Source organism: Ctenopharyngodon idella, chromosome 17 (assembly GCF_019924925.1).
Source record: "Ctenopharyngodon idella isolate HZGC_01 chromosome 17, HZGC01, whole genome shotgun sequence".
Lineage (NCBI taxonomy): Eukaryota > Metazoa > Chordata > Actinopteri > Cypriniformes > Xenocyprididae > Ctenopharyngodon > Ctenopharyngodon idella.
In genome coordinates, this window is record NC_067236.1 from 20737269 (window position 1) to 20809357 (window position 72089).

General features: G+C 39.5%; 2 protein-coding genes across 2 annotated transcripts; both read left to right on the forward strand.

The window, feature by feature from the left end:
* The first annotated feature begins 25964 nt into the window (after positions 1–25964).
* On the forward strand, positions 25965–41389 carry LOC127498107 (uncharacterized protein C14orf132). Its single transcript, XM_051867092.1, has 3 exons — positions 25965–26250; positions 36323–36584; positions 38682–41389. Exons 1-2 carry the CDS (start codon positions 26224–26226, stop codon positions 36554–36556), a joined length of 261 nt encoding a protein of 86 aa, XP_051723052.1. The 5' UTR covers positions 25965–26223; the 3' UTR covers positions 36557–36584; positions 38682–41389.
* Positions 40702–49314, forward strand: LOC127498087 (NACHT, LRR and PYD domains-containing protein 3-like). Its single transcript, XM_051867056.1, has 7 exons — positions 40702–40835; positions 42977–43140; positions 43396–45279; positions 45938–46108; positions 46562–46723; positions 47076–47122; positions 47205–49314. Exons 2-7 carry the CDS (start codon positions 42992–42994, stop codon positions 47762–47764), a joined length of 2973 nt encoding a protein of 990 aa, XP_051723016.1. The 5' UTR covers positions 40702–40835; positions 42977–42991; the 3' UTR covers positions 47765–49314.
* Positions 49315–72089: the final 22775 nt, after the last annotated feature.

The following is a 72089-nucleotide window of genomic DNA, read 5'->3' on the forward strand; positions in this document are numbered from 1 at the left end:
GCTAGATTTGCACAAAAGATTAACATGACGGCACATGCTAGTCTATGAGTTGCATCAACTCCACAGCAACTACATAAATTTATCCATTAACCATTCAGAAACGTCCAGTTTCATTCTAAAAGTTGTAACTTCTTCCTGAGTCTCTCCATCAGTGTCGATTCTGGTTTGAACAATGTAAGGCTGAACACCGTTACTGACAATCCTCATTTTGGCTGCGTGAGATTCTCCAGCTTTGTTGTTGTTGAGCAACCGAAGCGTGAGCTGTTAAAGCTCCGCCCTCTTCTGGAAAGGGGGCTGGGAGCAGCAGCTCATTTGCATTTAAAGGGACACACACAAAAATGCTCACACCCAAAAAGGGGCAAATTTGACAAGCTATGATAAATGATCTGTGGGGTATTTTGAGCTGAAACTTCACAGACACATTCTGGAGACAAAAGAGACTTATATTACATCTCGTGAAAAGGGGCATTATAGGTCCCCTTTAATGTTTAGCCTTGCTGCCCTGTTTATGATGGGATGAGTTTTAATGTTAACACAACACAATGAAGTCATTCAAGTTATGTGACTGTCAAAACTAAAATCTAATATGAAGAACAGACCCCAACAAATCTGTAGAAACCAAATTATCCCTGAACACTTCTTTGTGTGATTTACATTATACGTATCTCCAAATAATTAAGGGGCTTTCTGGATTTAAAGCAGGCTGGAATAGACATTTTCAGATAAAGACCAAAAGAAAGACAGAGCTGAGAGATCTAAAAACAGCTAAACGTCTCTCAATATGTGAAATGATGCAGTCGAGCGAGTAAACAATGTCGTTTGAAGATTCACAGCTGCAGAAATTCAAATGAGCCCAGGAGCCTTTTTCTCAGGCTTTGTTTTACCTGGATAAAGAGCGTCCAGATGCTAAAACAGAAAAGCTTCAAAGTCCCCATTCTACAGAGTTTTTCTCAATAAACAACTGATTATTATTGTGAACAAACAACTGCATTAAAAACTGTTTGTGCAAGAATTTCACACGTCTTGCATATAAAACACGTAGGCCTACAACAAAGAACGTTAGTTAGGATAGGTTAGAAACACAATATAGATATATAAACAAATACTAGGCTATAACTGCAAGTACTTCACTTTCTTCAATTGGTGCCAATGGTTTCTGTTCTATTTAGGTTTGTGATGCTTTTGAGAGAAACAGCCCTGATTGATTTAGTTCAGTAAACAATTTGTCCGAAAGTCCTTTTAACTGTTCATTAAAGTGCCCCTATTATACTTTTTTAAAAGTTCCTAATTTTGTTTTGGAGGTCTCCTAATAGGTTTAAGTTCAAGAAACACTCTAATTTTCTCATAATATACATTGCACATCACCTCATTTCTCATAGAGTCTGAAAATGGTTCATTCGAAAATTCAGTCTTTCTAAACCCCTCCTTTCCAAGAGCCTCCTCTGCTCTGATTGGTCAGATAGCCCAGTCTGTTGTGATTGGTCAACTGCTTACATCGCGTGTCGGTAACGAAATGCCTATTACCATATCTGAGTCTCAGGCTTTCTCAGCACTTGATATACAGTGATACGACCAGTAATGATGGTGTCGATTTTACAGTATCAATCTCATCATTTGGAAGTGCAGCAAAGGGGATTTGCAGCGCTGAAAACAGCATCTTCTCGACATGAACAACACTAACAAAACTCTTCCAGTCTCAGCTACATCTAGAGGGTCAAAGTAGACGTTGTTCATGGGCAGCCAAAGAGAACCAGGCTGGCATTATGCAAATTTGTTACATTGTTACATAGGTATATAACAGGAAGTGAGACTGGAATTACTGATGACTCATTTCGGGAGTTCAGAATCGATTCTTTCTTTTAGGAGACAATAACTTTATTTTTCATGCACTTTGATCTTTGAAACTTTGCAGACCATTCACAAACAGCTGTATTACACAGCAAAGGCAATATTCCAAAAAACAGAAACTTTGAATCAAACATAACTGAAAAATGGTTCAGTGAGGTTGAGGTTGTTGAGGCTGTTTTGTGAATCTTTTTGACTGATTAATTGAAAATAACTGGTTCATAAGAGTTATTTTTTGGGAATCAGACATTACAACTCGCGCTTTGTTCAATGTCATGTGTGCAGGAAACGCTGTCGCTTTCAAACAAAAGATGATGACGATGCCTATATGAATGCTCACAAAGCTTTTTAATCACATTTTTAGTTGCATTTGCAACTATTTCAGTCGCAATCGGGAGCCATAGGTTTAGAATCCTCTAACACTAAGTATTAGGATTAAGTTGATTAAGTAAGGAATAAGGTATGAGAGGCTGTGCTGTAACGCTTCGCGTCGTGCCTAACAACGCCCTTCAGCTGTGACTTATTCACGATACAGCACTAGCCTCGAGTACCTTATTGCTTTTATAAAACAGTTACCACACAATACAAATATTAAAGCCAAAAATATGTATCAATGCAACTTTCATGAAGTAAACTTTCACTAAGACTTCCTTTCGCCGGAAAAAATAGTCCCTGACCGTGCACAGCAACAGAAGTTACATTATTACGCCATTAGATGGCGGCAAAGACTGTCTTTATGAGTGTGTCAGTCAGTAGCGAAGACTTTTACATTGAAAAGACTGAATTGTTGTGAACACGGAACAAGACGCATCTGACAAATGCTTTGTCTAGCGCTGTCAGTCACGGGAAAACCCCTTAACTGTTAAAAGGACAAGATAATACATCGAACATTTAAACAGATTTTTTATTATGAACATAGGACTGACCTGAAGGAAAATGCTAAATCTGAATGCAGGTAATAAACTCGCTCACTCGATTTCTTTTACACAATACTCTTCTACATAATACAGTAAGCTTCAATGAACAATATCAATTGAGAACATACAGTTTACATTGCTAAGGGTGGTTGCTAAGGGTGTTGTGTAGTGATACACAGAACTGTTGGGTGAATCGGGTCATAGCCGTGTTTTATTGTGAATAAAACACAGGTATTGACCAATCAGAATCATGGACAGGAACTAACAGTTTTATAAATTTATTTTTTTATATGGCACATGGTTTAAGTGCCAAAGTTTTTCCTGCCACTTCTCAAATGTAGAGATGCTTTACCAAACACATGAGAAGCGGTGTGATAAAACAGATAAAACACATTATTTAAATGACAACATTTGAGACTAATCTAAAAAGACGCATAATGCAAAAACTCACAATGCAGAACCTCAATAGTGAGCTGATCTTGTATTCTGTGTAACTCTCACTGCTGACTTGTGCCAGTCTCATTTGCAAAATGTAATTGACTTCAGGTCATCCAGGTATTTGAACGAAGTCAAATTCATTTTAGCTAAACACGTTCAACGTCACCACAAACAAACAAGAAGTGATTAAGAAAATGAAACGTTGCTTGTGTTCTGTGTCTCGGAGATATTCTGGGCCTAATGCTGTTCATCTCTTGCAGTTGTATTGGAAATCTTTTGTACTATATTGAAAACCATCTCATCTTTTCACGTCTGACTCAGGGCCGGTTATGTCACACCTGTGAGATGATGAAGCTTCTGGTTTTCATCAGAAGGACATTACAGGTTGTCCAGTGAATCGCTCTGGCCGAGTTAAGGGAGTGAAATGGTTTGGTGGTGAGCCGCATGTCTTACATAAATTTCATGGGCTCTGCACACATTTCATCTTCCCTGTCCCTCTCAAAACTTATTCGAGCGTTCCTGATCTAAACCAGAGAGACTCTGACACCCATGACCAATCTCAAATCCAACATAAACCTCAGGAAAAAAAAGATGAAAGAGGATCAAGGAAATATGAATAATAAGGTGTGTTGTATTTTTAGGTTTTTGGAAGAAGATTGAAAGTTAGATAGGAAAAAAAGAATTGAAATTATTGAGAATTGAAAAAATTGAAAGTATAAAAAAAATAAGCAACTTACACCTAAAAAAAAAAAGTTGTGGCTAACTGCATAGTGTAATTATGTGATGCATGGGGTGATGCAGTCACTTCTGTAAATATGCAATATATACACTACTGTTCAAAAAGTTTGGTGTCTTTTTTGAAAAGTAATACTCACCATGCATCAAATGTGTTAAAAATAAACATTAGCCATGAATTTACCAGGAAAAACATCTAGAATTAAGTTTTTGTGGCAATACAGTTGTGGAATATTTCTCGCATTAAGCCATAAAAACAAAATTATTAAGAGAAAAATGCTGATGTGTCTTCATGTTTTTGTGACAGATTTACTGTGAGACTATATGCTACAAGTGGCACAATGACAGCTGAAAATCACCCCACTGTATCACACATCCCATTGTATTTTCTAAGATGCCAAAAATAAAAGCACTGACCCTCTTCCATTCTGAGTCCCATCATGTTTTCCTTCTGTTCTCTGTTTGTTTCTGTCACCTCTTCCCTCGTGGTTATCCTTGTCAATTCTGACCCCTGACATTGATCGGCTCCTATTGAAAGAAATGTCAAGAAAACAAATGACATGTGTCACTGTTACATCAGACCTTACAGGTGTTACACCGCAAAAAAAATGATGTGGTATTTTTGTCTTGTTTTCCAGTACAAACATCAAAACCTTAAATCAAGATACATTTATTTGAGAAGTAAAATGACTTAAGTCTTGTTTTCTGAAAAATGTATCCAAATATAGTGAGTTTACGCTTAAAACAAGAACAAATATTTGCCAGTGGAGTCAGAAAACTAAACTTGTTTTCCCTTTGAATTGAGTTTATTTTTCTGACCCCTTTGACAGATATTAAAGCAGTAGCCCACTTTAGAACAGCTAAACCCCCTTAACTGTTCTAAATTCACTGTAAACCACAACTTCATGGGGCTTATTGCTTTTATAAAACGGTTACCACACAATACATAAAAAGGCAAAATGGATTAATATGTTACTTTTTTAAAGTTGAATCATTAATTGCCATCCTTCCGCGCGAAAAAATAGTCCCTGAGTAAGCGGAAGCAGAATAGGTCTAATGCCTTTTGGCGCTCAAATAACAAATAGAGACTGGAACTTTTCTCATGTACTGTGTTTTTTTTTTATTTTTTTTTCAGGGGTGTCGATTTAACGCGTTAGTTAAAATAATTAATCACGGTGAAAAATAACGCATTAAAATTATTAACACATTTTTATTTCTGAATCCGCGTTTTGAACGAATCGGGTGAACCAGAGCCGTTGAAAAACATATTTATATTTATACATATTTATAAATATTAAACATATTTCATATTTAACGGCTCTGGGGTGAACCAGGTTGACTTAAAATGGCGCTGCACCGATTGGTGTATGAGATCAAAGTACCGCTAGAGCGATTGAAGGTACGTTTACACGACAACGATACACTAAAACGGAAAAGTTTTTTTCTATGTACAAATGACAGCTTTATCAAAACTATCCCCGTTTACACAGATCCGCGAAAGGTGTATGTTTGTACTTTGTAGAATAATTTACAATGGCTTCGAACGTGTCTCAACCAATCAGAATCAAGGACCGGAACTCTTTGTTTTATATATATATATATATATATATATATATATATATATATATATATTATTATTATTATTATTATAAAGTGTTTTGAAGTAGAGTAATTTGTGATTGCAGTCAATAAAGTGATGCTTAACGTCTTACACTTGTGTTAATCAACTTTAAATATGATGCACAGATGCTGAACACACAAAGCAGACAAAAGACGTTTGGAGAGCAGATGTTTGGATCAAGCGCACAGGCTGCTGAAAGCTTCAGAGACACTTTTACCGATCACACATCTGACATGTCTGATCGCATGGCTCTCAGATCCATTAAACTCAAGCTAAGTGACCTTGACTAAATTAGAGGCTCGCTTTGAGCTCCGGAGGAGGCTTGTGAAAGCAGTCATACAGTTTGCATAATCTTATGGGAGCTCTTGTGTTGTGCTTGACGTTTGGACAGTGATTAATTGTGTTAATATTTACTCACACACACAGGAAATTGTTCTTTCACTTTTAGTCTATTTAAATGTCTTTATTCAAATGTATTTGCATTTTACAATACACATTGTTTTCAAATCAGCTTTACAGAAAAGTATGTTTTGCTTTATTTGAGTGTACTGGATGTGGATAAAGTTAGATATACTTGTATACAACTTTAAATAAAGAGTGGGTGATTTACATTTTGCAATGAAATAAAAAAAAAAAAAGACTTTTAAAACAATATATAATAAAAATCTGATCAGATCTTCTCAGTATGTGCCATTTGAAGCTTTTGTACACTTTTACTAATGAATGCTTTTGTCTTTTCAGGAGCTTTTATCTCATATAATAACATAAAATACATGCATAATATACACTGATCAGGCATAACATTATGACCACCTTCCTAATATTGTGTTGGCCCCCCCTTTTGCTGCCAAAACAGCCCTGACCCGTCGAGGCATGGACTCCACTAGACCCCTGAAGGTGTGCTGTGGTATCTGCACCAAGATGTTAGCAGCAGATCCTTTAAGTCCTGTAAGTTGCGAGGTGGAGCCTCCGTGGATCAGACTTGTTTGTTCAGCACATCCCACAGATGCTCGATTGTATTGAGATCTGGGGAATTTGGAGGCCAAGTCAACACCTCAGACTCATTGTTGTGCCCCTAAAACCATTTTTGCTTTGTGGCAGGGCGCATTATCCTGCTGAAAGAGGCCACAGCCACCAGGGAATACCGTTTCCATGAAAGGCTGTACATGGTCTGTAACAATGCTTAGGTAGGTGGTACGTGTCAACATCCACATGGATGGCAGGACCCAAGGTTTCCCAGCAGAACATTGCCCAAAGCATCACACTGCCTCCGCCGGCTTGCCTTCTTCCCATAGTGCATCCTGGTGCCATGTTTTCTCCAGGTAAGCGACGCACACGCACCCGGCCATCCACGTGATGTAAAAGAAATCTTGATTCATCAGACCAGGCCACCTTCTTCCATTGCTCAGTAGTCCAGTTCTGATGCTCACGTGTCCACTGTTGGTGCTTTCGGCAGTGGACAGGGGTCAGCATGGGCACCCTGACTGGTCTGCGGCTATGCAGCTCCATACGTAACAAACTGTGATGCACTGTGTATTCTGACACCTTTCTATCAGAACCAGCATTAACTTCTTGAGCAATTTGAGCTACAGTAGCTCGTCTGTTGGATCGGACCACACGGGCCAGCCTTCGCCCCCCCCATGACCCTGTCACTGGTTCACCGGTTTTCCTTCCTTGGACCACTTTTGATAGATACTGACCACTGCAGACCGGGAACACCCCACAAGAGCTGCAGTTTTGGAGATGCTCTGACCCAGTCGTCTAGCCATCACAGTTTGGTCCTTGTCAAACTCGCTCAAATCCTTACGCTTGCCCATTATTCCTGCTTCTAACACATGAACTTTGAGGACAAAATGTTCACTTGCTCCCTAATATATCCACCCACTAATAGGTGCCGTGATGAAGAGATCATCAGTGTTATTCACTTCATCTGTCAGTGCTCATAATGTTATGCCTGATTGGTGTATATTATTAACCACCATAATAATATTTTGATTTAATGTTGTGTTTAATTGTCAAAAGCCATTTTGTGTCATGCAAGACAAACCTCAACAGATTGTGCCACAAAAAAATCACCTAGAGATTCATTTTAATAAGTTCAGCCTCCTGAAAGTCATTATATTATATAATTCACAGGCTCACAGACACATCACTGCTGATCGGCATCAATTTAACAACTGTGCAGATCAAGTAGGTGTTTTCTGTCATTTTAGTGGAATGTTGATTTGTTTTCTCTATAATCTTCAACAACCAAACATGCATTTGGAATAAAACCACAAATTGTATTCCATGCATTTGAAACAAAACCCTAAAGCTCCGATGGATATATGCGCACAAATTGCATGCAACCTGGAAAATCAACGTTATTTTGCTATATGAAGCCGTAAATAAAAGTGACACTGGCTCTGGCTGTAAGCCACATTGTAATGAGGTCAGCGGGGACCAAAGGAGACGAGATGAGCCGGCCTGCGTTAGAATGGCAGCCGTGTTCATGACGCTATTGAACAGATTGTGTTCGTACAATGAGTCAGATTTAAGACAGCGAACGTCTTACTTTGATGTGTCACTGTGATTTCACAGTCTTCAGAAGATGCTCAGGTTTCACACACTGCTGATTTGGACTGTAAACAACGTCTGGTCAGTTGAAAGAGGATGTGAGCGTGTGATGTGACACACTGCCCTCTACTGGAGCGCTTCAGACTGACAGAGCTCTCGCTCCACCTGTTAGTTTGCTCTTCATCAATATTTCAGCTTCCAGACAACAGCGAGACTGATGCAACATGTTCAGCTTCCAGAAGCACGAACCATAACTCAAACTAAATAAACATGTTTCATGTATTTGACATTAATTCCATCAGTGTGCACACTGTAAAAAAAAAGTTTTAATGTTTTGTAAAAAACTGGCAGCTGTGGCTTAGTGACAATATCATTTAAGATACTGATATAGATACAGTAAAATGTAATTCATACTTCTTTACTGCTAAAGCAATATTATTCCTCACTGCATAACCAAATAATTATTTCCTCCATTAAAACATTTTTGCATATTTTACCCTCTTTGAAATCCACATTTACTGCAATGGAAAGGATTTTGAGTCATAAAATTATTAGCTATTATTAACATTATGGACAACCACAAGTGCATGTATATATATATATATATATATATATGTGTGTGTGTGTGTGTGTGTGTGTGTGTGTGTCTTTTTTAATTTGTAAGCAAATTTAGTAATGTCAATATTCAATGTACAATTAGTTATTAATTAATGAAATGCTTTATGACTGAGACGCTTGTGGTCATCCATAAAACATGCATTTGTTATGTCAGATTATGGGAATGAAAACATAAAATTTGTTTCTCATCATCTGGAACAAAACACCAAATTCATATAAACAGTCTTCTGATTCACCTGTACAGATAAATAAAGTTCTCTTGACATCTAGTGGACAAAACGGAGATTGCATTGGAGAATTCTACCCTATCATTCTTTATATGATTGATATACAGTAATTGTGCTTTAAAATCCTGTGAATTATTATGAGATCACTGTTATATGATTGTCTTATTAGACTGAGAATTGACATTAACCAAGTGTCATTGACCTTTATTGCATTTCGTACATATGGTATGGCAGGGAACATATTGAATGACTGGAGATGTAAGGAAACATTTCATTATTTACAGTAATAATATTTTAATGAAAGTTACAACAATCTTTGTGCACATTTTTTTCCCATGTGAACAGCTAAACACTGTACATGATATCAAGACAGCCGTTTCAACTGTGTAGAATCAGCATTTCTCTGTAATAATACCTGCATTGACTAATTTTTATTCCACCCTGCTGAGAGATAAAAAAAAAAAAAAAAAAATTACACGCAGCACGTCGTCATTCGCCCACCCGATAAAACGAACTGGGACAATCTTATTCATTATCAAAGTGTAAAACTTGAGGATGTCCTGGGGAGAGAGTGTAGATAAATTATTCTTTCCCTAATCTGTTGATAATTTATGCAATAACTGCAATTCATCAATTTGTCACACAACCTTAATGTGAATATTCACATTTTTACAGCTCTGGTTTCCCTCTTGAAGTCAATGATTTATGATCAACTCAAAGGAGAATATAATGCTCTGAGGATTCAGTCATGTTTCATGTACACTGAAAAAAAAAAAAAAAAAAAAAAAAAAAAACTGGAGTAGGATTTACTTGAAAAAAAAGCTAAGAAACAATTTTCACTCAAAAAATGCTAGAAAATTTAGCAGCATGTTTTGAAGGCTATACACAATTCCAGGTGGCTTTAATTAGAAATTCTCAAGTAAAAATACTTTGTTTCAAGTAAATATTACTCACACTTTGTAATGCTTATAAAAAATATTATAATTTTAAAGCTAATGCATCTTATTTAGAATCTGGAGTTATGTTTACAGTCACACTTTAGTTTAGGGTCCAATTCTCACTATTAACTACCTATTAACTATGACTTTTGCCTCAATGAACCCCTAATTACTGCTTTTTAATAATTAGTAAGGTAGTTGCTAAGTTTAGGTATTGTGTAGGATTATGGGATGTAGAATATGGTCATGCAGAATAAGGCATTAATATGTGCTTATTAAGTACTAATAAACAATATCCTAGTAATATGCATGCTAATAAGCAACTAGTTAATAGTGAGAATTGGACCCTAAACTAAAGTGTTACTTTAAGCATTTTTTAGCATTGCAAAAATGCATTTGTGAAGCATTACTTATATCTGAACATTTGATAATTGAATAACAATATTTTTTATTCAATGTCTGATTTATAAATGTATTAACTTTTATCAACCTAATTCAGATTATTTTGATTTTTCAGCATTAATTTATGGAAACACAATCCCAGAAATAAAAAAACCTTTCGCTATAACGTTTCCTTTCAGTTATGGAAACATTATTTCTGAATGTTCACGGAATGTTGAGTTTCTTAAAACGTTTTAAAAAAATTTTTTCTTAGTTATGCAAACGTTAAGGAATCATTCCATTTCATCATTTTGAAAACACGGGAATGTTACTTTTGAATGTTCTCTGAAAATTCCGAAACAAGTAGTAACATTTAAAATGTTAGATTTCCAACTAAAACGTTTCAGATAAAAATAAGTTCCATGAACAATGTATAAATAATGTTTTTGTGCTAATGTTTTGAGAACATTATTTTATTAACTTTCATTAACATGACTGGAAGAATGTTTGTTCACAACTTTGAAAGAACCATGCCAGAACATTCTGAGAAGGTTCCCTGTTAGCTGGGATGATTTTAAATGCCCACCTTTGAGTTCCTGTCCAGGCTGGTTGTTTACTTGAGCAAACCTGTGTGAGGGCGGTGAGTATCACCATGACATCTCCAAATAAACACTGACAGGCCTTTAGAGAACACTAAACGAATGCTCGTAAATCAAGCCCTGATTCAATCAGATGGCCCACATTGAGCATTTGAGCCATAAGAGAGATCAAATCAATATTTAACCCTTAAATATTTATGTTGTTCAGGGTCAGAAACATGATGCAGTAACTAGTGCACAGGAGCGGTTAAGGTCAAGATCAGGTTAGCTGACGTTTCTGCTTATTAGCACAAACAATGTGTTTGGGAAAAGCAGCAGAACACAGTTTGTGTTTTCCAGGAAGTGCACCAGTGCAGCAAACACTGAAAGTGCTCAGAGAACAGAAGTTTCAGCGAGGCTGCGAGCAAACGCCAGGAGTCCTGTCATCGTGATGCTCAACACATTAAATATGAAGACATTACAAGACAGCTGTCCTGGATTTCACATTGCAGACAAGAGGAGGTGAAGTGGAAATGCATTTGCATGAGTCTCACAATCAGACAATCACAATCAGTGCAGTAAAATAAAGTTCAGTTTGAGGCATCACTGATTTATCAGCTTTAACGCAATCAATGCTGGAAGAATTACACACAGATGGGCTACAGCAGCTACCCTTCTCAAACGTGCACTGTAAAAAAATGTTGTTTCAACTTAGTGTTCATGCTGCCTTAAAATGTTACATTTAGTCAACTTAACCCTCTGGTGCTCTTCGGTCATTTTTGACTGAAAAATGTTACATTTGTTAGAATTTTTACTTCTTCGGAATGGTACAAACTTAGTAAAGGTTTTGGCAATTGCTATGTGAACACACACAAAATCATGAACATGATCTGAAAAAGGTTAAATGATCCTGAAAAAAATAGTCACACTTGTATTGTTCGCGGTCCAAAATGACTACATTGGGAACGAATGAGAAACAAAACTTTTGGTACTGCGCCCAAACAAATTCTTACTGAAAGTTCATTTTTTGAACACAAATTTGAGGTTGATTTATGGCTTTGATTTTCTCACAATTTTAGAGTAAAACATGTTTTGGAAAATATATATTTCATAGACATTGAAAATAGTACTTTTGAGCATTTTTCATAACAATAAACATAAAATTATATATACAGTATATTGCCAAAAGTTTTGGGACGTCTGCCTTTACGTGCACATGAAATTTAATCACATCCCATTCTTAATCCCTAGGGTTTAATATGGAGTTGACCCACCCTTTGCAGCTATAACAGCCTCAACTCTTCTGGGAAGGCTTTCCACAAGGTTTAGAAAGGAATTTTTGACCATTCTTCAAGAAGCGCATTTGTGAGGTCAGGCAGTGATGTTGGCGAGAAGGCCTGGTTCGCAGTCTCCGCTCTAATTCATCCCAAAGGTGTTCTATCGGGTTGAGGTCAGGACTCTGTGCAGGCCAGTCAAGTTCCTCCACACCAAACTCGCTCATCCATGTCTTTATGGACCTTGCTTTGTGCACTGGTGCGCAGTCATGTTGGAACAGGAAGGGGCCATCCCCAAACTGTTCCCACAAAGTTGGGAGCATGTAATTGTCCAAAATGTCTTGGTATGCTGAAGCATTAAGAGTTCCTTTCACTGGAACTAAGGGGTCAAGCCCAACTCCTGAAAAACAACCCCACACCATAATCCTGTAGCTATTGACTCTGCAGAAAGTTGGCGACTTCTGCGCACTGTGTGCCTCAGTATGCTCTGACCCCGCTCTGTGATTTTACGTGGCCTACCACTTTGTGGCTGAGTTGCTGTTATTCCCAATTGCTTCCACTTTGTTATAATACCACTAACAGTTGACCGTGCAATATTTAGCAGTGAGGAAATTTCACAAATGGACTTATTGCACAGGTGGCAACCTATCACAGTACCACGCTTGAATTCACTGAGCTCCTGAGAGCGACCCATTCAGTGTTTGTAGAAGCAGTCTGCATGCCTAGTGCTTGATTTTATACACCTGTGGCCATGGAAGTAATTGGAACACCTGAATTCAAGGATTTGGAGGGGTGTCCCAATACTTTTGGCAATATAGTGTGTGTGTGTGTGTGTGTGTGTGTATATATATATATATATATATTTTTTTTTTTTTACTTTTTTTCACTTTAGCAATAATCTGCCAGGTGTCTTTTTTTAAAAAGAGACCAAACTGTCTGTGGTCCAAAGCATTCAAGATTATGACAGTTTAAGTTGGAAATTTCATTTTCAGGTCTATGCTCAAAAAATGGTTAACGGGTAATAAATAGATTATAATTATTCCAAAAAATATAATTTAGTACCATAAAAGCCCCTAAAAATACAAAATATTAAATAAAAAACATTATCAATATTTCATTATCTACACTGTAAAAAATTAACTGCCACTTATTTATAATAGTCTTCATTCTAATGCTGAAATTTCCTACTTCCCACTTCTGAAGTCGTGATTACGAGCTAGTCGTGTTCAAGTGCTTTGTTGTTGGAAAGAACAAGAATCATGGAGGAAACCAGGTTTATTCTTGTCTATTTATTGAGAAAATCTTATTAAAGCCAAAATTATATTTAGCATCCCATTCATTGACAACCATATAAACATTCACCGTGCTACCTAGATAGTCAGCTTGCTGACCATTCTGGAATTTCAGTCAAATAAAGGCTATTTTTTTGCTGTGTATAAAAAATACAATACGCTTCAAATGATTATTTATTTGTGTAAATATGCACTACTTTAACAAGACAAGTTGATGTAGCAGTTGTGGAAAAACTAATAAAGAATAGCAGTAAGAGTAGCAATCGTTCTCCACACCACCATGCTTAAAGATTATGACATGCCCAAATCGGGAACTCGGGTATCAAAATTATCCCCGAACTTCCCAGTGGCAAATACGACTTGAGAGGGCATCTGTCACGGGTGGTTGCAGGAAGCCAGATGAGGAATCCGAATATAGTTCAAACACAAAGGTTGAATGAGGATAATACAAATAACACTGTGACAGGCAGGGCAACACACACTAAATGTAATGGAGACCAAACGCTGAAGGACTGTGAGGAAAGAACTTAAGTAGAGAACACAAACAAGGATAATTAATCAAACACAGCTGACACATACAAACTAATAATGACGTTAAACAAGGAGACAGATGAGTGGCGGGAATCTGAACAAAAACGACATGACAATTAAAAACAAACTGAAAGTCCATGAAAACTAAAACAAACCAAACATGACTGTGACAGCATCCATGTTCAATTTCCAGCTAGAAATCTCTTATTTATGATTAATATTATTCCGATAGCACATGAAGGCAGCATAAGCATTTATAAAAATGGAAGTCTTTAAAAATAGATTGATTAATATCCATTTTTCTAGCTATGTGCCATTTAAAATCACCAAAAGGCAAGAATACAACACTTACTAATTACGAATATTGTTGGCTCTTTGACGAATTGCTTTTGTTCCTTTTTTGTAAGTCGCTTTGGGAAAAAAAGCATATGTTAAATGCATAAATGTGAATGTGTTTTATAAGCAATATGTTTGCATTTATGTTGAGGATGTGTGTGTAGTCGAATATTAGTTTATTTTCTCTCACAGTCACATATGGGATTGAATTCAGCATCCTCTGGGAAATCAGCTGAGAACCAGGATGACTTTGAAGTCACTGCCACCAATTTCGTGAGTAAATATACCCCTCAAAACACACACACGACCACTGAACTGAGTGGGATGAGATGTACGGGACATTATGATGTCAGGGTGACATGATCAAATCTTCTGGGAAGTTCAAAACTACAGTTACTACTGATTTTGTTTGCAATGTTCAGAGAAAACATTAAGACCAACATTGGCCTTTAAAGCTGAAGTGTGTCACGGAACGTTTGGAAAGTTTTCATAAATGTTTCTGCCAAATGCATGAATGCAAACTGGACATAATAATGTTCCAACAACTAAAATATGTTTGAAAGCATCTTTAGAACACAAATTTGATCCCAGGGAAACAGCATCTACAGATTCAGGTTGAAGTGAAGGTGACTCATATCTGAAAAGAGCTCTGGTCAGATCCGGTCCATTAAATAATTCCTGTCACTAGGGATCAGGGCTTCGGCCAGCTGAATGTGGAGCTGTAACATGCCATGAAAACATGCTCTTATTTGTTGCAGTCAGCACTATGTAGTGACTTTGAGCTGCAAACACTAAATCGGAAGTGAAAGGTGGGGTCACGACTGACTGCGCACAGCAAACCCAATGACAGCAAGAAGAACCAAACCAGAATCAGAATATAATGATGAATGATCTGAACAGCAAACACAAATGATGGACGTCCAATTGAAAGTAGGAGATTTAAGAACAGCTGAGTTTGGGAAAACACATTTCAGCATGTGTCCATGATATCAGATGCTTCTGTTAAATGCAGAAACTTGAACTGAGTCACGAAGTGAGAATTCTCATGATAAAGTGAACTTAAATATTTCATAAGTAAGGTCTGTTGCTGCTAAAACAACTCATGAAAAAATATTTTCTATATCTCAAATGCTTCTCCTGGAGTGCAATGAGAATAAATGGAGAGCAAATGAAAAAGTCAGTCTCAAGTGGAAGAGCTCAGAAAAACATCTCAACAGTGTCTCAATCTGAGCTCAGATATGAAAAGATAAAGATCTCAATATGAACTCAAACATTTTTTTCCAATACACACTGGCCACAATTAATGGTACTCTTTTATTCAATATTTTTTGCAACCTCCTTTTGCCAAGATAACAGATCTTAGTCTTATCCTAATGTTCCTCCATACAGAATCTCTTCAGTCTTCTATAGGGTTCAGGTCAGGGGGCTGGGATGGCTTGACCCATTTTTGTGTTGATTTTGGATCATTTTTCTGATGGAAGAGCCAACCACAGCCCATAATAAGATTTCTAGCAGAAGCAGACAGGTTTTTATTTTTTTTATCTGTTGGTATTTGATAGAATCCATGATGCCATGTATCTGAACAAGATGTCCCGGACCTCCAGCAGAAAAATAAGCCCACAACATTAAAGATCCAGCAGTATATTTAACCGTGGGCATATCTTGAGGGTTTGCTGCCAAAAAAGCTCTTTTTTTTTTTAGTTTCATCTGACTATAAAACCCAGTCCTGTTTGAAGTTCCAGTGTCTGACAACTGAAAATTCTGGAGTTTGTTTTTGGATGAGAGCAGAGGCTTTCTGACCCCAAGACCTAACTATTTTCTGCAATTCTCTAGCTGTGGTCCTTGGAGAGTCTTTGGCCACTCGAACTCTCCCCCTCGCCATGCAATAAGACAATTTTTTTTTTTTTTTTTTTGCTATTTTCTCACAGCCACTTCTATTTTGTGAAGCTCAACAATCTTTTGCTGCACATCAGAACTATATTCTTTGTTTTTACTCGTGGTCATGAATGATTAAGGGAATTTGGCCTTTGTGTTTCCTCATGTTTATACTCCTGTTAAATCATAGCTGGAAAATGTCATGTTCTGGTGTGCTAAAAAACATTGTAAATATGAATGGGAATATACTTTAGAGATATTTTACTCATAAGAATTTCCAGGGGTGCTAATATTTGTGGCCAACATGTACAAACCCGATTCCAAAAAAGTTGGGACACTGTACAAATTGTGAATAAAAAAGGAATACAATAATTTACAAATCTCATAAACTTATATTTTATTCACAATAGAATATAGATAACATATCAAATGTTGAAAGTGAGACATTTTGAAATGTCATGCCAAATATTGGCTCATTTTGGATTTCACGAGAGCTACACATTCCAAAAAAGTTGGGACGGGTAGCAATAAGAGGCCGGAAAAGTTAAATGTACATATAAGGAACAGCTGGAGGACCAATTTTCAACTTATTAGGTCAATTGGCAACATGATTGGGTATAAAAAGAGCCTCTCAGAGTGGCAGTGTCATTCAGAAGTCAAGATGGGCAGAGGATCACCAATTCCCCCAATGCTGCGGCGAAAAATAGTGGAGCAATATCAGAAAGGAGTTTCTCAGAGAAAAATTGCAAAGAGTTTGAAGTTATCATCATCTACAGTGCATAATATCATCAACTTTTTGGGAATCGGGTTTGTATTAGAGAAGAACATTTTCATAATGTGCTTTCCCCCACATTCATTTGTTTTACTTGTTGAAAGGTTGGATTTTTGAATGAAAGATCAAAAGGATATAAAATGCAGATTTATTTTCACAGCCTTCTTTGATCATATTTACCAAGAGTGCCAATAATTCTGACAACAACTGTATATGGCATAAATTGTATCTTTTCTTCATATTAATATTAACATATCAACAAGTTGTTGATATTTATATCAAGCTGAAGATTTAATGTAGGGAGACCGGGTTTGGATGTAACATGGGAAGAGTTGTAACTGTCACGGTTGGTAATCCGCTGTCTCATTCTGGTCTTGTGTGTTTGTGTGTGTGTGTGTGTGTGTGTGTGTGTGTGTGTGTTCGTCACGCTGATTGTTTCATGTGGGCGTCACCGCTGATTACCAGTGATCAGCGGCAGCTGAATGTCATCTACCAGCCTATTTATTGCCCTGTCTTTCGTCCCATGTTTGTCAGATCGTTGCTGGATATCGCCCGTGCTGCTTCCTGTTATCCTGTGTGTTCCTCTGTCTGAGTCATCGTGTCGTGCTGTTCCGGTTCCAGTCCCGTTTGGATTACTCACCTGGTGTTTTCCCTTCACTCTGGATACTCTACACACGGTCTTCACTCTTCTGTTCAGGACTGCCCATCGAAGTCCCTGTGTCACCACTCTCCTGCTGGCTGCAACGTGTTGGACTCTGTGGTTTTCTCAATAAAGAGATTTTACTTGCAACTTGCATCCGCGTATTATTCCCGTGACAGAACGATCTGACCAACGTTATGGATGCAGCAAGTTCAGCTTCACTGACTGAGTTCATCAACCACAGTATCGCTCGTATGGACCAGCAGCAGGAGAGTATCACCACCACAGGGCGCGCTGTGCAAGCGCTCGTGACGCAGGTGTCCGAGCTCTCCCAACAATTACAACTTCTGAGAAATCCCGCTGCGCCGCCCACACCGCCAATTCCCCCCACACCACCGGAGCCGGGTGTCCAACCTGAGCCACGCCTACCTGTTCCTCAGAGCTATGCTGGTGAGCCCAATTTTTGCAGAGCCTTTCTTACACGGTGTTCTATGCATTTTTCCCTACAGCCCCGGACCTTTGAGAGAGAAGAGTCCAAGGTGGCGTTTGTACTCACCCTCCTCACGGGTCAGGCGGCACTATGGGGAACGGCGGTGTGGGAGAACAAGGATCCATGCTGCACCTCGTTCCAGGCACTCGCCGCCGAGATGAAGAGGGTCTTCGACCGTGCTGTGGCAGGCAAGGATGCTGCCAGACTCCTCGCGGAACTAAGACAAGGTGATCGTACAGTAGCCGACTACTCTATCGAGTTCAGAACGTTGGCGGCAGAGTGCAGATGGAACGAGGAGGCTCAATGGGACATGTTCCTGCATGGGCTGGCCGACCGTGTCCAAAGGGAGATTTACATCTTGGACCTTCCCCAGAGTCTCAACGGACTTATCGACCTGGCATTGCGAGTGGATGCTCGTCTTAACCGCCTGGAGCGGTACACTCAGTCTAACCAAAGACTGAGAGGCGCGGAAGGTCGATCAACCAATGAGGGAGACACGGTCGGTCCCATCGCTGATCCCGAGCCCATGCAGGTAGGGAGAGCTCGGCTTTCCCGGGAGGAGAGAGAGAGGCGGAGGTCCCGAGGACTATGTCTGTACTGCGGAGGAGCGGGCCATTTTTTACATGCGTGTCCAGTAAAAGAACAAGCCCGATAGTAATGAAGAGGCTACTATCGGGTGGGATCTCTGCTGAGAAGTCCTCACCATCCACTCTCCTTCCGGTAAGACTGAGATGGGCCAACCACACACATACCTGCCAAGCCTTACTGGACTCCGGAGCCGAAGGTAATTTCATGGACATTCATTTCGCTCAGAAATTTCATCTCCCCATCACACCTCTCACCAGACAGATCTCCGTTAATGCTCTTAATGGACAGGAACTCCCCAGCATCTCCCTTACTACCTGTCCCATAACTCTTACTACGTCAGGCAACCACACTGAAACCATCACGTTTCTCCTCTTGGACTCCCCTCTGGCACCCATAGTTCTTGGTCATCCCTGGCTTAGTCAACACAACCCCAGGGTGGATTGGCGCCAACACTCTATCTCTGAATGGAGCACACAGTGTTACGAGTCTTGTCTTGTGTCTGCTTGTCCGCCTGTGTCTGTTTTTGTGTTTCAGGAGAAGGCGGCGGATTTATCAAACGTGCCCGTGGAGTACCTGGATCTGAAGGAAGTGTTCAGTAAGTCCCGTGCGGCTTCTCTCCCTCCGCATCGTCCCTATGACTGTGCTATAGATTTACTGCCAGGTAAATCCCCACCTAAAGGCAAACTTTACTCTCTTTCTGTTCCCGAGAGGGAGGCCATGGAGAAATATATTTCTGATTCTCTAGCAGCGGGGTTCATCCGACCTTCCTCTTCTCCTGCGGGGGCGGGGTTCTTTTTTGTGGGGAAGAAGGATGGTTCCTTGCGACCTTGTATTGATTACCGAGGACTGAACAACATCACGGTAAAGAATACTTATCCTTTGCCGTTGATGTCTTCAGCCTTCGAGAGGTTGCAGGGAGCATCCGTTTTCACAAAATTGGATTTACGTAACGCTTATCATTTGGTTCGCATTCGGAAGGGGGATGAGTGGAAAACCGCCTTTAACACCCCTAGGGGGCACTTCGAATACTTGGTCATGCCCTTCGGGTTGTCCAACTCCCCAGCGGTTTTTCAGGCACTCGTCAATGACGTGTTGAGAGATATGGTTGACCAGTTCATATATGTCTACCTGGATGACATATTGATTTTTTCTTCTTCTCTCCAGGAACACGTTCAGCACGTCAGGCGAGTGCTTCAGAGGCTGCTAGAGAATGGGCTTTTTGTCAAGGCGGAGAAATGCGATTTTCATGCACAGTCTGTTTCTTTTCTAGGATACATCGTCTCGTCTGAGGGAGTACGTATGGACCCTGACAAGGTTAAGGCTGTGGTAGATTGGCCAAGTCCAGATTCCCGTAAGGCCCTACAGAGGTTTCTGGGGTTTGCCAATTTTTACCGGCGTTTCATTCGTAATTTCAGCCAACTAGCCGCGCCTCTGACCGCCTTGACCTCCCCCAGAACTACGTTCAGGTGGTCCGATACAGCTGAGGCTGTATTCGCCAAACTTAAGAGCCGCTTCGTTTCGGCCCCCATTCTCATAGCCCCTGATCCTTCACGTCAGTTCGTGGTGGAGGTCGATGCGTCAGAGGTGGGGGTAGGTGCAGTTCTGTCTCAACGTTCTTCCACTGACGACAAGATGCATCCCTGCGCGTTTTTGTCCCATCGTTTATCACCCGCCGAACGTAATTATGACATTGGTAACAGAGAGTTGTTGGCGGTCAAATTAGCGTTGGAAGAATGGCGTCATTGGTTAGAAGGTTCGGGGGTACCTTTTATCGTTTGGACTGATCATAAGAACCTGGAATATATCAGGTCTGCTAAAAGACTTAACTCCAGGCAGGCTCGGTGGGCACTTTTTTTCGGACGATTTGATTTTTCTCTCTCGTACCGCCCGGGTTCCAAGAATATCAAACCCGATTCTTTGTCACGTATTTTTGATCCTTCCGAACGCCCGTCTACTCCCGAGTGTATTTTACCTGAGACATTAGTGGTCTCCACTCTTACATGGGAGGTCGAATCGAGGGTCAGTACGGCCTTAGAAGGGGTAACGCCTCCGCTCGGTTGCCCACCGAATCGTTTATTTGTGCCGGAGGGGTTACGGTCCGACGTTATCAAGTGGGGACATTGTTCCAACGTTGCTTGTCATCCAGGAGTAAATCGCACCAGTTTTTTGGTCAAGCAACGATTCTGGTGGCCATTGATGGCTCACGACATTCGCAATTTTGTTTTGGCTTGTTCGGTTTGTGCCACTGGTAAGACTTCCAATCGACCCCCAGATGGGTTACTCCAACCGCTGTCTGTCCCTTCGAGACCCTGGTCCCACATTGCGCTAGATTTCATTACCGCCCTCCCACCCTCCCAGGGAAAGACAGTCGTTTTGACCGTAGTGGACCGGTTCTCGAAGGCGGCTCATTTTATTCCCTTGCCTAAATTACCATCTGCCAAGGAGACAGCGGTAACTGTTGTAGATCACGTCTTTCGGTTACATGGCCTCCCGATGGACGTGGTTTCCGACAGGGGTCCCCAATTTGTGTCCAAATTTTGGCAGGAGTTTTGTAAGTTACTGGGTGCGACTGTCAGTCTGTCTTCGGGGTTCCATCCTCAAAGCAATGGCCAAACCGAGAGAGCCAACCAGGATTTGGAGAGAGTGTTGCGATGTTTGGTATCCAAGAATCCTTCCTCCTGGAGTCAGCAACTCTCTATGGTTGAGTACGCTCATAACTCGTTACCAGTGTCGTCCACGGGCCTCTCTCCGTTTGAATGTAGCTTAGGTTACCAGCCACCTATCTTTCCCAGTCTGGAATCCGAAGTCGCGGTCCCCTCCGCTCACGCCTTCGTCCAGAGGTGCCGCCACACCTGGAGTAGAGCCCGTGAGACTCTCCTTCAGGTGGGGGCGCGCACCAAGGCTAAGACCGATCGCCACCGGTCGAAGCCTCCCGTATACGTCGTGGGTCAAAAGGTGTGGCTTTCTACCAAGAACATTCCGCTCCGCTCCGTATCTAACAAGTTAGCTCCCAAATTTATTGGCCCGTTCCCTGTCACCAAGATTATTAGTCCGGTGGCTGTCCGACTCAAACTTCCTCCGGCGTACAGGAGAATACATCCCGCCTTCCATGTATCAAAGATTAAACCCGTGTTTCATTCACACATTAATCCGCCGGCCCCGGTTCCCCCACCGCCGCGACTCGTAGACGGGGAACCTACATATTCGGTAAACCGTATTCTGGACTCGAGACGGAGGGGACGCGGATTCCAGTACTTGGTGGACTGGGAAGGTTACGGTCCGGAGGAGAGAAGTTGGGTTCCTGCTAGGGACATCCTGGATCACTCCCTTATCGATGATTACAATCGACAGGTAGGTTCGTCTGGGAACGCCAGGAGGCGTTCCTAGGAGGGAGGGTACTGTCACGGTTGGTAATCCGCTGTCTCATTCTGGTCTTGTGTGTTTGTGTGTGTGTGTGTGTGTGTGTGTGTGTGTGTGTGTTCGTCACGCTGATTGTTTCATGTGGGCGTCACCGCTGATTACCAGTGATCAGCGGCAGCTGAATGTCATCTACCAGCCTATTTATTGCCCTGTCTTTCGTCCCATGTTTGTCAGATCGTTGCTGGATATCGCCCGTGCTGCTTCCTGTTATCCTGTGTGTTCCTCTGTCTGAGTCATCGTGTCGTGCTGTTCCGGTTCCAGTCCCGTTTGGATTACTCACCTGGTGTTTTCCCTTCACTCTGGATACTCTACACACGGTCTTCACTCTTCTGTTCAGGACTGCCCATCGAAGTCCCTGTGTCACCACTCTCCTGCTGGCTGCAACGTGTTGGACTCTGTGGTTTTCTCAATAAAGAGATTTTACTTGCAACTTGCATCCGCGTATTATTCCCGTGACAGTAACACAGCTAATTCCACCAATCAGAGATAAGATAGGAGTCTTATGACCATTTCATTTTTTACCCACTTCCTCCCAGATCCCATATGAATGGTCGTCAAGGCTGTAAATAGGTACATGCAGATTTTATAAAGAAAAACAAAACAAAACAGATATTTAGGTAAGAATGTAATATATATATATTTTTTTTTTACTAAAACTCTATTTTGTTTAGTACTTAAACTTTTGCAGATAAAATCATATAACTTAAATTAGATTAAATTGTAATTTCTGATCTGTGATGATTTCTGAAATGTGATGCATTTTTGACCGGCTAATTTCAAACCGTTATGCTAATACAGCTAGCTAAACACTGGCTGACAGGGGTGGGGTTAGTTGTAACACGTCTTTAAAAAGTGTTACAGTGATCCTCTTACATAAAACTAAGAACAGTTTCTTTTTTTACTAATCTTACCAACATGTCTTCCAACCAATATGCCTATATAGGTCGTTTGTCACTTCCCTGAAATACGACCCATAAGAGCGTTTACTAAAGTTGTGCCCCTATCGACAACAGGACACTTTCATTTTAATGCATTGTACCCTTTTATCTGCGTTTTTGTTTTAATAAAAAAAATAGTTTTGCTAAATGGAAATAGGACAAATGGCGGGTAAGGGACCGTGTAAAAAGTCCACACGTTGCATTTAAAAGAACACACATTTTGATTGGTAACGACGGTCATACGTCATTTCATGACGACAGACTTAACACGACACTGTCATTATTTTTACGCCAGCTAGAGGGAGCATGACTTTAAAACGTAAATATAGGTCGTAATAAGGTGCTTGAAAAAATGACCTATAGGGTTGTTTTTGGAGGAGGACAGTCTCAATCTTACAGATTGCCTAGACAGTGGAAAAGAATGACAGATAGAGCCGTACCGGCCAACTTACCCAGTGTTACAACCTACCCCAGTAGTGTAGATTGTAACAAAGACACATATATTTGACATCAACTCATAAGGGCTGTGATATTCTTGCTGATATTTGAATGGGTGTCTTTTGTAGTAAACAAATGTGGGTACTTTGTATAAAAGTTTGAGCACTCTAGGTCAAAAATTCAGCAAGTTACAAATGCTGAAGCAAAAAGTGTTACAACCATACCCGTTCTCCCCTACAACCTCAAATAATAGAAACTGGTCAGACTAACCTGAAGTTCAAGCACAATGTCACAGGAGGACATGACAGCAGGAGCGCTGATGCATGAAATCAACTCAACACGTTAGTCATCATGTGATGGTGAACCGTGAACGTGAAGCTCAAAGGAGAAGCAGAAAACTCGACTTTATTCTGAGTCAGGAGTTTCCCGGAGAGCCGAGCTGCAGAAGTGAACCCAACAGAATAGCAAGACGGATCGAGACGTGATCAGCTGTGACTGACGATGACGTCTCGGCACGCGATGCTCCGTTCCAGGATGATGAAGAATGGTATGGCTCCCGAATCAACCTGCTTCTGATCACACACGACACGACGGATTACTGTCTGACCTCCTAATGAGGAGGAAACACAACAGACTGATGAGAACCAAACCCCAAACACACATGAGATCTCTTCAATATCTCAGTTGTTTCTCCTAGACATCTGTGACATTGTCTCTTGCTTATCAGATGTTTCCAAGACCTCCTAATCCGACTAAATTACACACCTCAAAATACTGAAAGACGTGTGGATCTACAAAAACATTTCATCCTATATTTTGCATGAAAATGCATCTTACAATGACTACCATTAAAGGAGTGGGTGATTATGATTTCACTCTTTTAACTTTAGTTAGTGTGTAATGTTGCTGTTTGAGCGTAAACAACATCTGCAAAGTTACGACGCTCAAAGTTCAATGCAAAGAGAGATATTTCCTTTTAAACAATTCGCTGTTTAAGGACTACAACAAACAGCTGGTAGAGACTACAACAAGCTTCTTCCTGGGTTAGTGACATCACTAACCCTAAAATTTACATAAACCCCGCCCCCGAGAACACGCAACAAAGGGGCCGGGGCCATGTTGGGCTGCTTTAGAGAAGAGGAAGAGTTGTTGTAGTAGAGTGTTGTTGTCATGCCTGTCATTTTACGCCGGACTGCTTCACAAACGAGGGTCAATTCAATGCTGGATTTGAACAAAAGATTAACGTGACGGCACATGCTAGTCGATGAGTTGAATCAACTCCACAGCAACTACATAAATTTATCCACTATCCATTCAGAAACGTCCAGTTTCGTTCTAAAAGTTGTAACTTCTTCCTGAGTCTCTCCATCAGTGTCGACTCCGGTTTGAACAATGTAAGGCTGAACACCGTTACTGACAATCCTCATTTTGGCTGCGTGAGATTCTCCAGCTTTGTTGTTGTTGAGCAACCGAAGCACGAGCTGTTAAAGCTCCGCCCTCTTCTGGAAAGGGGGCCGGGAGCAGCAGCTCATTTGCATTTAAAGTGACACACACAAAAACTGTGTGTTTTTGCTCACACCCAAATAGGGGCAAATTTGACAAGCTATAATAAATGATCTGTGGGATATTTTGAGCTGAAACTTCACAGACACATTCTGGGGACACCAGAGACTACATTACATCTTGTAAAAGATGTAAAAGTTTTGTGTTGTGACATTACTTTTACGACATTATGTTCATTTATTATTTTCATTATAAATATATTTCCATTAATAATTAAGATGACTTTTTTTTCATTATTACTGTAACATGTCTGGTCTCTTTGATTATTAAAATTAATAATGAATAATAAAAAGGAAATAATCATTAAAGGGGGGGTATAATGCTATTTCATGTATTCTGACTTATTTACACTGTTAAAGAGTAGGGTTATCATGCTAAACATGCCCAAAGTTTCAAAACACGAGTTGAACGTATGACGGAGTATTTCTGTGCCAAAAATACTCTTCCAAATCCTCATAAACTTTGTGGTCTTTTTTTCGAGTATGGGGCTGTGTGACGTCAAAGAGGTCGAAATTCCTTCTTCTCCCGGAAGAGCGCACGCGCACACGTCGACCAGAGAGAGAGAGAGCAAGAGCACACCCATCAACGCACGTTCGGCTTTACGGAAGTCGTCGATCACACGGCACACGCCTCCAGGAGCTCGGCTAAAATTGTATATATTAATTAAAAAAAAAAAAAAATACCATAAATCAAATGTCGTATTACTATTATAAAATAATATATATATTTTTTTGCTTTACAGTAATGAAAATTTAGGACATAAATATAGGGCATACATTTTCTTATTCAAAGTGCACTTTTATTTATTTTTCCTTTGGTCCTGAAGTGAAATATGAGTGGGACATTTCCTTGACACATTTAACAACAACTAAAATCATTCAGCCATTTGTGATCACACATGACGTGATATGACATGAAAGGTGGAGGTAGAAAGTGAGAGACAGAAAGAGAGAAAGAGAGAGAGAGAGAGAGAGAGTGGACGAGTGAGAGTGAGTGTATGAGAGGAACACAGAGAGTCTCTCGCAGCCACAACATTGGTGTTTTCTCTCTTTGTCCTGCTCTCTCCACGTCGACTCGTTCAAGATTTCTGTCTTCAACTATGGATCTGTAAGGATGAACTCTGTGGACGTCTGGAGTCAGGAAACCTGCTGTGAAAATCCCATGAGGAGCTGAAGAAATACTTCATCCAGGAATTAAACACACCAGATCATCATGGATCTTTCTTTTATGGCTGCGCAGGTATGAGATGTTTAACATTATAAAGATACAAGCTTTCTACGAACATCAACCTGTTCACTTTGAAAGCATGTGAGTTTAGAGCTCAAAGATCCTCATCATCCACTGAGATGATTCCAGATCTTTTGACAACTTCTTTATGTGCGCAGTTTAACCAGTGACTTGTATGTGTGGGTGTGTGTGTATTTACACACACTGGCCACTTTATTAGGTACACCTGTTCAACTGCTCATTAATGCAAATATCTAATCAGCCAATCACATGGCAGCAACTCAATGCGTATAAGGCATGTAGACGATCTGCTGTTCACACTGAGCACTTTGCAAACACCATTTATCACATTAACATCCATCACATTATGCAGGTACGTCACGTCACTGAAGAAGAAGAATGGTCATTTTTAGACACTTCAGGCATTTAGAGTGTGTTTTATCAAGACGAGATTGATTGTCTAGTCATTGAAATGCACGTCAGACGCAGTTAAATAAATGCACCTATTTTTCTTCCGATGACTTTTTAAATGTGACGATAACACAAGAGTGATTGCAAATGAGCGCGGCACACTCCATTAACCTACTGGGAGAAAAGTGATTCATGAATCGAATGTTGTGATAAACGCTATTGTTTTGAGATGGGCACAATAAATGTGACTCCCATGAGGCAGTTCAGCATCTGCCATGAACACAACCGGACAGCAGGTGCTGAATAATCAAAACTTTCCAACGTCATCACTCAGCAAATGTCTCACAGCGGCCCGACGGCTCACGTTTCACACAGCAGGAATGAATCTTCTAGAGCAAACGTGTCAGATCGGCCCCCGGCGGGCATCAGCGTGGCACCAGTGACCCTCCAGTGTCACTTTCCTCTTCGCTTGTTTACTGCCGCGAGTGCCAGTGGCCGACTTGACACAGATACACACAGCACAATCACTGTTTTACACTTTATTCACCACAAAATGAGAGAGTGCAGGCTAAATAAGAATATGAGGGTTTAAAAGCATAGAAAGTATGATTTAAAAATAGATCAGTGTTTCACAAGAAAATACTATTTCAGCTTTCTACTTCAAAATTTCATGCTTAAGTACGTTACTTGCCATTTCTTTGTAATTATATGGGAAATTTACTAGCAATTTCTGAGTAAATCCGACACCATTTTTTTCAGTGTTATTTTAGTATTATTATTTATATACTATTACAGTTTGTATTACTATTTTGAATTAGATTTTATTTTTATATTTTCAGTTTCATTATAATTATGGCATCATAGATTCTAGCAAATACATAAATCAAGTAATTTATGTGATTTTTGTCTTTTTTTTTTTTTTAAATAATACTATTTAGTTACATTCAAAGTTACATTTATATTTATTTCAGTTTTAATTTTGATTTATTTCCAGTTAGTAATTTTACTGCTTCAACATAAAATTATTTCATTTATGTAGGTTACATTTATTTTTATTTCAGCTTTAATTTTTATTTATTTATTTCCAGTTAGTAATTTTACTGCTTCAACTTCAACTTATTTCATTTATTTAGGTTATATTTATTTTGATTTCAGCTTTAATTTTGATTTCCAATTAGTAATTTTAGTGCTTCAACTTAAACTCATTTCATTTATTTATAGGTTAAATTTATTTTGTAATTCTGCTTTAATTCTGATTTATGTCCAGTTAGTAATTTTACTGTTTCAACATAAAATTATTTCATTTATGTAGGTTAAATTTATTTTTATTTCAGCTTTAATTTTTATTTATTTCCAGTAATTTTACTGCTTCAATTTCAACTTATTTCATTTATTTATAGGGTTTTTTTTTTCAGCTTTAATTTTAATTTATATCCACTTAGTAATTTTACTGCTTCAACTTCAACTTATTTTATGTATTTATAGGTTAAATTTATTTTTATTTCAGCTTTAATTTTTATTAATTTCCAGTTAGTAATTTTACTGCTTCAACTTAGACTTATTTCATTAAATTGCAAAGGCAACATTTCTAATTTTCCTTTAGTTCAAGTTTTTTAATCTAATATTTATATTTTATTCTGTATCAGCTTTATTTCAATACCAAAAATAGTTTATTTTTTAGTAAATGATAATAATGTGAAGATGCATTTAGTTCATGCAGTGTCAGGACACTTCCAAATATGTCTTTTTCAAAACTACATCTATGGTTTAGCATTTCAGAATTAAAAAAAAAAAAAAAAAAAAAAAAAACCCTTCTTTTGGTCAAATGTTTCAAATGCAAAGTGTGTCTGTGCATCTTCCTTCAGAGTAACTGATCTAATGCAATGGCATTCATACATTTTTAATACGTTTTGGGGTCACTGTACAGTGTACAGTACTGTGGGGGTCATGTAAACTGATGCATTTAATGCGGTCAGGTTTATTTATGACCTGGTCATGAAACCAGTGCTTGAAAAATGAGAACAGAGCGCTATGAGAACAGGAATTGCTTGCATTAGTAATTTATGAATTGTATTTCAGTGGCGTGCTGTTTGGAGACGGTGGCGCGCTGTAGGGCTGGTTATACTGATGCTTCAGACACACGTTCTGCTCCCTGTGGAGTTTCTCTCATGGAGCTTCTTGTCTTTTTGTGGATTCAGAACGTCTGACGTGACCTTCCTCGGAGCTACAAGAAACCCCATGGGCTGTGACACCGTGACCCGTTATAAACACAAGCTCCTGTGAAAGAGCTTGTGTTGAAGTTACCTAAACTATCAATAGGCCTATATTTAGAACTACGTCCACATACATTACATAGGCACTCAAGCCTCCTCATTTATACTTTATTTGGCTTGAAGCTTGTATCATAAAGACAACATTAACAAATACCATGTAAATACCATGGTAAATTTTTTTAAAAAAGATAAAAAATCAGTATCATACCATCTCTAAGGTATTTTTTTTTTTTTATGGAGATATCAGTTATGTCTCAATCAAGTGTCATCTTTTGTTTCTGCTAAAAATAATCTATAAAAGTTTATGGATTTATTAAGGTAAACTTTGGACTTTTTAAAGACCTTTTTAAGACTAAGTAAAGTGAATTTAAGGAATACCATCAGGAATAGGGGTGCAACAGATCGTAGTTGGTCATTGAGAATACCGTTAAAGGGTTCGTTCACTCCAAAATGAAAATTGTCATTAATTACTCGCCGTCATGTCGTTCCAAACTCGTAAGACTTTCGTTCTTCTTCAGAACATGAATGAAGATCTTTTTGATGAAGTCTGAGAGATTTCTGTCCCTCCATTGACTGCCTTTGCAATGACCATTTTGACGCTCCAAAAAGTTCATAAAGAGATCGTAAAACTAATCCATATGAAATCGAGTGGTTTAGTCAAAATATTCTGATGAAACTCAATCACTTTTTATGATGAACAGATTTAATTTAGGCTTTTACTCACATGTAAACACTGATCAGCAGAAGCTCAACCAAACGCGAATGACGCACAAGAACAAACTCTTCAAGCTCAAACGTGCTGAGTAACCAATGAGGTTCATTCTCGTGTGTTGAACACAAAAGTAGCTCCCATCCACTATAATATGGAAACAACTATTTTATAATTTATAATTTACTGTACCTTCTGATCACACTGCACAAAAGTGCTGTTCTTCCTTAGTTTTTTTGTCTTGTTTTCCGGTGCAAATGTCTTAAATCAAGATGCATTTGCTGGAGATGCAAAATGGCATAGAATACGAAGTCTTGTTTTCTATGAATTTGATCAGTATGAAGCGAGTTTGTGATTAAAACAAGAATAAATCTCTGTCAATGAGCTCAAAAAAGCAGCTTAATAAAAAGGGAAGTTTTCATAACTCGTTGACATATTTGTTCTTGTTTTAGGCATTTATTTTGTTAAATTTTTTAGGACATCATTTTATATTTGCACCTCAAGTAAATGTATCTTGATTTAAAGATGTTTAGATAATTGTACTGGAAAATAAAACAAAAATATTGAGGAAGATATTCATTTTTTATTTTTTTTTGCAATTCATGCACCATTTAACTTTATGAATTTAAGACTTTCTGCTCTGATATAATACCTTAATTTGTGTAAGGGGCGAATTAAGACTTTTTAGGACCTGCAGAAACCCTGTTTATAATGTTTAATGTTTATATTATTAAAATATTTTTTATATTTATTCTTTTTTTTATTATTATTTTTATGAAAATTAAGCATATTTACACCTAAGTTCTCATTAATGTAATGCAAAAATTTAAATTTTTAAATCAACTTTAAATCTTTATCATGATAGTATTTGTTTCACTACGAGTCATTATTAGGACAGCAGGAAATGGAGTTATTATACCAATGATCTTCTTATCCTCTGACTTAATTGAATCAGCGAGAGCTCTATTGAGTCACAGCGACAAACTGAAGGACAAAACATCCGATTCACAGCAGACCTTCCCGCATGACATGCATGAATAATGGATAGAAAATTCGTATTTATGAGCTTCACAGGTTCTTCTTGTCGAGTCATGTGTCAGTCTAGTTCAGCAATCATCTAATCTTTCCTTTTTAGACTTTAAATTTGGTAGATGTCACTTATTTTTCATTGACTTGCCATAGAGACACTTTTCACCATCCTATACATTTCTGTTCCTACATGTTTCTCATTCAATGTTCTTTTTCAATGGGATATAAAAAAAGAAATTCATGAAAACATAAGCATAATAAACAAGCAAGATTATCAGAACTGATCTCTGCCATATTCAAAGGATAAACTACATCTGCATGAAACTCTGAAACTGATATTATTCCCGAGAAATATTCCTGATGCTTCACAGATGTGCCGCATACCCTCCGTCTGACTGAGCTGATGTGCGTTCAAGAAAATATCACTTTTACCCTCAAACCTCGTTTCTTCTTCTAGTGGAAGTCGGTCATGTTGTTGCTTGAGGTCTGTTTCCATCTCTTCCTCTTCTCCGCTCTAGTTTCCTGTCACAAACATCAGAACGCCTCACTGGAGATCCTGCTGTTGATCAAGTGAGGTTGAAAACTACACCTTCTGCAAATGAAATTGCCGTAATAATTGTTAAAAATGGCTTTTCAATCACAGATGATGAAAAAGATGACCCAGACATGCTCTTATTTTCTCTGAAGAGAAAGACTACAATTAAAATTTACAAAGTTTTATCAACTTTCCTGAACTCCCTGAAACGCCTCCATTGTAGTCTTGAGTTTTCCTCTGGGAACGAACACGTCACACTATTCCTCATTTAAATAATTCATATGCAGAATAAAGGGGCGGGGCCTGGTTGAGTTAGTTAGTTGTGTGTTGAAGCTGGCGGTTATGGTAAGGGGCGGGACATTTCCCAAACACCAATCACAACACACTGCTCCAGCCGACCAATCAGAGCACATTGTGCTTTTCAGAAGGAGGGGCTTCATAGAGACAGGAACTAAACAGAGTGTTACTGACAGACTGGGAAGGAGAAGCTGCAACAATGGAGAATATGAGGAAAATAATGTGTTTTTGAACATTCAAGCATGAAAACCTGTTCTAGCAGAGCCCAAAAACAAAATCAAGACTTTGTAGAAGGGTATAATAGGTCCTCTTTAAGCAGTATGCTAGTATTCTATCCGAACACAGCCATAGTGTTATACACTCCATGGTCTCGCTGCCCTAAAATGACCCTGTTTCTCCCTGAAACAAACCCTCAGTCGTATCCGAGCATGACACCGGGAATCAGTTTTAGTGTGTGCGTTCGCTAAGAGCTCGTGCAGGAGAACACGACACCTGCTCAGGGCTTTCCAGCACATCCGTGGCTGTCCGTCTGGAAACACATCTTTACGCCACAGGCTAATGTTCTTCTGAAAGGAAAGCTCTTCTGTAAAGTCACAGCAGCATCTTGGTCAAAACACATTAGAGAAGATTCGAGATTTAAACTCATATTAACATTTTACTTAAGTAAAGTCATGTGTAGGCATGATGTAACATACAGTGGCCTCTTCAACACTTTCTATGATATTTTTTCTAATACATTCAGACATTAAATTGACTTCAGTGTCCAAATACTTGGCTGCTTTTCCACTTGAGTAATTCAGTACAGAAGTAGGTCAATTATATTAGAAAAGCTCATTAGCATGATAAAGAGCTGAATGGTGTGTGGATTTAATTCACATTAAGACCAGAATAGTGATGGCGTCTCTCAAAGAAATGCATTTTTCATATGGCTGTAATGAAGCTTTTGTTTAAAGCTCTTTCCTCGTCCGTCCCTTCATGCGCAAGTTAAATTTCTATTCCAGCTTTAAAGGCTTAAATATTGAAATGACATTATAAAACTGTGAGTGGGTGTGTTTTATAAAGAACAAGTTTTAATGTTGAATTTTTCCACATCTCCATGAGTTCAGACTGTTCCTTACTACTGTGCATAAATAAAATATTGTTGTTTTTATTAATAATGCATGATAAGGTAGGATGGATGGACAGTTAGACAGTTAAATAGATAAGCAGATGATGGATGGATGGATGGATGGATAGATGACAAATAGAGAGATGGATGGATGATAGATAATTAAATAGATAAACAGATAAATAGGGATTATGATGGATAGAAAAACTTAAATAGGGATGATGGACTGATGGACAAATAAAGAGATGGATGGATGGATGGATGGATGGATGGATGGATGGATGGATGGATGGATGGATAGATAGATAGATGATAGATAGTTAAATAGATAAATAGATAAATAGGGATGATGATGGGTGGATGATAGAAAGATATTTAAATAGAAAAATGAGATAGATAAAATGGGATAGATAGATAAATAGATAGATAGACAGACAGACCTCACCAGCTTCTGTCCTTCATGAGTAAAGTGATAATAATTCAGCTTTATCCAGCACTCTACAACCCGTTTTACTCATGCTTTTATTGATCGTCTGGCAGAATCAATAAAGTACAGTGCTGTGACCAGCGAGGCGAACGGTTCACGTCCACCATAATGTGTAAACACAGAAGCGTCTCATCATTAGCATGAGACAAATGAGCAGAGTTAGTGTCTCACTCATCAATACTACACTGCTAAAGCCTGACCTTTCAAAATTATAGAGTGCATTAGCGTCCGCCCACTTTTTCACCAGCATTGGTTCTGAAAGTGTTTTTTCCATTCATTTATCCCATAGGGATTTTTTTTTAAGTCTTCGTTAAAGTGTTTTAAGCCATGAACCAAACCAACCAGCAATGAGGAGACTCATTAAACATTACAAACTTTAATCTGAAGCAAAAAATATTTGAAAGAACTACAATCCCATGAAGCATTGCAAATGACAAATAAAACATATTCATGTACATTTACTTGATTATAGAAACTTTATTTTAAGATTATTGCAAAATATGCACATATAGACAGCTCTTTTGCAGCAATTTCCTTGCCACAACTCTGATCTGTAGAATTTTCTGTATATGCATCATGGGTAATGTAGTTTTTCCCCAGGAATTCCTCTGTTAAACACTAATATTTTAAAAATAAGTTGATTTAATGCAAGTTAAATCGAATACTATCAATTAACAACCTATAGCTTGCAGTAAGACTGTCTTTAAAGGTTTATGCGTTCTCATTAAAAATCTACCTCCCCTATTCCTTCCCGAAACCGAATGTTGGCTACATTTAATATTGACTTGCTTAGCAAATGTTTACATCATTAAAAAGTTTCACCTCTAATAAATGAATATTACTTTTCAAAAATGTATTTAAATATTCCTGCTTAAAACCACATAGTGTAGTTACAGCTCTCTGCCAGCAGGAGACATACTAACCAGCCAAAGGGCTGCAAACTCTCTATAGAGCACTGGTCTCAAACTCAATTCCTGGAGGGCCACAGCTCTGCAGAATTTAGCTCCAACCAGCTCGGAAGTTTCTAGTAATCCTGAAGACCTTGATTAGCTGGATCAGGTGTGTTTGATTAGGGTTGGAGCAAAACTGTGCAGAGCTGAGGCCCTCCAGGAATTGAGTTTGAGACCACTGCTCTATAGCATGTGGTTATAGTATCTGTGACAGTGTGAATGATAGTTTATTTAGCCAAGGAAGAAAAGGCTTTCTGGGTTATTTAAAAAAATATCATGATTTACATTTATGCATTTGGCAGATGCTTTTATCCAAAGCGTCTTACACTGCATCCAAGGCACACATTTACATTTTATCAGGGAAAGCACGAAGGCTTTCTCAGAGGCATCATACTGTATGTACAGTAGAAATGGAACAAAGCTTTTTATTGCTCCAGCAACCTGTGCTGTTGGGCTTTGATTGTCTCAACCAATAAATCACTCTCACTTCCCACTTCCTAAATATTTATGGCACATTAATTAAGCCCCAGTTCCCTCTGCGGGCCTCGCATGCATTTGTGGAGAAACACGCTTCTCGTGTGTAACAATTGTCCTGAGACAGTTCTCCTTTAACTGTGCCATTCAAAACAGACATGACGATGCTCTGGGAAATATTTTCTGACAGAACAACAACATTCGTGAGATGTGCTCTGCTCGAATTTAGTTTTCATGTTGATGTGCTTTGATGGATCAACTCATGGTTTTACTCCTCAGTGCCTGCGCCAGTATTTGGTCAGGCTATATAAAGATATTCCTCAAATGCAATACATAAAATAAAACTACAAACCCAACAATGTTATTTGTGGTGTTTGCTAAGGCAAGTATCACTATCATTATTACTCATTTAGGTTTAGTGATGTGATCAGAGATGCACCGATACTAAATTTCTCTGCTGATACTGATAATTGATTATTAAGATGGCTTGAGAAAGCCAACTTACTGAAAATGCTATTTAAACTTACTTCTGAGACTAAAATTTCTGACTCTAACTCCTCCTAGAGCTTTGAAGCTAGAACCACCAAACTCAGGTCAGACCTTCAGACTGTTTGGACTTAGTGTGCTTTATCTTTTCTAACTGATCCGACTTATGGTTTTCCTAAAAATGACGATTAAAACTCAGAAAAATCCCATAGACTTATATGGACAATGTTCAAATGAGACTATTCTTTCTTTCTATCTATCTATCTATCTATCTATCTATCTATCTATCTATCTATCTATCTATCTATCTATCTATCTATCTATCTATCTATCATCTATCTATCTATCTATCTATCTATCTATCTATCTATCTATCTATCTATCTATCTATCTGTCTGTCTTAGCTAGCTTTTAAAACTACTAAACTAAAATGAAAAACTATTACAAACTGAAAACATTTAAACTTCAAGCTTTTAAAACTACTTCAAACTTTCTGGTAAGGCTTTCTCAAGCCAACTTCAAAGTTTGTCTCGACAGACTTTTTTTTTTCTAGTTCAGAATATCTACCGATATAGTTTGATTTTCTTAAGAAACAAAATCTCTCCAAAATAATGCTGTAAACTATACAAGGGACCCTCTCATTTAGTACATTACTATAATATTAGAGGTTAAAATCAACAACAGAGCTATTTTATTTGACTAGTATTTCTTTTCAGATATAATAATTCCACTCAAATAAAACCAAAATGTTTTTCTGTCCCCTTTTGATTGACAGTATATAATCGGCCCTAATCATTGGCTGTTTTTAAGATGGCTGATAGTGAAAATAATTGCTTTTTTGGCTGATACTGATTATTGGTTGATACATCGGTGCAGCTCTAGATCAAACCTCAACAAAACAGGTGAAAAAAAAAATCCTATGCCTTGCATTAAAGGCTAGAGATGCACAATACTAAATTTTTCTGCTGATACTGATAACCGATTATTGCGAGTCAATAACGTAGGAACACACAAGCAACAGCACAGCAACCACCCGAAACACCCTAGCAGCCACTCAGAACATCCAGCAAACATTTAGCAACATCCTAGCAACCACCCAGAACACCCTAGCAACTACACAGCAACAAACCATACCAGCTTAGTTACCACCCTAGCTACAGTACCACCCTCAACACTCTAGTAACCACCCAGACTACACTTGCAACCGCATAACATCACCCTAGCAGTCACCCAGCATAGTTTAAAAATCTACATAAAAATCTAGTTTAAAACCTTGCTCAGCATAACCAGTGAAACTTAACATTGTTGAACTCTCTATCTTTCAGCTTCCAATGATGAGCGGCGCTTTCATGGACGCGTCACCCATGGACGACTGCAGCACAGAGCACTCGCTCTTCAACTCGTCCGCCAGTGTGAACGCAGCGCCCCCTGCCTCAGCACCGGCACAACAGGAGGAACAGCAGCACATGTCCAGCGATGCCGTCTGGCTGTGGATAGCCATCATCGCCACCATCGGGAACATCGTGGTGGTTGGAGTCGTTTATGCATTTACTTTCTAAGGACAGAAGGATCAATAGAAGACTTATGGTGAAGATGCAGTTTCAGTATTTTTTTTTACTTTTTTTATGTTTGTTTCACCATCCTGAGACCTCGAGCCCTACATGTACGTGGGGGATGAACAGTAGCTGCATTTGCTATGTTTTACCCGTTTCACTTGAAATGGGCCTTGCAACAGAAGGGGCCTCCGCTTGTGCTTGAAAAAGAGCCCCGTCCCCACTATCACACAGCGCACACACACCAGGGTCAGAAAATGAAGGGGGCTTGGGCCAAAAATGCCACCAAAATTAATAAAAATGCTTCCAAAAACCAAGATATGGTGAAAAAAAATAAGCAATATCACATGAGCAAAAAGTGCTGTTTTCCCAAATATCAGCACATTAGCAAATGTGATATTGATTTTATACAACAATTCAATAAACAATAAGTTGACTTACATTTTAGACACAATATTGTCTGTTTTTCCTCTATTTTGCCAACAAAAATAGTTCCAAACACTAGAGCCATTGCGCATCTCTGAGCAACACAGTTTCAGTTTCACTACTGAATGAATCCGCGTTTTTGAACGAATCGCTCTAATGAATGACTCGACAGCTCACTCACTTCTGTTCTGTCCTTGAATGAATCAGCCATTTTGAACGAATCGTTTCATTGAGTGATTCAATGACTAACTCGTTAAAGGGATAGTTCACACAAAAATGAAATTCTGTCATCATTTACTCACCCTCAAGTTGTTCAACCTGTATGAGTTTCTTTCTTCTGCTGAACACAAAAGAAGATATTTTAAAGGATGTTGGTAATCAGACAGTTGACGGTAGCTGCTGACTTCCATAGTAGGAAAAAAGATGGAATGATGGAAGTCAGTGGCTACCGTCAACTGTCTGATTACCAACATCCTCTAAAATATCTTCTTTTGTGTTCAGCAGAAGAAAGAAACCTGTACAGGTTTCGAACATGAGGGTTAGTAAATGATGATAAAATTTTCATTTTTTTGGGGTGAGCTATCCCTTTAGACAATGATTTTCTGCCACCTGCTGGCAATTTTAGTATTATTTCATTTTAGCTGAGTGACTGAGGGAGGAAGATTGAATGCTGTTTTTGTTTTATGTTATGATTGTAACAATAGTTCTGGTTAAAGAGATAGAATGCATTTATAAATAGAAAGAGTATGGCTGTCAAAATGGTTAAAAAACTTAAATATTAGTAATATTTGAATTGTATTCGAATTTAAAAGGAATAATTTCTGGTAAGGGAAAAAAAGCTTTTGGCTTGTCTCCTGAGGCACGATGCGCAAAATATTAATGCACTGAATTAAATTGTTTACTCAAATGTTTATTCTCTGATTTTTTATTTGAACTGGGCCTCCAAATTACAAAGGCCTCCTCTGGGGACAAATCAAAGAATTCAATTCACTGTAAGAAAAAAAAACAAAAAAACACTTTTGTTACTTGAAATAAAATAAACATTAATTGAAATAAAATAAACTTATTTGATAGTCATATATATAGTAGCCATAAAATGACTGATTATACAGTAAGGCCAACAGTCATATAATCAGTCAGATCTATATTCTGTTTTATTAACTTAACTTCAGATTAATCCAGTCTGATAAAGACAATTGAAACATGATGGTATCTCCCATCTGGGTGGCCACATCATCACTCTTCCTAAACTGTGAACTGTGAAAACATACTTCTACTTCATACTTGCTGAAATCACTATTATTCATTCTAGATTGTTCAGACAGGACAGATCATGAACACATGGACGCTACTTTGCTCAGTATACAGTAACATAATAAGATTTACAGTAACATATTATACTCTAAACACAATGTGCATGAAACTCCGCCATTATATTTCTTACAAGGTTTTGGTGGACATATATCTTTATTTTTAAAGCCTGTCTGACTGTATTCATGGTATAAAATGATTCAGGTTGTCAACAAATGCGATTTGGAAATTACAGAAAATCTGTAGAAAGTGAAAGCTCAGTTTGTTGTGTATAGTTTATTTAAGAGTTTTTATTTTTCAAAATGATGCTGTTTCTGTTGTAACTTGAAAAATGCCATTTACTATTAAAATTTTAATAGCTAATATCCTTCAATTTCCCTGTCATCTATTTCAGAATCCAGAAACGATGCACAGATGATTATGTTTGTATCAGCGGCGTCTGATGGACCTCAGCTGGATGAAATATTAACCTGATACCCTCATTATGAGCCCATATGAATATGATGTTTTCCTTTTTAACAAGCTCTATTTATACACAATAGTGGAAGCTGGATCAATCTAGAGTCATTCATAAGCTCTCATATTCGTCAGCTGTCACTCAAATGACATGATATCACATACATGATGGATAATTTAGATTAACGTAAATTGCAAACCTCCCAGGATGCATCTGTGTTGACAGCTCTAATAAAGTACCAGATTTTATCAGTATGGATCAAATCACTGCAAATCTGGTCAGCAAGTTCCTGTGCGTAAAATAACTGATTTTAACATCTAAAACCATTTAAATGGTCTGTTGTCCTTCCACTTTTAGCTTCTATAATCTAAAACCTCTCATATTATCAGATTGATGATAATGGCAGTGATTGATTTGCATATTGCAACATTTTTACGTCTAAAACTTCTACTACAAATAGTAGTGAAAAAAGAAACACCTGAAGAAAAAACTCTGAATGTGTCCATGATCGTAGCTCTGGGTTCATACAGCAGCACCTCATGACGAGATGATTCATTAAAGCTGTCTGTTTTTGTGCTGATGTAAGAGTTTCATGTGCTGATGCTACACATTCATTTCAGTCCGTCGGGTTTAATTATCCAGAAAAATAAAGGAAAACCTCATGAAACAATACATGAAATCTAACAGCCAAAACACACATAATCAGCTGATTGAAGGAATGAACATCTCAAATAAATTAAGAGAGAGAATTTAAAAAAAAAAAAACACACACACACACACAAATGTCTATTTCATGTGATGATGCCTATTATAATCGCCTTTGGTCAAGCTTTTGAAAGAAACAAAGGAGAGGTTAGGGTTTCTTACAAAGAGGCAGAAGTAGGTAAGTAAGTAGGTAAATAAATCAGTAAAAATTAACAATCATATTTATAAGTAACTGTATTTTACTGATCACAGACAAGATCTGTGCCTTCCAACACTAAATGTCATCCAGCAGGGGGCGCTGATGCTTAAAGAATTAACTTTAACCAATATAACCTGAATGACTGATGAAATTAAAGTTCATGGCGACCATGTCTATTAAGCCCTAAAAAGGACAAAAACACCATATAAGTATCATATTGTTGCAACTCCTCTCTTCCCAGTCTGACTAGGATACAATCTAAAAAACACTGCTTAACTGTTTCGATGTATGTCACAATAAGAGCATTGTCATGTTCATCCTTTCATGTCACTCTAACAGAAAAAGCACATTATCTCTCTCTTTAACTCTTTGTCAAACATTTATTGACATAATCAAAAGATTTTTAGTGCTTTGATGCATTTGCATCACTAAGTGCAGGTTTATGAGCAATTAAACAGGTTAAAGTACAAAATAGATGCAGATATAGTGCATGTAGCTTACACAGCTATGGATGTGTATGTCTGATAGTGTTATTACTTATAAAAAATCATTGAAACAAATCTCTGAAGTTCATAATGTGAAACTGAATGCACGTCTGTTCATGTATTCAGTGTTTGTCATAAAAAAATTGTTACTGTGTATTTTTATTTAGGTGTAAATTATTGTCCATACAAGATATTGGTTTTCTTCATTAGATTTGATTTAGTCCACTTTCCATTCTCTATTGGGTAAGCACATAAAAAGCCAGTAAATAAATTTAATTAAATAATAAGTTTAAGACATTATCCATGACTGTATAGAATCTGTCAAGTTGGCTTTGATTCTATTGGACAAAAGTCACATTGATCAGGATATGACATTTTCCTGTGCCCCCTCTAATACAGCAAAGTTGGTACATTCTCACTTCTTTTAGAATTCCTATAAAATCAATTTAACTTCCTGTTTGTCACCACTCTCACAACGCACCAGGTACCAAACATTTCAAGTCATTTTAATTCATTTTTATTTAGGTGTAAATTATTGTCCATACCAGATATTAGTATTCTTTATTAGATTTGATATTATATATTTGATTAGATTTAATATATGATTTAGGACATTATATATGATTGTATAGAATCTGTCAAGATGGCTTTGAGAAATGAAAAAGCAATATTTTGTTGTTCGGCGGTAAAGATCCTCCTAAGGTTTGTTTAAGTTTATTTATTCCATTATTTAATCATTGTTTAAATTGTTCTTTTTCTTGGGTGTGTTATAAATGAACTAATGTTGACGTTATGTTCCTGATGTTCATTGCTGATGCGATAGAGGTAGGTTTGAAAAAAAATACAGTACTGGATTTATATTTATGTATTGTTTAATTTGATTTTGCATGTGTTAATATGGATTTTAATTGACTACCGGAATGCCAGTATATTTTCAGATGCTTTAATCTCTTTTAGTGACATTGACTTTTCTATTAATACAGAAATAATAACAGAAACAGAACAATGAAAATGTGTGAAAAAGAATCCAGATAGATAGTTAAATATTCAAAGGCTGTATATACAGTCATGTGAAAAAGAACGTGCACCCTTTTAAATTCTCATTGAAGATGAACAAATGTCTTACGGGTTTGTAACAACATGAGGGCAAGTACTTAATGACAGAAATTTCATTTTTGGGTGAACTAACCCTTTATGCCAAATAACTAAGCCCATGCATTGACTCCGTACAATGACAAATAAAGATATTAAAACTAGCCAATATTGTCTTTTTATTTATTGATCATTGCAAAGATGAATATATAAGAATCATGTGTGGCATAAATCCTGGCCATCACAATGCTGTGCTTGGTTTTCACCAAACGTCGCTCTGTGAATTATGGCCAAACATCCCCGCTTTGGTCTTGTCTGTCCAAAGGACATTGTTCCAGAAGTCTTGTGGATTGTTTAGATGAAACTGCAAACCTAAGCCATGCTTCCATGTTCTTTTTAGAGAGAAGTAGTGTTGGGAGAAATTAAGTTTTTCAAAGATTAGAATCAATTAAATCAACTGCTTTACAAAATCATTCACTGTTTCAAAGTGTTCGAAACACCACATGCTCGTGACCCCTGCTGCTCAGAACAGTGTAAATGCAAGAAAAACCCCAGTCAAACATGCATACCCATTCTCCTGGCAACCCTTCTAAACAAGCCATACTTGTTCAATCTTTCTCTAATTGTACTGTCATGAACTTTAACATTTAACATCTTAACTGAGGCCTGTAGAGTCTGAGATGTAGCGTCTGGGTTTTTTGCAGTTTCTCTGAGCATTGCACGGTTTGACCGTGGGGTGAATTTGCTGGGACATCCACTCCTGGGACATCCACTCCTGGGAAGATGGGCCACCATCTTGAATGTTTTCCACTTGTGAATAATATTCCTCACTGTAGAATGATGGACTTCAATTGTTTGAAAATGGCCTTGTAACATTTCCTAGATTGATGGGCAGCAACAACTGCTTCTCTAAGATCATTGCTGATGTCTTTCTTCCATGTCATTGTGTTAACACACAACTGAATGCTCCAGAACATCAAACTGCTAAAACTTCTGCTTTTATAGAGGTGATCACAATTGCTTATGGTCATTTAATCAAAGACATATGATTAGCAGCACCTGACTGCCACTTACCTTCTTAATTCCTAAGGGTGTACTTAGTTTGTCACACATGGCTTCTCCATTTTGGCATAGCTTTTGTTAAATAAACCATGACACGGTGTAATATCTCATGTGTTGTTGATCATCTGAGGTTGAATTTACCTAATTTTAACGCTTGCCAAGGACCAGATGATTTTTTATCATGTCCTGATACATAAAACCATAGAATTCAAAAGGGTGTACTTTCTTTTTCACATGACTAATAATTTATACTGTATGTGTTCATTGTTCAAACCGAAATTAAATGTCCACATCAGAATGGCAGCAGCTCTATTGGCCATTAACAAAGTTCACGGCTGTGTATAACGTCTATATCAAGGAATCAGGAAAGTGGAGTTAAGAAGATCATAAAGTTTCTTCTAGCAGTGTTAAAATGGGAGTTTTGGACTGAAAAAAATCTGGTTTTGGCAGGTAAAATTAAAATCTCTTTGGCTTACTGACATAAAGAAATTACTGAATAAACCGAACACTAACTCTCTGCTCATTTGTGTATGTGTTTACAGAAGGGATAGTTTGATTTAGTATATTAATGTGTATTAGTGTTAAAGGCGAACAGTTCTCTTTATAGGACACCAAAAAGATACACATTTTTAATATTTCTTTCATCTATCTGAAGTAAATTGTTTCATATTCATGTTCTATGTTGACAGAGCACTGCTTTTACAATGAGTGTCAATGAGAAGAGAGAGGAGGAGGATGCTGTTCAGACAAACTTAGCAGCATCTTCAATACCCTGTCTTGTGTCTATGAAGAGTACTAAGTCCATTAGCTGTCCCACTAATATTGGTGTTGAAGTAGCGACCTCTGACCTGGAGTAAGTATGAACATAATTAACTGCTGCAGTGAAATGAGAGATTATTTTAACTACTAAGACACATTAGGTTTTGAGGTAAAAGTATGGAAGTGATTATGAGTGGTTGAAATTATTGTATTTGACTACTTGTAGATTACATTTCAAGATTATCTACAAGTAGACCTCAGACAGCAGTTATTTACACAGTTTGTAAAAATATATTACAGTAAAATTAAGATATCTAGATTTTTACCTTTGTTTACAATTTTTATTTAGCAAGCAGCATGTGAAAGAAGCATCCCTGCAGACACACACACTGCTTAACAAGACTAAAGACCCGCAGCGCGATTTTCACCAACCAGTGAATGATGTCCTTCAGAGAGTCAAAGACCGACACAAAACCAGCATGAAGAACAAGTATGAGAGCTTATTTGAGGGAATCAATCTAGAAGAGACTCAACCCCTCCTGAACAGGATCTACACACAGCTCTACATCATAGAGGGAGAGAGTGAAGGGGTGAATGAAGAACATGAAGTTTTACAGATGGAGAAAACAGCCAGAACACAAGACACTCCAATCTACTGCAATGACATCTTTAAACCCTTACATCAACCAGGATGTGAGGAGAAAGACAAAATCAAGACTGTTCTTACTAAAGGCATCGCTGGAATTGGAAAAACCGTCTCTGTGCAGAAGTTCATTCTGGACTGGACCGAGGGAAAAGCCAATCAGGATGTAGATTTTATGTGTGTGCTTCCATTTCGAGAGCTGAACTTGATTAAAGATCACCAGTACAGTCTTCACAGACTTCTGCTGGACTTTCATTCTGAACTTCAAGATTTGGACTTAAAGATTTATGAGGAATGTAAAGTTGTGTTCATCTTTGATGGTCTGGATGAAAGCAGAATTACACTGATGTTTTCAGATGATGAGAAAGTTTGTGATGTGAATGAGTCTTCATCAGTGGGTGTGTTGATGTCAAACCTTATCAGAGGAGAGCTGCTTCCCTCTGCTCTCATCTGGATCACCTCCAGACCAGCAGCAGCCAATCAGATCCCCTCAAAATACATCAACCGTGTGACAGAAATTCAGGGATTCAATGAGCCTCAGAAGGAGGAATATTTCAGGAAGAGAATCAGTGATGAGAATAAAGCCAGCAGAATCATCTCACACATTAGAAGATCAAGAAGCCTCCACATCATTTGTCACATACCTGTCTTCTGCTGGATTTCAGCCACTGTGCTTCAAAACCTCCTGAAACAAGATGACAGTGCAGAAATCCCTGAAACACTTACTGAAATGTACATCCACTTCCTGCTGACTCAGATCAACATGAGGAATCAGAAGTATGATGAGAGAAAAGCAAAGAAACTCCTGAAGACCAACAGAAAAGTAATTATAAAACTTGCAGAACTGGCTTTCAAACAGCTAATGAAGGGCAATGTGATGTTCTATGAGGAGGACCTGATTGAGAGCGGCATAGACGTCACTGACGCCTCAGTGTACTCTGGGATTTGCACTGAGATCTTTAAGCAGGAATCTGTGATTCAGCAGAGGAAAGTTTACTGCTTCATACATCTGAGCTTTCAGGAGTTTCTAGCTGCTTTCTTTTTGTTTTACTCCCATGTAGTCAAGATTCAGAAATCACTGAAGTCATTTCTAAATATGTTGTTTGGGTCAAAGGAAATCTCTCTGTATGATCTACTAAAAGCAGCAGTTGATAAATCCTTAGAGAGTAAAAATGGACACCTTGATCTTTTCCTGCGGTTCCTGCTGGGCGTCTCAATGGAGTCCAATCAGAGACGCTTACAGGATCTACTGACACACACAGAGAACAGCTCAAAGACCATCAAGAAAATCACACAGTACATAAAAGACAAAATCAAGGATGATGAACATCTCTCAGCTGACAGAACCATCAATCTGTTCCTCTGTCTGCTGGAAATTAAGGATCAAACTCTGTACAGAGAGATTCAGACGTTTGTGAAATCAGAGAATCACTCAGTGAATCGACTCTCTCCGTCTCACTGCTCAACAATCGCCGACTTGCTGCAGATTTCAGAGGAGCCGCTGGATGAGTTTGATCTGAAGAAATACAACACATCCGATGAAGGTAGAAGGAGACTGATACCAGCTGTAGTGAACTGCAGAAAAGCTCTGTGAGTATAAATTTATGTAATTGGAGATGAAACTGCTTTTTTTTTTTCTGTTAAGAGAGTAACAGAGTACACATTTATAAACATCTCCGTTAATTAAACGGCTTATCTATTTTTAATAATACTCAACTGTTAGTCAAGGTTATAGTTTAGTTCTCTCTCTGACCCTTACAATGCTCCTGTCCAAGGCTCTTTTATTTCATTAATGTTAAACTATGTCTTTGGGACTTTGATGGATTTGATTTGCATGACTCAGTGAGTTTATTTCTGTTTCTTAGCAACAAATGAAACTATATCAAGCATTTATGTAACCTTTCTCATTTGAGCATGAATGCTATATTAAAAATGTATTCAATAAAGTGCTCCAAGTTACTGTACCTGTGAGCACTGTCATTTCCCCTCACATGCAATACTATAATGATGGTCATGTGTGCAATTCTCAATTTATTGGTGGATCTGATATTTCAAAACTGATATTTGATAAAGGAAAACAATGCTTAGATATTAGAACAAATATCTGTTAAACCTATTTATCTGTCAATCTCTACTTGTTTCTTCACTGTGTCTCTGATGCTCCACTGAATACTGAATAAATGTTACAGATGCGTAAATGGGTGTTGCTGATCTCCTCTTTATTAAACTATTTCATCCTGTGTTATAGACTCGCTGACTGTAATCTCACTGATCAGTGCTGTGAAAGTTTGTCTTCATCTCTACAATCCTCAAACTCACTGAGAGAGCTGGACCTGAGTAACAATGCCCTGCTGGTTTCAGGAGTGAAGTCTCTCTCTAATGGACTGAAGAGTTCACACTGCCATCTTAACATACTGAGGTAATAAAAACAGATAAAGATTCATTTGGTTGAAAAATTAAAGATGTCCTCTGCTCTGGTCCTGATCTCCTGGGTATTTGTAATATATCAGCAGACCCAAGTGTGTCTGAAGGCTTTGGGTTTGTGTTTGCTTCAGCCTGTTGTTTGTTTGTTTGTTTGTTTTAATTATTTATTCACTGATTAAAATGTCAAAGTTGTGAGGAGTGGAGATTAACAGAAACTGTTACTGAGATCAATTCTGCTTTGTCAACACTCTGACATTGAGTAAAACACTGAACCCAGAGTTACTCCAACTGACCTGTAATCAGTGTTCTGTGGATAAAAAGTGACTCATTAAATGAATGACTAATTTTATTTAAAGCAGAGTTATAGGAATCCTTTTAAACATTCCTTTGTTTTAATCAGTTTAGGATGATCTCCAGTCCCAGATGATGTCGTGTTGTGTGTTTGTAGATTATCTGGCTGTATGGTGACAGAGGAAGGCTGTTGTTATCTGGCTTCAGCTCTGAATTCAAACCCTTCACATCTGAGAGAGCTGGATCTGAGCTACAATCACCCAGGACAATCATTAGTCAAGCTGCTCTCTGATCCAAACTACAGACTGGACAAACTCAAGTATGATTAACATTAACAATCATCCTGTCATGTGTCTTTGTACATATGTGCACAATAAAGTTATGAAGTAAAAACAGAAATACAAGCTCAGAGATCACAGTCTAAATTAGAGATTAATTAGAAATTAGTCTAAATTAGAGATGCACCAAATCCTGGCTCAATGTCCATTTCTATTGCTATGGAAACAACCTTCCATAAAGAGCACACTGTTAAGGAAGTTTTTTTTTAATTTAATTAAAAAAAAAAAAAAAAAAAAAACTTCCTTAACAGTGTTTTCTTATTATGGATGGTCTTCCATCCAAGCAACTCTTTTTTTAATGTAAAATGAGTTTGACATCTTTTGTGTTTATAGTGTGGATCATGGAGGAGAGATCAGGATTACAACAGGACCACAGAAATGTAAGACACACACAAATACACACATGCCTTAATCATTGTTTTTATATGTTATAAATGTAATAATATCTCTTCTTGTGTTCAGATGCATGTGATCTCACACTGGATCCAAACACAGCAAACACTCGCCTTGCTCTGTCTGAGAAGAACAGAAAAGTTACACATGTGGAGGAGAAGCAGCCGTATCCTGATCATCCAGAGAGATTTGATGAGTGTCTTCAGGTTCTGTGTAGAGAGAGTCTGACTGGACGCTGTTACTGGGAGACTGAATGGAGTGGGAGTGAGGTTTATATATCAGTGACATACAAAGGAATCAAAAGGAAAGGAGGGAGTGATGACTGTTGGTTTGGATACAATGAGAAGTCCTGGAGTTTGGACTGGTTTAATAACAGTTTCACTGTCTCTCACAATAATAAGAGCACAGAAATATCTGCTCCTTCTAATCTCTCTAACAGAGTAGGAGTGTTTCTGAACTCATGGGCCGGCACTCTGTCCTTCTACAGCGTCTCTGACACACACACACTCACACATTTACACACATTCAACAGCACATTCACTGAACCTCTCTATGCTGGATTTATGGTTGATTATGGTAGTTCAGTGTCTCTGTGTGAGATTAAACATCTTCCTGTGAGAAACAACTGAGACACACAGATGAGTGAAAGAAACACACTCAAATGATCTCTCTTTAACTCACACAGCTGTAAACTCTTTCTCTCTTCTAATCTTAATTTCAGTGTGTATATAGAAACACACTTTGACTTCAGTCTAAATGAGACACACCACAGACTTCTATTGTGTTTTTGTAAAGAATGCGGCTCAACAAGAGTTTTGTCTTTCTGAGTCACTAAGCGCCATCATAGTTCTTTATAGGAGAATAAGAAACAGAATAAGGGACACTCAAAATATTTGTACTGTACCACATAGTGTAGGCCTATGTCATTACAGTGTCTGCAGTTAAGTATGTGTATAAAAGGTTTATAAAAGCAGTTTGTAACTCTCATTAAATAATTATTTTTCATTATGATTATAACATATTTAAAGGGGTCATGAACTGCATTTTTTTTATTATTTTATAATGTTTCCTGAGGTGCACTTATAATGTTAATATTATTTTTACATCAAAAAGTTGAATTTAGAAATAAATGGACATTTTCTACCCTGATTTTAGCCCTCGGATTTTAACGCTCTATTTAGAGGCATGTCTGCTGTGAGACTTCAGTGTAAACACCCACTGCTGTGATTGGCTAACATCTTTGCATATGAAAAAAGTATTAAATGCGGAACCCTCTTGAATATTTTTAAAACTTCTTTCTATAACAGCTGTCAAGATTAATGAATCGTGAAAAGTGTTAATGCATTATATGTAGATCTGTTTCCATCTCACGAAAGCCTGCATCGATGAGCATTGTAGCCGATGACAGTTGACTGTGTGAATGTGGTGATCTTGTCATTGCAATGCTATTTCTACACTCTCACGAATGCTTTCATCATAACTAACAATGCAAACATGATGTAAATACAGCAAGTGGTTCATTTTGCAGTGTAACAGTGCAGTGCTTTGAGATGTAGTTGTGCTTCAGGCGAACCAAGTTCAAGTCCTGGCTCGTGGACCTTTGTCAATCTCAATAAATATTTATATACCTTCTAATTAAAATAGTAATACTAAATGTTACATAAAAGAAAAAAACTTTTTTTCATTTTCCAGAGGAACTATGTGTATATTATGTTATGTCAGGACAATATCCACAACCTCACATTAGAGGACGTTGTACTCTGGGAATAGCTGATTAGAGATCATGGCAGTTGAAAGAAAATATTCAGTGGTTGAAAATTGCTAAAACAACTTTTATTATGCATACAAATGCAAATCTGAACAAATTATAAAGAATAGATCTATGTCAATGCCATCTCTGAGAGAGAGACAGAGAAATATCATGTAGCCTATCATATCATACAAGGTTTAAAACATTTGAATAGACTTATCAAGTATAGAAAATGTGTATGGTTCCGTATCTTGATATTACTCTTTACAGAAAGCTGGTTTCTGAGAGACCCGCAGTGACCTCAACTCAGCTATTTGATTTGCAATCGTGCTGTGCTTATTTCATTCATGTATCATATCGTACAAGGTTTAAAATCATTTAAATATAGCCTACATATCAAATAGCAGAACATGTGTATGATGTAGTATTTTAGTTGATATTTCTCTTGCCAAGCTTTGATTTCTAAGAAACGCACGGAGACGACAACGCGGCTATTTGATTACGCTCATTCACTTCACACACTCGTTAGTGCATAGTGATTTTAGAAGTTTAAATATAATTTTGTGCTATCATCTGGCATTCCTGTTATCCAGGAAACATGAAGAGTGATTGTGTCAGCCGATTTTTTAAAAATTATTATTATTCAGTGGAATTATTCGTTATTCGTTTTGAAGGCATTATCTTTGCCTTTCCGAATAAGGTATTAGGCTTCAGGTACATCCCTGGTAGTAACTTGGTGGGTTTGTGAATTTACTATATCATCAAAGTCTATTCAAAACTATACACTTTTAAATGTCCTTTTTTGCTGTTGTTGTTAGGAATGTCAGGATACATAGATGCATACAAATGGCATTACATTTTAAAAGCATAACAACTGAACATCTTTAAAATTTCAGTCAATAAAGCATTTTTAAACAATGGCACTATTGAATATGCACAATTTGAACTAAATGTTGTTGCAACCATTTATGAATGAATGAAAATGCATAGGCTATAATGCTGGTTACTTGCTTGTTTCTCTGAACGTTGGAAGGCCGCCAGAGACGGCCGCATCACATCGGGAATCTCATATTAATTCAGTCACATGTGACTTTGACCGATGACGTGTCAGAAGATATATCAGTTTTGACTAGGTCATGGTCGGTCTCTTCGGACTAAAGACCACGGTTACACAAGTAACCAGCATTTTATTTCACTGTTCCAGACTGCAAGAGATGGTCAGTACATGGTGGAAGATGAATACAGCCAAGTCACGAGGATAAGATAGCTGAAACATTATCTGTCATATGCGTAAAAACAGCGGAGCTTATCAAAGGAATAGGCGCCACATTAAGCCTATAAAACCTTGTGAATGTTCAAGGTGATGCACGTGTAGCTGCCGCACATACAGCGGGGAAAAACATTCCTAAAACATTCTGGGAATGTTACCAGGTGACAGGTTAGATGTTGATGTTTTACAGAAAATAATAAAGTTTGAAGTCACCGTTATGGAGGTGAGCATTTGGGGTCTTGATTCTTGACATTTCAACATTAGTTTTTCTCTGGCTGCTTTAACTGTGTTTCCAAAACATGCTTGTTACAGCAAAAAATGCAAGAGAAATTCTGATCAGATGAATTTGGTTCCCTTTCAGTCGGTCACGTTCGACGTACGTCAGTAGTGACCGACGAATTGGGATATCGCTAGAGAGCCCTATCAGCTTCGAGTGAACTACAACAGGCCAATGAAGTTGGCGTGCGATATTTGCATAATGCGCACCGCCCCCGCCAGGTGGTATAAATAGGGGAGCAGATGCAATCGCACTCTGTCTTTCGCTTCGGAGCCAACCTGTGTGTTCCTGCTGTTAGTCTGAGAGTGACTTCGCAAGCCTTTGAAGAGCTTTTGTTCTACAGTGCTGGCTTTATGGCACCTTACAGCGAGGCCGCGAGCTTCCCAGAGTGAGCTTCTCGAGCTGTTATACAGCTCTCAACTGCTGTTTTCACAGCATTATTTGCCCCGTTGGTTTGCGATTTGGGCCGGTTCCTCTGTGTGTGTGACTCAGGGAGTGAAAAGTGTACCTGCAGTCACATCGCGGCTGTTCCCTGTGTGCTTCGGCACAAAGAACAAGAGCTTCTAAAAGAGCTTCACAGACAGACACTGCGTCTTTTTCAAGACGTCATTCTGTCTGTGCGTTTCTGGAGGCGGTCGTTTCCTATCCTCACTGACGGCCACAATCACTTTCTCTCATGTCTGCTTAGCGTGCTGAGACTGTGTTTGTGGGTGGTTCATATTCTCTTGTAAAAAAAAAAAGAGAGCATGCCCACGTCGGCGCGTTGTTCGTCTTGCCTTTCTCGTAAGGGCTTGAGCGCTCAGCGCGCCGTGTGCCGTCGAGCTGCCGGCTGACAGCGCGCGTTGCCATGGCAACCCAGCGCGTTGTTCGGCGCTCTAGATGCGTGGTCGAGACTCGAGTGCCTCAAACGAGGTGGAGTCCCCTCACCTATTCCCCAATCTAGTTTCTCTTTCTGAATCAGAAAAGTACTACTTTTGGTGAATAAGCCAGGGTGACCAGAGGATCACAGTGGGGCATTACCTGCCGAGCCAATCTCCGTGGGCCCCCCACTCCTCTAGCGCATCGCAAACATGCTGTGACTGTGTTCGTGGGTGGTTTATGTTTGGTAAAAACATGGCCACGTCGGCGCTCAGCGCCGTGTGTCGTTCAGTTAGACGACCACGTTCACTCTCTCACATGGCTGGTAGCTTCTGGGTGGATTGCTGGTCCTTCTCATGGGGGACCTAGCATCTTAGTCAGGGCTCCAGCAGAGGATCAGATGTCGACTGCTACATTGGAGAGAGGGTTGTTGGGCTCTGGACATGAAGATGAGGCTGAGCGTCCCACGGTTGTGATGTGCTCATGCTGAATCAGATTCAGAGTTAACGACCATGCTTTCCCGGGCCCCTGGGGGCGTGGTGTGACGCGTACTCGCCTTGCCCCGCCCCCTGTCTTAGCCTGGACGTGCATGAAAAACTTGGCAGTTTAGAAGCCTTTCTTGGTGCCAAATATGGAACACCAAAAGGGTCATATCTGCATTAAGTTTTTTCTCTCTCACTACCCTCTGTGGTGGGGTGGCAGTGCTACGGGCACACCACCTCTGCCCTGCATGGGTCTTGGCCCCCGGCAAGTCTGTGGAAGGCCAAAGCACTCATTGCATATGGGTAGTTCTGAGTCGGGGTTGAGCTACGCTTGATGCAAGTCATAGCGCAGGCCCCTGGCCAGACAATGTCTACCATGGTGGTCCGGAAACACCCCTGGCTAGCCTTGCAGAGGTGTGTCATCGTCTAAGTACGCTTTCTCGATGCTCTCATCTCACAAGCTGGCCTAAAATCCAGCCCGCTCAGCCCGCAGCCAAGCCACTTGGCTAGCGAGAAGCGGTCCTGGAGAAACTGGTGACCTGGAGCTGAGGTAAACAGTTCTTCGGGAGACGATGCCCGCATCGCTCCCTCCCCGGAGGAGGGCCGGGTGGAGAATTTTGGTTTGTTCCGCCGCTGGCTCTCCGGAGACCAGCGGTGCCCACGGAGTAGAACTGTTTTCTGACCCTCCAGGTCCCAAGAGGGCGCGGCTGGCAGTGCGCGAGGCCCCACCTCGCCACTCTCAGCCCCCTCTCACTTCGCCAGCAGGTCCCAGTGTGTTGGTTGAGGCCGCCTCCCATGTGCCGTCTCCCATTCACACTGCCACCTTGCAGAGTCTGACCACACTACGGGCCGCTATGCCGTCCGAGTCGGGTCCAGCACTCTACCTCGCTGCCCCACGCCCGGTACGTCTGTGGTCCATTTGGTCCCGCTGGTTCGGTGTCTGGAAGCCTGGCTAGTGCTTTCCAGCCCGTCCCGCTGGCTCATTTGTACCATCAGACTCGGCTATGCGATTCAGTTCGCCCGGCGTCCCCCGGTGTTCAGGGGTGTCCATTACACTCGTGTGTCCCTGGACAATGCACCTGTTCTCTGGGCGGAGATTGCTGTCCTCCTGGCGAAGGATGCAGTCGAGCCGGTCCCTCCAGCCGATTTGAAGTCAGGGTTCTCCAGCCCCTACTTCATTGTACCCAAGAAGGGCGGTGGGCTACGGCCAATCCTGGATCTGCGTGTCCTGAATCGGTCCCTTCTCAGGCTGCCGTTCAAGATGCTTATGCAGAAGTGCATTTTCAAATGCATCCGTCCCCAGGATTGGTTTGCAGCGATCGACCTGAAGGACGCGTACTTTCATGTCTCGATTCTGCCTCGTCACAGACTCCTACGGTTTGCGTTCGAGGGTCGGGCATATCAGTACAAAGTCCTACCCTTCGGGCTGGCCCTGTCGCCCCGCGTCTTTACGAAGGTTGCGGAGGCGGCCATTGTTCCGCTCAAGGAACAGGGCGTTCGCATCTCAACTACCTCGACGACTGGCTCATCCTGGCCAGCTCGTGGGAGCAGTTGTGCGAACACAGGGACATGGTGTTAGCTCACCTCAGTCGGTTGGGTCTTCGGGTCAACTGGGACAAGAGCAAACTCTCCCCCGGGCAGAGGATCTCTTATCTCAGTAGGGAACTGGATTCGGTCGCCTGGACCGCGCGCCTCTCCGAGGAGCGCGTCCAGTCAGTGTTGACCTGCCTGAGTACGCTCAAGCGCAGGACGGCGGCCCCACTGAAACTCTTTCAGAGGCTCCTGGGGCATATGGCATCCGCAGCCGCAGTCATGCCGCTCGGATTGCTTCATATGAGGCCGCTTCAACACTGGCTCCGCGGCCGGGTCCCGAGGTGGGCGTGGCAGCGCGGTACGTTCCGTGTCCCCGTGACACCGAACTGCCGTCGCACCCTCACCAAGTGGTCAGACTCTTCGTTCCTGCGGGCTGGAGTTCCCCTCGAACAAGTGTCCAGGCATGCTGTGGTCCACACAGATGCCTCTGCCACGGTGTGGGGGGCCACGTACAACGGGCATGCAGCATCGGGTCTGTGGACGGGGCCCCAACTGCATTGGCATATCAATTGCCTCGAGTTGCTAGCAGTACGTCTTGCACTGGGCCGCTTCCAGGAGCTGTTGACAGACAAGCACGTACTGGTCCGCTCGGACAACACTGCGGCCGTTGCGTACATCAACCATCAGGGTGGTCTACGCTCCCGCCGTATGTCGCAACTCGCCCGCCATCTCTTGCTATGGAGTCAGAAGCATCTGAGGTCGCTTCGTGCCACTCACGCCCCAGGCGTGCTCAACCGTGCAGCCGACGAGCTCTCACGGCAGCCTCCGCTTCCGGGCGAATGGCGACTCCGACCCCAGGTGGTCCAGCTGATCTGGCAGCGCTTTGGCGAGGCACAGATAGATCTGTTCGCCTCCCGGAGACTGCCCACTGCCAGTTCTATTCCCTGACCGGCGGCACGCTCGGCATGGATGCCCTGGCAATCAGCTGGCCCCGGGGCCTACGCAAATATGCGTTTCCCCCAGTGAGCCTTCTCGCACAGCTCCTGTGCAAAGTCAGGGAGGACGAGGAGCAGGTCTTGTTAGTGGCTCCATACTGGCCCACTCGGACCTGGTTCTCGGACCTTACGCTCCTCGCGACAGCACCTCCCTGGCCCATTACTCTGAGGAAGGACCTCCTGACTCAGAGACGGGGCACCCTCTGGCACCCGCGTCCCCACCTGTGGAAACTCCATGTGCGATCCCTGGACGGGACGCGGAGGTTCTGAGTGATCTCCCGCAAGCGGTCGCAGACACCATCACTTCCGCTAGAGCTCCTTCTACGAGGAACCTCTATGCGCTGAAGTGGAACCTATTCGTCGAATGGTGTTCCTCTCAACCAGAGCGAGAGGACCCCCGATCATGTTCGGTCAGAACCGTGCTTTCCTTTCTGCAAGAGGGCCTGGAGCGAAGGCTGTCTCCCTCCACCCTCAAGGTGTATGTTGCCGCTGTCGCCGCACATCACTATGCAGTTGATGGTAAATCGCTAGGGAAGCACGATCTGATCGTCAGGTTCTTGAGGGGGGCGAGGAGACTAATCCTCCCTGGCCCCCCTCTGTACCCTCTTGGGATCTGACCCTGGTTCTTACATCTCTCCGGGGTCGTCCCTTCGAGCCTTTGCAATCAGTCGAGTTAAAAGTACTGTCCTAAAGACCGTCCTCCTGGTTGCATTGGCCTCGCTCAAGAGGGTAGGGGACCTGCACGCATTTTCGGTTGACGAATCGTGCCTGGAATTCGGGCCCGGTGACTCTCACGTTATCCTGAGACCCCGGCCTGGATATGTGCCCAAGGTTCCTACCACTCCCTTTCGAGATCAGGTAGTGAACCTGCAAGCGCTGCCTTCGGAGGAGGCAGACCCAGCCCTAGCTTTGCTCTCTCCCGTCCACGCTCTGCGCCTGTACGTGGACAGAACGCGAAGCTTTAGGACCTCAGATCAGCTCTTTGTCTGTTACGGAGGCCAGCAGAAGGGAAAGGCTGTCTCCAAGCAGAGGATGGCCCACTGGATAGTGGACGCCATCGCCCTGGCGTATGAGTCCCAGGGCGTGCCTTGCCCGCTCAGGTTGAGAGCCCACTACACCAGAGGAGTGGCCTCTTCCTGGGCGCTGGCGCACGGCTCCTCGCTGACAGATATCTGTAGAGCTGCGGGCTGGGCGACACCTAACACGTTCGCTAGATTCTATAGCCTTCGTGTAGAACCGGTATCTTCCCGTGTACTCGCTTCCACCAGCCGGTAGACGCGAAGAGCCCGTTCTAGTGTCGGCTTGCAATGCCACTCCCGCCCCCTGGGCCGGATACGTGCATCCTTTTTACTCCAGTCGAGTTCCCCGCTTGGCGAACCCTGTCGAGTTCCTCCGCCTCCCCCTTCGGCTCGGACATTGCGGAGTGTCTGATGCCAGGCCAAACCTCCGTCACCGACGTTGACGTTTGGCTGGGTTCCACATGTCGTGACCCCTCCACGTGAGCGGTCCCATGTGTGTATTTGTCCACGGTCAACTCCCTACGGCGAGCCCGTGTCTTTCCCTAGCAGAGCCAGCTCTGCTGTCACCTGTCAGATGAGTCTCCCCCCTACCCAGGTGGAGCCATCCCAGGGACTCCATATGCGTACTGCCCACGGCCAGTCCATATGTGTACTCTCCACGTAAATTCCTCCCCTACAGGTGGGTAGTGGTCTCCGCAGCGTCCCCTACGGGTTCGCTTCCCCAGTGTAGTCTAGTTTACTTAGTGGGTATATCGGAACAGCAGTAGACTCTCTCGGCGTAAGCTCGCCCCCTTCCCCGTCCCACTGGTGCGCCGGGTGGCTAGAGCTTGCGCTGGGCACTGGAAGGGGTTCATACTGTGGCGCTTTATTTGGGATCCCAATTCGTCGGTCACTACTGACGTACGTCGAACGTGACCGACTGAAAGGGAACGTCTCGGTTACGTATGTAACCCTCGTTCCCTGAAGGAGGGAACGGAGACGTACGTCCCGTCGCCACAGTTGCTGTACCCTCGCTGTAGTGCAGACTAGGTTGTCTCCTCAGCGAAAAACAGAGTGCGATTGCATCTGCTCCCCTATTTATACCACCTGGCGGGGGCGGTGCGCATTATGCAAATATCGCACGCCAACTTCATTGGCCTGTTGTAGTTCACTCGAAGCTGATAGGGCTCTCTAGCGATATCCCAATTCGTCGGTCACTACTGACGTACGTCTCCGTTCCCTCCTTCAGGGAACGAGGGTTACATACGTAACCGAGACGTTATTTAATAATGGTGATTCAATCATTATGGAGCATCCTGTTTCACTGATCATCTCCAGAGTCTAAACTCTGAGTGTGTTAACTGGTAGTTTTGTCTTTTTTATAACAGTCAAATGTTCAGATTTTAAAATTCATTATACAGTTTTGAGCAATCAGCAATGGAGACAATAAACAAAAATTCTTTTTTGTGACTTTAGTACCATGTTTTGTGATGTCTGCACTGTAAAAAAATTGCTGTAACAAAAAATGGCCAAATTTCAACAGTAACATGCTGTTTTTCATTAAAACAGTAATATACCTTAGAAAACAATGAATTGTGGGTAATATTTGATGTATTCGAGAAAGTAGCCTACAGCAATATACCGTGAATTAACAATGCTCAAAGTCGACACTCAGAGGCTGTGTTCCAAATCACACTCTATACCCTCATCCACTATTCCCTTAGTTTACTAATATAGTCCACTTGACAGAATGAATGAAAACACATGTGAATTCAGACAATGATGAACACCTGATGTCAACAAGCAGAATCACTGAAGGAAAGAGAAACAACAAGAACAGAAAAAGATGAAATCAACTGTAGATTAAAGAAGACATTAAGGTCTGGTTTTACAGACTGGGCTTAGACTAAACTAGGATTAGGCTTTAGTTCACTTAGAGCATTTAAGTAACTTTTATAAATGTGCCCTAGAAAAAAACATTACTGGTGTGTATCAAGAGACAAAACAATGACACTGATAAATTTTTAAATATGTCAGTTAAAGTTTCTTTCAGTTAAAACAGCTCAAACATGCATTTTAGTCTAGGACTAGCTTAAGCCTTGTCTGTGAAACCTGGGGGTAAATCTCTCAAGATCTGATTAAAAAACTCCACAAACAGCATTAACAGCTTCACTTATTACTAACCAGATTGACTTTATTTCTGTCACACATCTACAGAAGTTCATATTGAGAACTAACAGAGGTTTAGATGTTGTTTTATTGTTTTGTTTGACGTTACCATGCTGGAGATCAGTGTTTTTCTTTAGTTGGGCTCTTGACCCTTGATTTGTGAACATCAGTTTTTCTTTGGCTGTTATAACTGTGTTTTTAAAAACATTTGTTGTGGCAACAAAAGAAAGAAAGACAAGTTCAGTGAATCAAGCATTACATGATGATTATTATCATTTTTCTTTGGCTCATTTTTGTCTTAAATACACACAATCACAACAGCCAATGAACAATTTAAGTGAAACAGTCAAGGGTCAAGAGCCCAACTAAAGCAAACACTGACCTCCATCATGGTAACGTCAAATGAAACAACAAAACAACATCTGAAGCTCTGTTAATTCTCAGTAAGAACTTCTGTAGACATCAGACAGAAATAAAGTCAATCTGGTTAGTAATAAGTGAAGCGGTAATGCTGTTTTTTTTGTTTAATCCTCCTCTCCTGAGATCTTAAGAGATTTAATGTCTTTTATCTTCAGTTGATTCCATCTAAGGCTGTGGCTGCAGTATGTTAAAGTTATTGTGTTTCTGCTTGTCTTTTTTCTGTTCTTCTTGTTTCTTTTCCTTTAGTGATTCTGCTTGTTAACAGTAGGTGTTCATCACTAATTCTCAATTATCACTTAATTAATCACTTAATTATCTCATTAACTTTAACACTGCTTCAGTGTTACTCTAACACTCTGTAGTGTGGACACATTCAAGTGTTTATTTAAAACTGAAGAAACATAATTTAACAGTAATCAACTGTAAATTAATTTATGGCAACATACTGTAAAAAAAACAGAAATTTACTGGCAACCACAGCTGCCAGTAGATTACAGTAAAATCAAGGAAAAACAGTAATCTACTGTAAATTAATTTACGGCAACAAACTGTAGAAAAACAGCCATTTACTGCCAACCTTGCTGACAGTAGATTACCTTAAAATGAAAGGAAAAAAACAGTAATATTCTGTAAAACATAATTGTGTTTTTGTACAAGATGATATAGGAAAGATCTTTTAGTTTAATTGATTCATTTTGGGTGTTACCATTTTGCTGGAGATGATGACGATGAGCTGAGAAACACTGATGTTATGCTGCATGTTGCTTTAAAGGCAGTAACTGTGTAGTTGCTGATGCAGTGATAAGCTGTTTGCTAAGTACTTTAATACATATATGTGTGCTATTGCTAACTTAAACAAGCTGCAAAGATTTGAATTAAAGTCATGTTTTAAATTATTTCGCTATTATACATTAAGTGTTTGCAGTTAAGAAATATTCATTTTCAGTTGACTCAAATTAAATAAGTTCACAGTACTAACGCTGTAAAAAAAAGCTTTTAAACTGGAACTGTTTGAAGTGTAAGGAACCCCCCATCGGCCCAATGAACGGAATCTGATGGCCTGGGCGAAGGTTTAACGCGTGTATGTCTTTTCAGCGCCCCTGTGAAGTTCACTCAATTTTTAGAATTTAGTTTCAATTTTACTTTAACTGCTCGTTTAATCTGACTCCAATTACAAATGATTATTACTCTTAGATTGTGTTTCTAATAAGAAATTAATCATTGGTCATGTATTAATTTAGACATTTGATTATTCTGGGTATCCCATACTTTCAATTATTCGTTCATTACGGACCCATATCACTTAGAGTCACACGCCCCGGGTTTGTGCGGATCTCACAACACAAATTCGTCAGTTTCTGATTCTTAGTCAGAGGGTGCAGAGTTTGCAAATGCATTTGAGTCAAACTGCCACATGCTTGTTCATACAAAAACACAGTATTCTTAGTCACGATACTGCAACTTGCTAAGTCAATCCGAAGGTCTCACATGATGTGCAACATGCTCCTTTCATTGAGCCTTTAGTTTGAACCTATCCTGACGCAGATTTGCGGAAATATGGACTCCAATAATCTACTGGTTATAATGATTTCAGAAGAATCCAGAGTAAATCAAATATAACATTTAATTTGTCAGGTAAAAATGCATCATGCCAATTACATAGTTAGACAATTAGAAGCCAATTCAGAAATAATAAATGCATAACATCAATTGCTCAAAGATAACTCTAAGAGTAAGAAATGCACATACACACAGTGATGTGTGAATGTTTTCAGACATTCACCCATCTCTGCATGGGGGTTTCTGACTAGACTACAGAAGAGCCCACATGACTGCTTTGCACTTTCCCTTAAATACCCAGACCAGAACAAAAGGATTGTAAATTTTTACTACACCAACACCTGTTTTGGGGGGAGAGGAGTGGGTTTTCAGATATCTTGAAGAGACACCACCCAAGATTTGCATTACTGTAGATGTGTGAGGAGAGTTTTGGGCAAGGCGGTGTCCTATGCTATTTCTTTGAGATCTCTTCAGATGAGTTTTATTGCTTTGCTTTATTGCAGGGCGCTTGATCTCAGCTTTTGTCTTAGCAGGACAATCAAATCTTACAGAAGCAATCGGTTTCCCAAACTAAATGAGTTCATTTCCATGGTAGTATTACGGTAACATACTGTAAAAAAAAAAAAAAAAGAGAGAGAGAGAGAGAGAATGGTGGAATGGTAGAAACTAACCCTTTAACTTCGTCTTTTACCCTTAATAAAGTTTGTAAGCTTCAGCGTCTCTGTATGACCCTTCTTTTCAGACTTGCTTATAGTTTATTGAATTGTCCATTGAACACTTGCCTGCATTTGTCAATGATATGTATGAAATTTTCTGCCACTTTAAATATCTAACTTGTGCACACGTATAATGATAATACTTGCCATTGTGGCCTATACTGTTGTCTTTTTGTATCTTAGTACATTATGTACAACATATTTGTACATTATTTTGTGATTATATGGCATCATAAAGCTCCACTCTCACAACAGCCTTTTAACAATATTATTTTCTATCTGTGATTGTTGACAAAATGTTGCTCTTGTGCCAGCATTTTAAAAAAGCAAGACGTCTCACGCACATTGGACAGATGTATTGGACAAATGTATTGGACAGAGACACTCTAATTACAGAAATCCTTCTAATAAAGTGCATATAAACAACTGAAATGAAGAATTAAGAAGCTTTTTTTTGGATGCATTTGCTTGTGGGTGTCTGAAGGCAATGACTTTGATGAACATGTCAAACTTTTTTTGTTAGATATATCTGTTCACTGGCAGTTAACCACATCCTGTTTGTCTCTGCTACTAGTCACAATGGCCATTTATAACTACATATAGCATTTTACCATGATGAACCACTAATGGTAGATATGTGCTGTGGGAGGGGGGCTACAAACCACAGCAGTCCCACAGAGCTTTTGATCGTTTCAGAGAACAACGGATAGAAAGATCATCACACCATTCAGAATGCAAGTGGGGTTTATATCTGCTTGGTAGTCTTTAATATATTGCATGATGTTTGTTTAAAAGGGCATTAGTGTGGATTAATTAATTTTATCAACATTTAATTAGTTCTAATAAAAAAACAAACAAACATTTGTTGAATAATATGTTTTTTATTTTATTATACTAAATGTTTCACCAGTGCCTGATTTTTGGTGGTGAAATAGACATAAACAGTTTTTTTTATTTTTATAATACGTGAAGAAAGCATCTGCCACTATTATTCTGATACTTCAGTGTCTCTGTGTGAGATTAAACAGCTTCCTGTGAGAAACAACTGAGACACACAGTTGAGTTTTTCTCTTCTAATCTTAATTTCAGTGTGTGTATATATAGAAACACACTTTGATTTCAGTCTAAATGAGACACACCACAGACTTCTCTGTTGCGTTTTTATAAAGACATTAGAATGCATTTTGTCTGAGTCTCTGAGCGCCACCTGGAGGAAGATTTAGTTTCTCACTTCCAGGAAACAGTTGCTGTTACTATGGTAACTGAGGGTCAGTTCAGTGCACTGGCCTTCTAAACATGCTTCATCACAAATGTTAAAGGCTGTGGTGCTCATCGATACATTATTATTGTAATTTTCAATCAATAAAAGTTTGTTTTCTAGCAAAATGTTTTTTTGTTTTTTTTTTCCATGTCTGTTTAGTCAAAACAGTTATAAGTATATTGTCACAAGCTGATTTCATTCCTGCCTTTGTCAGTCAGTCAAAACTTAACATTTTGGCTCTGACTGAAATATGGGTCTTAGCAGAAACACAGCGATTCCTTCAGCTGAAATATTTTCATTGACAAAGCAAAAATAGACAAAGTAAAGGACGATATTGTGTGAAAAATATAAGAGATCGACACAATCAACCTGTAAAAGCAGTCACAATCGACCTGTTTGTCCACCATCAACAGCAGAGAAAGTGAAGGGAGATACATTTATTTTGCAAGCTTCTGAAAATACTTTGACAAATATAAACTTACTGGTAAATATTGAATTCTTTCACACTATAAGAGGAAAATAATACTTGTGAGGAATTAGTATTAGCTTATGATTTTATTCTTATGTGTTTAATTCATATCACATTACTTAAGGTCTTGTTGACATTTTCTGTCAGTGTTAGTGGTCAATCAGGGTATCTTCCGTTCATTTGTTTTTTGATCTAATATTGAAATCAGAAAAGTGAGAAACCGGTACTTTTTTTTCACTTTTCATTTTTAAAAAGAAAACGAAAAAACAAAAAAGTGGCTTGATTTTTCGTTTTTTCGTTCTGGGATTGGAAACGAATAATCAGCTTGAATATTCGATCTCTACATGTGGGCGGGAATGAAACGCCTCTTTCCGCTGATTGGTCAACCAGACATCAAACCATGTCGTCATCAGTTGTTCATCGGTTCCGCTCAACAGAATAAAAGTCCCTCACTCTACAGCTTCTACATTTCATCTCTTTCTCATCAAATAACCAGACTAGTGAATGGCCTGACACAAATCGTACTGGTGCAGAGTCAGGGCTTAATTCTGTGTAGACATAAATTCATCTACACGTGCAATATTAGTTTATCTTATAAATATTAATTTACTTTGCAGCTGCACACAACTACCCCCTAGCCTACAACTTTGGCACACTGTGTATGTTTTATTTAACTGACCAACTATAAAAATCTAGCGAAGCTGCTCGACGCACTGGGCAGCCAGAGCGAATGTACATTGCAGTAAAGCGCAGTATCGATTTAAAGGATTAGTCCACTTTCAAATAAACTTTTCCTGATAATTTACTCACCCCCATGTTATTCAAGATGTTTGTCTTTCTTTCTTCAGTCGAAAAGAAATGAAGGTTTTTGACGAAAACATTCCAGGATTATTCTTCTTATAGTGGACTTCAATGGTCTCCAAACGGTTGAAGGTCAAAATTACAGTTTCAGTGCAGCTTCAAAGAGCTTTAAACGATACCAGACGAAGAATAAGGGTCTTATCTAGCGAAACGATCGGTCATTTTCGGAAAAAAAAAAAAAAAAAAAAAAAAAAAAAAAATGTATAATAATAAAATAATAAATGTATATGCTTTATATTTAACAAATGTTCGCCTTCTAAGTGCTTCCGCCAAAACCGCATTTCCGTATTCTCCAAAAGTTTACACTGTATGTCCTACGCCTACTCTATTCAACTAACGGAAAAAATGTAACTGGCGCTGCGTTCGTTCCGCGTACAGCGTAAACTTTTTGGAGAATACGGAAATGCGGTTTTGGCGGAAGCACTAAGAAGGCGATAAGTGTATTACTGCCCTCCACAGGTCAAAGTTTGAACTAATTGTTATATACAGGTGCTGGTCATATAATTAGAATATCATCAAAAAGTTGATTTATTTCACTAATTCCATTCAAAAAGTGAAACTTGTATATTATATTCATTCATTACGCACAGACTGATATATTTCAAATGTTTATTTCTTTTAATTTTGATGATTATAACTGACAAACAAGGAAAATCCCAAATTCAGTATCTCAGAAAATTAGAATATTACTTAAGACCAATACAAAGAAAGGATTTTTAGAAATCTTGGCCAACTGAAAAGTATGAACATGAAAAGTATGAGCATGTACAGCACTAAATACTTAGTTGGAGCTCCTTTTGCCTGAATTACTGCAGCAATGCGGCGTGGCATGGAGTCGATCAGTCTGTGGCACTGCTCAGATGTTATAAGAGCCCTGCTCTGATAGTGGCCTTCAGGTCTTCTGCATAGTTGGGTCTGGCATATCGCATCTTCCTCTTCACAATACCCCATAGATTTTCTATGGGGTTGAGGTCAGGCGAGTTTGCTGGCCAATTAAGAACAGGGATAACATGGTCCTTAAACCAGGTACTGGTAGCTTTGGCACTGTGTGCAGGTGCCAAGTCCTGTTGGGAAATGAAATCTGCATCTCCATAAAGTTGGTCAGCAGCAGGAAGCATGAAGTGCTCTAAAACTTCCTGGTATATGGCTGCGTTGACCTTGGACCTCAGAAAACACAGTGGACCAACACCAGCAGATGACATGGCACCCCAAACCATCACTGACTGTGGAAACTTTACACTGGACCTCAAGCAACGTGGATTGTGTGCCTCTCCTCTCTTCCTCCAGAATCTGGGACCCTGATTTCCAAAGGAAATGCAAAATTTACTTTCATCAGAGAACATAACTTTGGACCACTCAGCAGCAGTCCAGTCCTTTTTGTCTTTAGCCCATGCGAGACGCTTCTGACGCTGTCTGTTGTTCAAGAGTGGCTTGACACAAGGAATGCGACAGCTGAAGCCCATGTCTTGCATACGTCTGTGTGTAGTGGTTCTTGAAGCACTGACTCCAGCTGCAGTCCACTCTTTGTGAATCTCCCCCACATTTTTGAATGGGTTTTGTTTCACAATCCTCTCTAGGGTGCGGTTATCCCTATTGCTTGTACGCTTTTTTCTACCACATCTTTTCCTTCCCTTCGCCTCTCTATTATTGTGCTTGGACACAGAGCTCTGTGAACAGCCAGCCTCTTTTGCAATGACCTTTTGTGTCTTGCCCTCCTTGTGCAAGGTGTCAGTGGTCGTCTTTTGGACAACTGTCAAGTCAGCAGTCTTCCCCATGATTGTGTAGCCTACAGAACTAGACCGAGAGACCATTTAAAGGCCTTTGCAGTTAATTAGCTGATTAGAGTGTGGCACCAGGTGTCTTCAATATTGAACCTTTTCACAATATTCTAATTTTCTGAGATACTGAATTTGGGATTTTCCTTAGTTGTCAGTTATAATCATAAAAATTAAAAGAAATAAACATTTGAAATATATCAGTCTGTGTGTAATGAATGAATATAATATACAAGTTTCACTTTTTGAATGGAATTAGTGAAATAAGTAAACTTTTTGATGATATTCTAATTATATGACCAGCACCTGTACTTGCACAAGCATGTTGTATATGACAATTTAGTTCAAACTTTGACCTGAGGAGGGCAGTAATACACTTAGCAGTGTCTACACTGCTGGAATTCTAATAGAGAAGAAAAAGAAGAGAGCTAGTTTAAGATGAGCATTTATGGTTAAAACGTATAAAAATTAAATTTTTTGTAGAAAATGAGTGATGGTTTCTCTAGATAAGACCCTTATTTCTCATCTGGGATCACGTAGAACGCTTTGAAGCTGCACTGAAACTGTAATTTTGACCTTCAACCGTTTGGAGACCATTGAAGTCCACTATATGGAGAAAAATCCTGGAATATTTTCATCAAAAACCTTAATTTCTTTTCGACTGAAGAAAGAAAGACATAAACATCTTGGATGACATGGGGATGAGTAAATTATCAGGAAATTTCAATTTTAAAGTGAACTAATCCTTTAATAATGCATTACTCATTTCTTCCTGTGTAGATATTCATTAATGAAAGATTTTTTTTAAAAGACCTATTACAGATTTTAATGATGTCTTACTCTTATCTGTTTGACCGAAAACAACGGTTCTTTCCACTGCTATGAGAAAAAAAGATCTTGGCACATTCATCGAATGCTTATTTAACATCTGATTGGCTGTCAATGTTTTTATCATTCATCAGCTGGAAAAAATCCTGAAAGTGATTCCAACGATATTGTTTCTCTGTGCTGTTATACAGAAGTTCTGGTGTGGACACTGCTATTCTTTTATATTCAGAATGATTTTTAGAGCTATATCCTTATCATTATAATTATCGTACTTGGTGTGAACGGGCCTTTAGCAAGGAAACAAGAAAGCTATTGAGGATTGCAATTAACAGAATAATAGCTTACCAATATTTCTGAACAGAGAGACCTCCCTCACTATATCTCTTAGTTCAAAAGAACTCCCAACATAACCATCCTGATAATGTCATTTATGTTGGCAAGTATTCATAAATATAGCTGCCTGCAAGCAATAATTTTTGGGGCTGAGAAAGTCAGAAACAAAGTGACAAGATAAGCAATCATGGCAGGAGCAACAGTAAAATAAAAGTAACAAACCATGGACAACCAGCGTAACACATATTTATCTAAAAATTAAACAATATACTTATGACGTGTACTTATTAAAATATATAAAATAATATGTGGTTATAATTTTTTTTATATAATATTTGAAATGATTTTCACTTCCTAACAAAAACTTTTTGCTGACAAATGGGTAAAACCTAGTAGTTTGAAGGATAGTGGCAAAGTATAAAGATTTACACTTACAATTATTATTTGAGGGCTGCAGTTGTAACGAAGGGTCGGCAGAGCGGGGATCCATTTGCAGCTTTATTAAGAATAGTATTTACACAGGTAGACAGGGGCAAAGGCAGGAACATAAACAAGGACAGGCAATGGTCGAGGCAGGCGGCAGACAAACAGTATCGGGTCACAGGCAGAGATCAGGGCAGGCGGCAAACAAACACAGTCCAGTACACAGGCAAGGTTCAGGGCAGGCAGCAGAGAATCACAAAGAATAAACAATCCGACGGAAACCAGGAAACAGTCCACAAGAAAACACTTAGTAATGATCACCAGGGCAAATCAAGACTTCACGGTGAGAGAGTGTGTGTGTGTGACTTAAATAGTCCAGGTAATGATCTGCAGGTGTGTGTGGCAATTGGTGATTGATGTGGAGTGTGCATGTGATTGGAAGGGAGGATTATGGGAGATGGAGTCCAGGAACCGACAGGAACAGCCGGTGATCGTGACAGCAGTGTGATTGTCATCAAATGATTCTTGTTTTAAATATGCCTGACAAGATTTTTTGGTATATAAATTATTGTTACACTGAATGACACTTTAGTAGGCATCTTCTGTAAAAAAAAAATGTATGATAGTCATCATTTTTTGCTCAGAAAAATATAAAGTTTAACAGGACACATTCTAATGTACGAGGGGGAATTTTTCTTTTTAAAGCTGTATTACACTTTTTTTGATGCTTGAAATGCTTGATGCTTTTCATCTTTGACCCAATCACACATGATATTTATTGCCAGTAAAACTAAGATGTCATTCTAATTTGACTTAAAGAATCAATGATCATTCTAATTAGACTTAAAATAATTAAAAGTAGTGTTGTAGTACTCAAGACCGGTCTTAAGACCATATTTTGAAGGTCTTGGTCTCGGCCACATTTGGTTGCTCAGACTAAAAGTACTCAGGATTTTCTTTCAAGACCGGTCAAGACCACAACTGCGGGGATATCGCTAAATTGCTGTTGCATTTTCTGATTTCTTTGTTAACATCATTAATTTGATTGGATGTAAAACTTCCTGCTTCAAATGCAATCAATAACTTATTTCTAATTTCATTTTTTTGGTTACTATTGTGCCGGGTAAAAATCAACAAGGGATTGTCAAGTCAAGTCACCTTTATTTATATAGTGCTTTTTACAATGCAGATTGTGTCAAAGCAGCTTTACAGTGATAAATGGCACAGCAGCTCTTAAAGAAAATGCTGTCAATGTAGGCAGATGCAAAGCACTGTTGAATATCAAATGTCAAATGTCAAGTGTCCCCAACTAAGCAAGCCAAAGGCGACAGCGGAAAGGAACCCAAACTCCAACAGGTGACATCAGGTGGCAAACAGGTGGCAAATAGGTGTTAAAATGGAGAAAAAAACCTTGGGAGAAACCAGGCTTAGTCGGGGGGCCAGTTCTCCTCTGGCAAACAGTGCTTTGTTACGATTTAGGTAGCTATCATAAGCCCGATAGGATCGCAACATTCAAAGTATTTATTCCAGTTCAATCCATCGTATTCATCACGCCGGTATGGATAGTTTGTTGAGGAACTGTGCCGCTGGCTGTCGTGTCGATGAGGCCTTCACAATGGATGATCTAGTTGACTCAATCTCTGCTGACACTTCAGGGGAGCGTTGTGGTCATGTCAAGGCGTAGGTCCTCAATCTCACCTGGATACGGCCTGGATCCGGTTGACTATGGTAAACCTCGGGATAAACAGAAAGACTAATATTAGCGTAGATGCCATTCTTCTTCTGATGTGATGAGTACATCTGGTGTTATAGGAAGTGTTCCCGGTTCCGGCTGACCTAATTTATGCAGCCTAATAATCCTTTAACGGATTTGAAAAAATAAATTGATAATGTGTTATGTGTATGCCAGGTAAAGAGATGCGTTTTTAGTCTAGATTTAAACTGACAGAGTGTGTCTGCTTCCCGAACAATGCTAGGAAGATTGTTCCAAAGTTTAGGTGCCAAATAGGAGAAGGATCTACCACCTGCAGTTGATTTTGATATTCTAGGTATTATCAGCTGGCCTGAATTCTGAGATCGCAATAGACGTGAAGGACTATAATGCATTAAGATCTCGCTCAGGTACTGGGGAGCTAAACCATTTAGTGCTTTGTAAGTAATTAGCAAGATTTTAAAATCTATACGATGTTTAACAGGAAGCCAATGCAGTGTTGACAGAACTGGGCTAATATGGTCATACTTCCTAGTTGTAGTAAGAACTCTAGCTGCTGCATTTTGTACGAGCTGTAGTTTGTTTAACAGGCGAGCAGAACAACCACCCAGTAGAGCATTACAGTAATCTAGCCTTGAGGTCATGAACGCATGAACTAACTGTTCTGCATTTGTCATTGAGTGCATATGTCGTAGTTTAGATATATTTTTAAGATGGAAGAATGCGGTTTTACAGATGCTAGAAACATGGCTTTCAAATGAAAGATTGGTATCAAAGAGCAGACCCAGGTTCCTAACTGACGACAAAGACTTAACAGAGCAGCCATCAAGTGTTAGACAGTATTCTAGGTTATTACTTGAAGAAGTTTTTGGTCCAAAAATTAGAATCTCTGTTTTTTCTGAATTTAGTAGTAGGAAATTACTGGTCATCCAATTTTTTATATCAGCTATGCATTCCGTTATTTTTGTGAATTGGTAAGTTTCGTCAGGGCGCGAAGAAATATAGAGCTGAGTATCATCAGCGTAACAGTAAAAACTAACGCTGTGCTTCCTAATGATATCTCCCAAAGGTAGCATGTACAGAGTGAACAGCAACGGTCCTAGTACTGAGCCTTGCGGTACTCCATATTGAACTTGTGATCGATATGACATCTCTTCGTTTACTACTACAAACTGATAACGGTCAGATAAGTATGATTTAAACCATGACAGTGATCAATAGTGTCAAATGCAGCACTAAGATCCAGTAACACTAATAGAGAGATACAACCACGATCTGATGATAAGAGCAAATCATTAGCAACTCTAATGAGAGCAGTCTCAGTACTATGGTACGGTCTAAATCCTGACTGGAAATCCTCACAGATACTATTTCTTTCTAAAAAGGAACATAGTTGTGATGATACTGCCTTTTCTAGTATTTTTGACAGAAAAGTGAGATTTGAGATCGGCCTGTAATTGACTAATTCTCTAGGATCAAGTTGTGTTTTTTTAATAAGAGGTTTAATAATAGCCAGCTCAAAAGTTTTCGGTACGTATCCTAGTGATAAAGATGAATTAACGATATTAAAAAGAGGATCTATGATCTCTGGAAGCATCTCTTTCAATAGCATAGTCGGTATAGGGCCTAACATACATGTTGTTGATTTTGATGATTTAACAAATTTAGACAATTCTTCCTCTCCTAAAGCAGTAAATTAATTGAATTTTTCCTCAGGGACACTACAATGCACTGTCTGACGCGATACTGTAGTAGATGGTTGCATGGTTATAATTTTCTCTCTAATATTGTCAATCTTGCAAGTAAAGAAGTTCATAAAGTCATTACTGCTGTGCTCTTTGGAAACATCAGAAGTTGAAGCTTTATTTCTTGTTAATTTAGCCATTAAATAAATACCTAGGGTTGTGCTTATTTTCTTCTAAATGTTTTGAAAAATAGGCAGATCTAGCAGTTTTTAAGGCCTTTCTATACTCAATCATCCTTTCTCTCCACGAAATGCGAAAAACTTCTAGTTTTGTTTTCTTCCAGCTGCGCTCCATTTTTCTGGCTGCTACCTTTAGGGCCTGAGTGTGCTCATTGTACCACGGCATGGGATTAATTTCCTTAATCTTTTTTAAACGCAAAGGAGCAACTGAGTCTAATGTGCTGGAAAAGACAGAGGCAATAGTTTCTGTTGCAACATCGAGGTCTTCTAAGCTATCTGGTATGCTAAGGCGATGAAACTGATCAGGAAGATTATTTATAAAGCGATCTTTAGTGGTAGAAGTGATGGTTCTACCATATTTATGGCAGGGAGGCAGTTTAGCAGCCTTGACTAAATGTAGTATACACGAGACTAGATAATGATCTGAGATGCCGTCGCTCTGCTGCAGAATTTCAACGGCATCAATATCGATTCCATGTGACAATATTAGATCTAAAGTATGATTACGACAATGAGTGGGTCCTGACACGTATTGTCTAACTCCAATAGAATTTAGAATGTCTGTAAATGCCAATCCTAAAGCGTCTTTTTCATTATCTACATGGATATTAAAATCACCAACAACAAGGACTTTATCTGCAGCTAGTACTAACTCCGATAGAAAATCAGCAAATTCTTTGATAAAATCTGTATGGTGTCCTGGTGGCCTGTATACAGTAGCCAGCACAAATGTCAACTTACATAATGTTACATAAAGTACCATCACTTCGAAGGAATTATATTTGAAAGATTTTTGACTAATACTGTAAATATTACTATAAATTACAGCAACACCTCCCCCTTTGCCTTTCTGACGAGGATTGTGTCGAAAATAATAACCTTGAGGGCTAGACTCATTTAAAGTAATGTAATCGTCTGATTTTAGCCAAGTTTCTGTCAAACACAGCAAATCCAGATTACTGTCTGTGATAATATCATTTTCAATAAGTGCTTTTGAAGAAAGGGATCTAATATTTAGCAACCCAAGCTTTATCATTTGTTTATCAGTATTATCTCTACTTTTTATTTGTTGAACATCAATTAAATTTTTACCATTAAATAGGTTTGGAAGTTTTTTGTTTTTACTAATTCGGGGTGCAGACACAGTCTCTGTGTGATAATATCTAGGTGTAAGAGTTTCTATGTGTTGGGAATTATCTGACTTCTGTAACGTGAGGCAGCTAGCAGACGGTCGGTTTAGCCAGTATGTCTGCTTCCTGACCTGGACCCCAGTTTGTCATGTTTCAGTTCTAAGACTATGTGCCATATTACTAGAGAGAAGAGCAGCACCATCCCAGGAGGGATGAATACCATCTCTTTTCAACAGGTCAGGTCTGCCCCAAAAACTTTTCCAATTGTCTATGAAACCTATATTATTGTGCGGACACCACTTAGACAGCCAGCCATTGAGTGATGATAATCTGCTAACTATCTCATCACTCCGACGAACAGGAAGGGGACCAGAGCAGATTACTTTCCCTGACATTGTACTTGTGAGTTCACACACCTCTTTAATGTTAATTTTAGTGATCTCCGACTGGCGAAGTGGAACATCATTAGTGCCGACATAAATAATGATTTTAGAGTATTTACGATTAGCATTAGCCAGCACTTTTAAATTTGCTTTGATGTCAGATGCTCTGGCAAACATGTGACTATGGTGGCTGGTGTCTCTATTTTCACGTTCCGTGTAATAGAATCGCCAATAACTAGGGCACTTTCAACAGGATTCTCAGTGGGTGTATCACTGAGTGGGGAGAACCTGTTTGATGTTCTTATTGGAATGGAAGAGTGGTGTTTTCCGCGGCTAGGCCGCCTCATCGTTACCCAAGTGCCCTGCTGCGCGGGCTCTACAGCTGGAACTGAACATTGTACAGAGTTCACTAAGCTAGTCGCATCCAAAACAGTATCCGAAGCCCTTACATTCTTACTATCCTCAATTAAAGTTTGGATGCGTGTCTCTAATTCTGAGATTTTCTCTGTCAGCCTGACTATTTCCCTACATTTATGACATGTAAATCCCTCGTCGCTGACAGAGAAAGCTATACTGAACATGTGGCAAACAGAACACGATATAACACTAGGAGAGGATGACATGACTCATCGTGTTTGTAGACTGATCCGACTTACCACAGCTGTTTGATGAACGCATTGAAAAGAAAATGAGCGCGCGAGAGACTGATGACAAGTTAACAAGCTAGCGAGATGCAAACGCGTTGTAATAGCGATTTAGATTCAAAGATTAAAAGCTAGCGACGTCAGATTAATGTGGTAGGCAATATTATATATAAGGTAATGATAA

Bases quoted from the DNA above. Each gene is read 5' to 3' on its own strand.
- LOC127498107 (XM_051867092.1), top strand. From the start codon at position 26,224: ATGGATCTTTCTTTTATGGCTGCGCAG. The intron at 26,251-36,322 runs GTATGAGATGTT...TCTATCTTTCAG, and splicing joins TTTCTTTTATGGCTGCGCAG to CTTCCAATGATGAGCGGCGC.
- LOC127498087 (XM_051867056.1), top strand. From the start codon at position 42,992: ATGAGTGTCAATGAGAAGAGAGAGGAGGAGGATGCTGTTCAGACAAAC. The intron at 43,141-43,395 runs GTAAGTATGAAC...ATTTTTATTTAG, and splicing joins GTAGCGACCTCTGACCTGGA to CAAGCAGCATGTGAAAGAAG. The intron at 47,123-47,204 runs GTAAGACACACA...TCTTGTGTTCAG, and splicing joins TACAACAGGACCACAGAAAT to ATGCATGTGATCTCACACTG.